The 68,575-nt window shown below is 52.5% G+C and overlaps 3 protein-coding genes and 1 long non-coding RNA gene across 11 annotated transcripts in view; 2 read left to right on the forward strand and 2 right to left on the reverse strand.

Annotated features, from left to right (window-relative positions):
• The first annotated feature begins 253 nt into the window (after positions 1-253).
• Positions 254-18,169, forward strand: PEF1 (penta-EF-hand domain containing 1). Its single transcript, XM_005607256.3, has 5 exons — positions 254-619; positions 10,143-10,458; positions 14,720-14,875; positions 15,363-15,506; positions 17,167-18,169. Exons 1-5 carry the CDS (start codon positions 596-598, stop codon positions 17,394-17,396), a joined length of 870 nt encoding a protein of 289 aa, XP_005607313.1. The 5' UTR covers positions 254-595; the 3' UTR covers positions 17,397-18,169.
• HCRTR1 (hypocretin receptor 1) lies at positions 10,658-29,864 on the reverse strand. 5 transcript variants are annotated; one of them, XM_070249880.1, is made up of 9 exons: positions 29,654-29,864; positions 28,681-28,734; positions 28,182-28,516; positions 27,806-27,984; positions 26,369-26,612; positions 25,818-25,933; positions 24,058-24,284; positions 22,920-23,041; positions 20,431-21,282 (listed from the first exon to the last, which is right to left on the reverse strand). In XM_070249880.1, the coding sequence occupies exons 2-9, from the start codon at positions 28,707-28,709 to the stop codon at positions 21,092-21,094; spliced, it is 1,443 nt and encodes a 480-aa protein (XP_070105981.1). In that variant the 5' UTR covers positions 28,710-28,734; positions 29,654-29,864; the 3' UTR covers positions 20,431-21,091. The 5 variants fall into 5 exon arrangements, with proteins under 5 accessions (XP_070105984.1, XP_070105981.1, XP_070105987.1 ...); XM_070249886.1 differs by having other exon boundaries at positions 28,182-28,394; positions 29,654-29,845; XM_070249888.1 differs by lacking the exon at positions 29,654-29,864 and having other exon boundaries at positions 20,962-21,282; positions 28,182-28,394; positions 28,681-28,787.
• A 25,129-nt stretch (positions 29,865-54,993) lies between these two features.
• Positions 54,994-67,628, reverse strand: TINAGL1 (tubulointerstitial nephritis antigen like 1). Of its 3 annotated transcripts, none has more exons than XR_011432182.1 (12): positions 64,676-64,807; positions 63,831-64,148; positions 62,828-62,891; positions 59,109-59,201; positions 58,778-58,892; positions 57,543-57,666; positions 57,307-57,457; positions 56,985-57,174; positions 56,832-56,877; positions 56,083-56,571; positions 55,627-55,672; positions 54,994-55,520 (listed from the first exon to the last, which is right to left on the reverse strand). XR_011432182.1 is itself a non-coding variant. In XM_070249905.1 (12 exons), exons 1-12 carry the CDS (start codon positions 67,611-67,613, stop codon positions 55,380-55,382), a joined length of 1,440 nt encoding a protein of 479 aa, XP_070106006.1. In that variant the 5' UTR covers positions 67,614-67,628; the 3' UTR covers positions 54,994-55,379. The 3 variants fall into 3 exon arrangements, 2 of the variants coding, with proteins under 2 accessions (XP_070106006.1, XP_001503950.1); XM_070249905.1 differs by lacking the exon at positions 63,831-64,148 and adding an exon at positions 67,560-67,628 and having other exon boundaries at positions 56,448-56,571; positions 64,676-64,967; XM_001503900.5 differs by having other exon boundaries at positions 56,448-56,571.
• LOC138920651 (uncharacterized) overlaps positions 62,001-68,575 on the forward strand; it is a 9,543-nt gene continuing 2,968 nt past the window's right edge. Inside the window, exons 1-6 of one of the 2 annotated variants that reach the window (XR_011432184.1) lie at positions 62,001-62,967; positions 63,071-63,180; positions 63,419-63,516; positions 63,646-64,997; positions 65,648-65,769; positions 66,134-68,575. The exon at positions 66,134-68,575 is cut by the window's right edge and continues 2,968 nt beyond it. This is a non-coding gene — a long non-coding RNA (uncharacterized lncRNA). Of the gene's footprint in view, positions 63,181-63,418; positions 63,517-63,645; positions 64,998-65,647; positions 65,770-66,133 lie in introns of both variants that reach the window. The other variant, XR_011432183.1, reaches the window with a different exon arrangement.

Here is a 68,575-nt window from a genome sequence, read left to right on the forward strand (position 1 = left end):
TTGCCGAACTGTAGGCTACTGTAAGTGTTCTGAGCACACTTAAGCGATGATGTTAGGTAGGTTAGGTGTATTAAATGCATTTTCAACTTAGGATGGGCTCCCCATCACAAGTCAGGAACATCTGTACTTCCGCTGTTGCCTCTAGCCTTTGCAGTAGGGCTCGGGCGGTTCCCGGTTGTCACGGCAACCGCTAGGGCCCTCCTGGGGCGGAAACTTTGAGTGATGATAGCAACTACGCCACTATCGTGCGTCCCATTTGCCAGGTTATAACATGGCCACTGCTGCAACACCCCACCCAACCTTCCCACTAAATACCCGGGCCTGACCAGCCTGGGCGCCTACTCTAGAGCAGTAGCAGCACGAACATCCGCGCCATCACAACAAACTGCCAACCAATCCAGCTTAAAGAAGCTCCTCGAGCTTCTCTGGAGTCACCTGCCCGCCCCCGTACACCGTCACTTCCGTCCACACATGCGCCCAGGATTGATAGCCAGGGACCTCCAATCAGAAGCGGTCCCGCCCCCAGGCCCAGACGAAGGGCGGGTTTGAGACCAGGAAGCCCCGCCCCTCGTCGACGTGTGACGTCAGAGTCGCCATGGCGAGCTATCCGTATGGGCAGGTGAGTGCGTGAGGGGCGGGCGAATCCAGGTAGGGGCCTCGCCAAGTTCAGGCTGAGGACCGGCATTTGAGTTTGCCCTCGCTTTCTCCGCGCCATTCCCACGCTGAGGCTGGCTTCCGCGAGGTGTCGCGTGGAGCAAAAGGGAAAAGGGGTGGTCGGTCGCGCCTGTCTCACGTCACGCAGGACTGCACGTCTGGGAGGTCGTGTCGCGCCCCCTTTGACGTGGCGCGCGCGAGGATTTGGGGGCCTTGGACCCCATATACCCTGGCTGGGCTCGGCCTGGCCCCACACCTTCCCAGGGCTCCCGCGGGGACCCTGAGCAGGGTCATAAACGCGAATAGAGCGTTTAGGCCGCTAGTTCCGTCGGTATCATTTGGGGCGTCGGATAAAAATACACCCCAGACGTACTGCATCCGGATAATCAGGAGATAATCTGTGGCTTAGCAGGCTCCACAAGTGCGCTTGTTTGACTACTGGCTTAGTCCAACACCTTATTTCACACATAGGAAAAATGAAACCCAGAGAAGACACGGAACTTAGCTGAAGTTACCAAGCAGTTAGGCAGCAGATCCCGGAGCTGTCAGCCAATGCATTTTCCCCGCTTGCCAACCCATCTTGATCCAGCCAAGAACACCGCAGCAAGGTGATTCTGTGGCCAGAAGCCTTTGTGGGATGACAGAACGATGGAGGGGTTAAGTGCAGTTTGGAGTCAGAGGAAGGTTCACACCTTGGCTCCATCACCGAAATAGTTTTGAGCCCTTGAGCAACGGATTTTGCCTTTCTGAGCTGAAGCTTCCTCTGTAAAATAGGGCCAAATAATAGGGTCTACCTTGAGGGCTGTTATGAAGAATAAGGAAGTGATGCTTGTAAAGTATTTGGTACTACTGAGAGTGTAACAGGTGTTCCCTCTTGGTATTTTGATTTTTACCAGATGCCTAGAAGATCATTGCTGGGAGGGCCCTCAGAATAGTCACTTCGTTGTAAAAGGAGGAGACTGAAGCCCAGAGAGGGCTCCTGAGTTGCCCAAGATCATGCTAATTTAGGAGATAAAACCCATGCAGGAAAAATTGGAAGACAACTTCATATGGGACATTACAAAGCACTCGATTGAGTACAGTCACATGCCAAAAGGTGTGGCAAGAGCCTTCTGAGGGAATGCAGCCCTGTACAGTTTTTGTACACGATATGGAATTCTGTTATCTCAATCACCAAGGCCCTGAGGCATGCTTCCTGGGATTATAACCCCCAATTTATAGCTGAGGAACGAGCCCAGAGAAGTTAAGTGGCTTGCCCAAGGTGGCATATAGCAAGTGAGCGGGTGAGGCCAGGGCTAGAACTTAGAAATCCTTTCATTGCATGCTTAGCAGAGGTAGAGAAGAGAGAGGCCGGCCTAGGCTAGAGTTAGGAGGAAGTATAACCTAGCAGTATTTCCCAAGCTCCCTTCCATTTGCTGCGTCTTGTGAGCTGTTAATAGGTTATCACTAATAGAGGAAGATTTTGTGGTTAAGTAAATTTGGGAAATGCTCTGTTAGAAAAAGCTAAGTTTGTTCGCCATTGGCTGTCTCAGAATTCTTGCTTTGTAAATATACATTGTAAATCTGCCAAGGAGGGATTGAATATGCCGTATTTCTTAAACTTACTTAACCATGGAATTCCCCCCCCCCTTTTTTTAAGTGGTCGTTTTTCAGTAACACTGGTATTCCTGAGGAACCCTGTTTGGGGAAATATTGCCCTAGTGCATTGTTTCTCAGTAGATGGTCTGCATCAGAATCACTTAGCAGCTTGTTAGAAAAGCATGCTTTTGGGTTCCACCTCAGATGTGTTCTGCACCCGGGAATGGCCAGGCATCTATATTTTAATCAGCTTTTGGAGGTAATTTGTATGCATCCGAGAAGCAGTGACATAGAAATTAAGAGCCTGAACTCCCAGGTTAGACAGAACTGGGCTAGAATCTTAATTCTACGACTTAATAGTTACATGCCCTTGGATGCATCTAAAGGCTCTGAGCCTCAGTTTCCTCACTTGTAAAAAGGGAGGAATAGTACTTCATAGGACTGAAATGAGGATGAAATATGATAAATTCTATGGGGAGCTTGGCACATTACTAATACATAGTGTGTGCCAGTGCACAGTGCTGCTGCGATTACTGTTATCATGCCATGCTGCCTGGGCTTATGCTCAGTGAAATATTGAAAAGGAGCACGTGTCTGGAATAGAAGAAGAAATGCTTCTTTTCCCCCTATTATGTCCTGTCTGCCTGTCCAGCTCCTGGTCTATGGTTTTCCAAGAAAGGAACTGATTTGTGTGTGTGTGTGTGTGTGTGTGAGGCAGATTGGCCCTGAGCTAACATCTCTTGCCAATCTTTCTCTTTTTGCTTGAGGAAGATTGTTGCTGAGCTAATATCTGTGTCAGTCTTCCTCTATTTTTCACATGGGATGCTGCCAGAGCATGGCTTGGTGAGCGGTACGTAGGTCCACCCCCAGGATCTGAACCGGTGAACCCTGGGACGCCAAAGCAGAGTGCGCGAACTTAATCACTATGCCACCGGGCCCACACAGGAGATGATTTTTTTCAAAGCATCCAAAGGCTTGTCAGTGCTGCCTCCCCTCCACTCGGTACATATCCATGGAGGATTCCAGCCTATTGCTGGGAGTCAAGATTCCTGTAATTTTCCGCTGCCCCAGCCCCAGGGTCCTCAAGCATGGACTGGGAGTTGGAGCAGTGAAACTTAAGTACCCTTTGGTCCTGTAGGGGAGCCAGCCTGATGGTTTCAGTGGTTAAGAGCATGGTCTTTGAGGCCAGAGAGATTTGGCTTTAAATCCCTGCTCTGCCATTTCCTTGCAGAAATTTCTTACAAAAGTCAGATGCTTGGTTTCCCCTTCTTTAAAATGGGTACTTACCTCGAGAGTTACTGTAAAGATTAAATGAGATAATCCATATGAAGTGCTTGATATGCTGTTTTGGCATATGATAAATACTCCAAGTGGAAGAGTGATATATATGTATAAAATGTAGAATCAGTGTGATAAGTATTAAATGAGAGTAAGTGTAAGGTACTAGGACAGCACAAGAGGGATACCTGAGTCTCAGGGAGAAAGGATATTTTTTCTTTCCTGAGGAAGATTTGCCATGAGCTAAGATCTGCATCTCTCTATTTTGTATGTGCGTTGCCACCACAGCATGGCCCCCTGCCAAGTGGCGTAGGTCTGCACCTGGGAACCGAACTCTGGCCACCAAAGCAGAGTGCCCCAAACTTAACCACTAAGCCATGGGGTCAGCCCCAGGGCATTCTTTTTGTTTTTTAATTGTTATTTTTAATGATTTTTTTTTTTTAAAGATTGGCACCTGAGCTAACAATTGTTGCCAATCTGTTTTTTTTTTTCTGCTTTATCTCCCCAAATCTACCCCCATACATAGTTGTATATCCTAGCTGCAGGTCCTACTAGTTGTGGCATGTGGGATGCCGCCTCAGCATGGCCTGATGAGCGGTGCCATGTCCGCGCCCAGGATCTGAACCGGCGAAACTGTAGGCTGCTGCAGTGGAGTGCGAACTTAACCACTTGGCCACAGGGTCGGCGCCAGCCCCAGGACATTCTTAAAGGAGGTGATAATTAAGCCAAAAACTGAATCTCTAATAGAAGTTAGCTGGGTGAAGAAAGGAATGGTATTCCAGTAGAGGGAATAGCATGTTCAAAGGCCAGGAAGCAAGAGAGCCCAGTATTTTGGAGGAATTTAAGGAGATCATTCTAGTTGTAGTGAAGAGGGGGAGAGGGTAAGAAATGAGACCAGAAAGGTAAGCAAGGAGCAGATAGGGCCTTATATGCCTTTTTGAGGAGTGTGGACTTCATCCTAAGAGTAATGAGGGCGCCGCTGAAGAGCTTTCTCCTGTTTGTGCTTTGGAGCCCTTACCGTGGGGCACTGTGGGAATGGGTGGAAGTGGGAGATCCTGGAGGCAGGGAGACCAGTCTCAAAGCTATTGAAGTAATGTCAGTTAGAGAGAACAGTGAGCTGGTGAAAATGGACTTGAGAAGCATTTGGGAAGTAGAATTGAGAAATCTTGGTGCCTAATTGAGGTGACAGAGGGGAGGAAAGAGGAGGTTCCCAGGAGGCCACTAGGGTTTCCCATTCACCGAGATAGGAACACAGAGGGAGGATATATTTGGAGGGAAGGTCAGGAAGTTGTTGGATATGTGGGTCTGCAGCTCAGGAGAGAGAAAGCTGGAGAGAGAGATTTTGGAGTGTCAGCACAGAGGTGGTAATTGAAGTCTTGGGACAGTTCTTGGCTCACTGTTTATTGGCTGCAGGTTTCCAGCCTTTAAATATTTTAGGAGCCTCTGCTGGTGAATGCCCAAGCCACTCCTCTGTCTTCTTGTGATGGTTTAGACCCTTGGAATGGTCTCTAGCCTGCTGCAGCGGGCACTGGAGGGGTAGTTCTGGAGCACAGGCTTGTCTTTGCAATGCAGCCTGCTCTCTTCCCCATCAGGACTCAGCATGGACCAACTTTTGACACCTCTGAGCTTCACAAGGGTCTTAGCAGTGGAAGAATGAGCCCTCAGAGCCAAAAGAAAATATGGGACTTGCTGAGTGGGTTATTTGGGAGGGTGTGAGCTCCCCACCACTTGCAGGAATGCAAACAGATTCCAGATAGGGCTACAGAGATTCCATCGTCGACTGAGCGGTTGCCTAGAGGGTCTTTGGGGTCTCCTGCAATACTGCAGCTCTCAATTGGGTCTAGGTGCTGGGGAAAAAAGAATAAGATTCTTCTGAGTCTCCCTGATTTCTGGGCGTGAAGCCTCTGAAAGATCATCCAATCCCAACCCTTCACCCTTCACCCCCGTCCACCGTAGAAATCCATCATATTTGACGGATGTACTTAGGACAGTCCCTGGCACCAGCACGTGGGAGCTGCTCACTCATTTACTGAGTGAACACACAGCAGAGGGGAGGGGAGTGGAGTGGAGTCATGCAGACCGTGTTTTGAATCCTAACTCACCCATTCTAGCTGCATCATCACAGGCACATTATTAAATTCTCTGCACCTTAATTTTCTCCTCTGTACAGTGGGGATAATAACACTCACTTCACAGGACTGAGGATCGGTGAGAGTGAGCTGAACTGGAAGCATCTAGCACAGCTTCAGTAAAGTGTTAATTGCTCCCTCCCCCAACCCAATATACCAAATGTAGTTTATTTGCAATCAGTAGAGACCTAGGGATAGTTTTCTGTGATGCTTTGGAAACCATGGTTACTTAACTCTTCCTGTCTTTTTTTCTTTCACAATCTTATGTTTGTCTGCATGAAATGCACTTGGGAAAACTCTCAAAAGAGTTGGCAGCGTGGAGTAGTATAAAAGAACATGGAGTCAGGGACTCTGGTTTTCTTTTCTGGTTCGGACCTTTACTAACAACCCGGTGACCCAGAGAACCATCTTCCGCAGCCTGGATTCTGCCTCAGTTGATGGCTCTGCTACCTTCCTCTCGTGCAAGCTAGAAACCTGAGTCATTCTAAACACTTGCCTTTCCTCACTCTCCCCTCCATCTCTTCCCTTACCTAATTAGTTGCCAAGTCATGTCTAGTCTCTCTCTGAAATAGTGTCAGAATTCATCCTGTTCTCTCCATCTCTGAGTCTGCTGTCTCCTTCAAGCCCTGCCTGCCCTGCACCTGGGCTGCCGCCCGCCTCGCCAGCTCATCCTCCACCCCACCGCGGGTTCATTCTCCACATAAGGCCCTGATCACGTTCTTCCCCTATTGGAAACCCTTCTGTGGCGCTCTCTTTCCTCCAGCATAAAGCCCAGATGCTTTGGAGTGGCATTCATTTGTTCAAATATTTATGGCAGCACGCAGGCGCCAGGCACTGTGCTGGACCCTGGGGTACCGTGATGCAGGAGGCCCAGTGTCTGCCCTTGGGGAGCTCACTGTTCCGCAGAGAAGACCATAGACAGAAACTACTTTGAGACACTTGTACTCGCCGGCTAGCTGAAATGCATCAGGAGAGGCATGTGGACAGGGGATGTGTAAAGAGCCTGCCTTTCTGAGTTCACACTGTGTTCTTGCCTCCGCCCCCTGCTTTTTAGCCTGTTCCCTGACCATCCCGTGTTCACTTATAGATCTCCGCCTTTGTCTTTCTTCTCCCTCCTGTCTGGAATGTCCTTCTTTGCCTTCCTTTTGGAGAATGCCTGTGCATCCTTCAGTGCCAGCTCCAGTATTACTTCTGCCTCTTCCAGGAAGCCTTCCTTGACCCACTTCATGCCTTTGTTCATTTAATTGCTCATTTATCATTCAACAGCCAACAGATTCCTCTGCCTATGCCTCTTTGATAGCATTTAAGTAGATTTTTCTGATGGCACTGATCAGATTATCTGTGGGCTCCTCAAGCACAGGCCCTGTTTAGTTTTGTGCCCCCAGGCCTCACACTGAGCCCAGCACAATGTTTTCGCTCTGTAAACGCTTGCTGAATGGAGTCTTTTAACAGTTGTGCACCTCAGTGTCTTCATCTGAAAATAAGCCTACTAACGTCTTCCTTTTTTCTGTTAGAGGATTGTCAGCAGGACTCTGCCAGCAGTGTTTCTGTGCATGTGAAAGTGCTTTGTAAGCCGTACACGTGAGGGCTTTAATGCAGGGCGGAGAGGAAAGAGTTTAGTTGCTGCCAGGCTGCACCAGAGCCCTGGAATGAGATAGCACAGGTCGGAAGACCTGCCTGGCAGCACCTGCTTTGTTGGCTGAGGGCGTTCCCCGGAGGAAGGGCCGTGCCTCAGGTGCCATAGGCCAGGCTCAGTTTATGGCTCACAGGGCTTATTGTGGAGCGGCCACTTCCTGGCTCGATGTCCACCCTGTTCATGGGTGTGCCCAGCCTCTGCGGAGTCCCTACCCCTTTCCTGGCCTCCGCTGGGCTCCTGTGCCCTATTGCCTACAGAAAGAGCACTGGAGCAGGAGGCTGTGGTGGTCACTGGGTTCGGGGGGCGGTGGTCTAGGTCTGCCTCCGCCTCCAGCTCACAGTGTCATTGAGCAAGTCCCTTCCCTCTCCCGGCCTTGGTTTCCCCATTTGTAACCTGAAGGGTTAGGTTCGGTGACCGGCCTCCTGCACACCTCTGCCATCACGCCTCTCCAGCTCCCTTGGGAATCTTTTATTCTTTAAATTCCAGTGGAAATGCTGCTTTCTCGTGGAAACGCTCCCCGATTTCACGCTCTCTCCTTCATGGTCCCGTGATACATGTCCTTTTTAAATGCCTATTTCCTTATGCTGTTTTGTTAGATGTTACAGACAGTGTGTCTGTGCCTCTCCTATTGACTGTGAGCTCCTTCAGAAGGGTTTACTCTCCTTTATATGCCTGCCCCCAACCCTCCTGTTTACCTGGCCCGGGGCTTTGCTGATAATTAATATAACAATAGCAGCTATGATTTATTGATCGTTTGCTTTATGCCAGGCACTGTTGTAAGAACTTATTTTCTTATATTAATGATTCTCAAACTGCCTTTGAGTCACTATGAGAGTTCTGCAGAGCTCTCTCAGAATCTGGGGGGGGCGGGGGGGTGGGGGTGGGGAGTGGCACATGGTCGGGGCTCAGGAACCCCCACCTTCCCTCAGCTAGAGTGACTTTCTTTTATCAGGTTTTTTTTTTTTTTTTTTGAGGAAGATTAGCCCTGAGCTAACGTCTGCTGCCAATCCTCCTCTTTTTGCTGAGGAAGACTGGTCCTGAGCTAACATTCATGCCCATCTTTCTCTACTTTATATGTGGGGCGGCTACCACAGCATGGCTTGCCAAGCGATGCCATGTCTGCACCCGGGATCCGAACCAGCGAACCCCGGGCTGCCGAAGAGGAACGTGTGCACTTAACCATTGCACCGCTGGGCCGGCCCCTCTTTTATCAATGTTAAAAATTTTATCTTATCAAAAGATTCTTTAGCTAAAAATTAAACTAATGAAATTCTGCTGCATTTATTTCTTGTAATCTGCAAAACCATTCAGTGAAGAAGCGACTATTATATTCTATTTGTGAAGAAATATGCTTCGAGAGATTAAGCCCCTGGTCCCCGGTCGTGAACTCAGCTGGTGAGAGCAGAGTTTTGCGGTGAGATTTGGCTGTGACTTCATTATCTGTGAAGGAGTCCTCCCGCTGGCTAGGCAGCTTCCAGGGCGGAGGATGGTGAATGGGGAAGGTGGAGGGCCTGCTTCCTGCCCTCCCCCCAGAAGCCTCGCCTCCTGGAGCAAGCACACCCCCTTTAGATGAAGTGTGAATTTGGGAGAGCCTTGAGGGTAGCTGTTCCAGAAGCTGTCAAACACGGTAAAAAGAGAAAGGCCAGGCTTTCGGTGCCTAGGCCGCGGGCTGCTGTGCCTCACGGGCTGACCCAAACATGTCTAGCTGGTCCCGTCCTCAGAGCTGGGCCCAGCGGCTCTCCGTGCCCTTACCTCAGCCTGTCTGCGTATTGCTCGGGCTGCGCTCTGCCAGGCCTTTTGCTGGCCGCTTAGGGAGATGCAGCCGAGCACTCTGAGCCTTGGGGACACCTGGCTCATGGCGTGGGGACCTGGACAAGAGAGGCAATGCTCCTGTGTATGCCCTAGTGTACAAATTGGGCTTAGCAGCCGGGAGACCTGGATTCTGGGGCCAGCCCCTGCATGCAGCCTGTGTGTGATTTTTCTGGACTCGAGTTTCCTCCTCCGTAGAAGGTGCTGTTACTAATCATTTTAATGTGTAGTGAGTGCTTAACCTCTCTGTGCCAGGGCCTGTGTCAAAGCACTTCATGTGGCTGGTCTCATTTCATTCACAAACCAACCTGGGACGTAGGCACTATTATTTTTCATTCCCATTTTAGAGCAAAGGATATTGTGGCTTAGAGAGCGTAAGTCATTAGTCCAGTTAGTAAGTGGCAGAACGTGAACTTGAACTGGTCTTTTTGACTTTAGCCTTTGTACTATATTGCCTTAGGAGTTGATTCTCCCCTGCCCATCTCACAGAGCCATGAGTGAGGATGGGGAAAGTGTTTTTGTATCACGAGCTCGAGTGCGCTAAGAAAAGCATGCTCTGGATGACTCCATGCTCTGGAAGTATTGTTTGTGATTGAAGAGGGTCAGGGCTGTGTGGTGGAGGTCACGTTTGCACGTGAATTCCACAAATAGAGATGAGGTAGCACAGGGGGAGAATGTGGAATGGTTTGATTCATTTGCCTACTCATTTATACAGTAAATATTTACTGAGCATCCATTCCGCACTGGGGGCTGGGGATAAAGTGGCAAACCAAACATGATCCCAGACCTCGTGGAGCCCCTTGGTGTGCAGGGAAGGTGAGCCAGGAGGGCAGGATTCCAGCCCTGACTCTGCAGGTTACTGGTGGTGCGATTTTGGGTAAGTTGTATCTTCTCTAGAAGCCTCAGGTTCCCCATCTGAGCAATGGGATCATAATTCCAGCTCTGCCTATAGGATCAGTTGGAAGAGTGGCAGTGGCAGTGTATTATAACTGTAAAGTGCCGTACTGTGGCTAGTTTCTGGCCTTATCATTCGGACTGATGTCTTGCTTTTCTTGCAGGGCTGCCCAGGAGCTGGAGGACAAGCGCCCGGAGCCCCTCCGGGGAGTTACTACCCTGGATCCCCCCATGGTGGAGGGCAGTATGGCAGTGGGGTACCCCCTGGTGGTGGTTATGGAGGAGGTCCTGCCCCTGGAGGGCCTTATGGACCACCAGCTGGTGGAGGGCCCTATGGACACCCCAACCCTGGGGGCCTCCCCCCTGGAACTCCAGGAGGACCATATGGTGGTGCAGCCCCAGGGGCCCCCTATGGTCAGCCACCTCCAAATTCCTATGGTGCCCAGCATCCCGGGCCTTATGGACAGGGCCCTCCTCCAGGTAAGCAGAGATCTTGGACTCCAGGTGCCTCTGACCCTGTTCTGAGTTACCCAGGGCCCATCCTGACCCTTCTGGTGGATGTTCAGGCAGCCTGGTCTTTGGTGCCTTAGCATCTTGCTTCCAGCTTCAGCTTGCATCAGCAGAATGAGAAGTCTGTTAGTTAGCTTTGCTGTGGTAACAACAACTCCAAAATCTCTTTGGCTTGCAGCAACAAACATTTATTTCTATTGCTTGCTCACACGTATTTCCTCTTGCTTATGTGATGGCAGCTGTGGCTTTGGTGACTGAGGTTCTGCTCCACGAGTCTTTTCTTTCCAGGATTCAGGCTGAAGGAGCAGCCTCTGTTAGGGATATGCTGTTCTTGTGGCAGAGAAAAAGGTCAGGAGAGCTAACAGGAATGCACAATGCTCTTAAAGCTTCTGCTTTGAAGTACTTTATCTGTCTTCCACTCACATTCTGTTGGCTAATCCTCATCTGATCAAACCCGATATTTATAGGATAGGAATAATACTCGTCCCATGGAGGTGCTCTGCCAGCCACCAGGCAGTGGTGAGGTTGTACAGTGCTCTAACAGGGAAGGGGGGCAGAATTAGCAAATAATTGGAGATAATAATACAGTCTGCCATGCGGAGAAACCCCATCCTGCAGAAGGGAGACTGACTGCTATATGTAGAAAGGCAAGATAGTGTAGTTGGTGAAAGCTTGGGCTTTTTGCAATCACTTATTGACCTTACCAGATTACTTCACCTCCTTAAGCCCCAGTGTCCACATCTGGCAGTGTCAAAATGAGGGCAGTGTCACTACCTCACATGGTTGTTGATATGGATTAAGTGAGAAGGTGCAGGGGAACACTGGGCACAGTGTCTGGCACATGGGAAGGGATTAATAAACAATATTCTGTGAAAGGACTCGTTCTGGAGCATTCTCAGCAAAGAGGTATTCAGCATTTAATGTGATGACAGATGTGCCAAGGGCCTTACCACTGAAAGATGCTGAGGTGGACAGGAGAATGATGGGATGGTCCCATAGGGGAAGGATAAAGAGCAGAGATGCTAAAGGTGAGGTACTGGACAAGATGGGGGAGGGACCCGGGGCTTGGAGACTCAGTGGAGGCAGAAAATCCTGGGTAGGGGCTTTGGCCTCAAGAAGATTGCTGAGCTGTCGTAGAGGGTCAGGGAAGGTGAGTGCCCAGCCCCCTACTTCCTCCCAAACTCATTCAGTTAGCCTCTGCTCAGAATGCTTGTTCCCAGAAGACCAAGCCAGCAGCAAGGCAGCCTGGAACCACTCCTGTGCGCCTGAAGCGCCTGCATAGAAGGGCACTGCTGGGAAGCTGCAGCATCTTAGCATACATGCCCAGGCAGGTGGCCCTGACAGAGATGCTCAAACCTTGGGGGTTCTAAACACTGTGAGCAGTGGCATTTATCTTGTCAGAGCCCAGAGCTGCCGGGTGTTTGCTTTCAGCTCAGCAGCCTCATGGTGAGTTTCCTCATATTTTAAAAATCTTGTCTCTGAGCCTGCATGAGGTCACTGCAGGGAAGGGAGCCGCTGGCTATGAGGCTTATCCCTCCAGGGCCTGGGGCCAGAGGTAATCTCTGGGGCTGGAGAGGAGAGGAGCGATGTGCCTCAGACTCTCAGCTGCTCACCCTCTGCAGCTTCCCCTCGTGTGGCCACCATTGCCTCCTCCAGTGCATCTGGTGACCCCCTGGGGCAGTGCTTCTTAAAGCATGATCCCCATGTCACCTGCATCGGAGTCCCCTGGAGGTGGCACCTCAGCCCCACTGAATCCAGGATCTCAACTTTGAGCACCAGCACTCTGCAAGGCAGGTTTGACCCTTAAAGGTGCCGTGCTGCTCAAGGAAAGATCCCAAAGGCACTCGAGACCCAGAGGGCCTTTCCAGCCTCCTCAGCTGCCATCCCCCCGCCCCTCCCCCATCAACCCAAGACCCCTTGGAGTGCTCTGAACACACTCTGTGTCTTTGCCATGTGCTTTTTCTTCCCCCATCTCAACTCCTTATCATCCTTTCAGAGCCAGTTTAAATATCCCTTCCTCTGTGAAAATGTGACTGCACACATTCCAGGCCCTTGGCTAAAACATTTTGCTATCATCTCACTTAATCATCACACAGCCCTGGGAAGTGGGTCCATTTTAGAAATGGGCAAATCAGGACTCAGAGAATTAATTTGCCTAAAGTCACACAAGCTAGTAAGGATCAGAGCCGAGATTTGAATCCGAATTCTGCTCTTTGATTCCAGAGCCTGAACTCTTCTATGCAAACTGCACAGACCACATGTATTAGAGACACTGTGGCCCGCGCTCCCCCATGGCACAGCTGCTGTTTTAGGAAGGTAGTGGGGCCTGCCTCGATTTCGCATCTAAGGAGGTCAGACTAGCCCGTCAGTGCAGCAGACCTTTTTCCTGTGGCCTCAGCTTTGGGACGGGATGGTGGTTTCTATGCTCCACAGCTGCCCGTGGCTGTCTGATACTGCCTTGTGTGAAGGGGCCCTTTTTGTGGCCAGTTAACTCAGAAGGTTTACAATACTGTGTAACTCTGGCTTTTCCTAAGACAGACAATCTTCTGTGCTTCTCCACTTTCATCTCCCAGCCTTTACCTCTACCCCCCAGCTTACCCTGCGTGTCTTTCCGCATGAATGATCCTGATTTACATACATACTTAAAGCTACTTACATACTCCAGACAGACACACAGAGCTATTTGAAACACAACAACAATGCTAATAATCAGATAGTACGCAGATTGCACAGGTGCTAATTTAAGGGTTTTCATATATTAATTGTATCCTTACAATAATGAAGTAGATACTATTATGTCCTCAATTTAAAGATAAGAAAACCAAATCAGAAAACTTCGGTAACTATGGCTGCAAAATGGGGGAGCTGGGACTTGAACCGTGAGCTCAACTCTAGCATGAATTGAGCACCTTCCCTTTCTGTGTCCAGCTCTGTGCTAGGCTCTGGGTATTCAGCGGTGGGTTAGTCTGGGATCCTGCCTGCATGTTACTCCAAGTCTAACCTGGAAGGGGAGAAGGATCACAGCGGAGTGATCAGGACTGCGAGAGAGGAGTACGGAGGAGAGGGGAGGGAGGCCTGTCTTGGGGCGGAAGAACAGGGAAGGCTTTGAGGCAGGAACAGCATTTTATTCGGGTTTTGAAGGGTGGACAGGAAATGGATGCAAAGGGATGAGGGAGAAGGGGTCCGAAGCAGAGGGAAGGGGGTGAGTGGAGGCTCTGCGTGGGTGTGGGTGAGAGCAGGGCAATATTTCATCTGGGCGGGGACAGAGGTGTCGAGGTACAGCATGGAAGAGAGTGAGAGGGAGATGGGCGTACCACATCGTGGGGGGACCCGGAATGCTGTTTTAAGGATGCTGGACTTTATTTTGTGGTCAATGGGGAACCTTTGAAGAGTTTTGAGTTGAGTTGGGGGAAAATGGATGAGAAGAGAGTTGAATTTTAGAAAGATTGCTCAGTAACAAGTGAAGAGTGGAGGAGAATAGCTGTGAGGATGATTTGGTTAGGCTTTTTGGTTTGTTACAACAATCCAGGTGAGAGGCGTCTGAGCCAGGACAGGTGCAGTAGGAATAGGGAGGAGGAGATGCCTGTGTGTGGAACTGCCAGAACTGGACAGCTCTTTGGAGGTGTGGGATGAGGAGGCGTCACAGATGTCTCCAGGGAGGTTTGGAGATGGGGAGGTGCATGGGAGGTGATGGGGAAGGAAGAGAGGTAGAGCTCCATGGCCACCCACACTCTGGCAGCTCCTGATAGAATATGGGCCAGGGAAATCAGAGATGGACCAGACCTAGTTCCCACCCCAGAGAGCTGCCTGCTCCTGTGACTCGGAATACTGGTCTCTGGGCTGTGTGTGTTAGGTGCTCAGCAAACATTTTTGGGTCCCCAGTCTGTGGGGAAGAGATAATCTCTCTTTTCAGAGAATTCTTCATTAGCTAGACAAGTCCTTGTTCCTTAAAAACTTAAAGTCAAATAGAGATGTGACCAGAACGCTATAGCGGGACAGATTCACAGAGTAGACATCAAACGCAGATACTCGTGAGTTGACACCAAAGGTCCTCTTCCATCAGAGTAAGAATGTTGGCCTGATGGAAGATGGGGGTAGGTGGATTTGTGGGGTTTGGTGGGTAAGAAAAACCTGTAGCCAGGGTGGCACTGAGGCTGGCCCTTCCCAGCATTTCTGTGGATTGGCCTTGAGACCTGTGTCTGACTCCCCTGGTTTGTGCCCCTTCCTGCAGGTGGCGCCCCTCCCAATGTGGATCCCGAGGCTTACTCCTGGTTCCAGTCAGTGGACTCTGATCGCAGTGGCTACATCTCCATCAAGGAGCTGAAGCAGGCCCTGGTCAACTCCAACTGGTCCTCGTTCAATGATGAGACATGCCTCATGATGATCAGTGAGTCCCTGCCCTTCCCCCTGGGCTCGAGCTGGGCCAGTGGGACCTGATACCTGATAGTAGGTGGGTGGTCAACCCTTCTGAGGAGAGATCTTTTGGCCAGGAAACTGGGTTCAAGGTGAGATCCGCTAGACTGAGAGCTCTTTCCCTTAGATCTTTTCTCAAGTTCTAGACCCCGCTGCATCACAGGCTAACTCATTTCCTGTTCTGCAGAATGAGACTCCCTGCCCTGTAGGAGAGGGCAGGGAGGGTGTCAGCTGCCAAGCCTGCAGAGAAAATGCGGTTCTGGAAGGAAGGGGTGGGGCTTAGGGTGGCCAGGGTGGGGCTGGTGTAACACTTGATGAGGGTGCGTCTTAGGGACAGGCATCTAGGCCTCAGGCCTTTGGTTCTCTGGAGTCTCCTCCAGTAGGGGCTGCCTCAGCGGTACCCAAGGATCCTTGGCCCTCGGTCTTGAAACTTTCCTTCCCTCCTTTCCCTCCCCACCAAGACATGTTTGACAAGACCAAGTCAGGCCGCATCGATGTCTACGGGTTCTCGGCCCTGTGGAAGTTCATCCAGCAGTGGAAGAACCTCTTCCAGCAGTATGACCGGGACCGCTCGGGCTCCATCAGCTACACAGAGTTGCAGCAAGGTGAGGGCGGGGCTAGGGCCCGTGCACAGGCAGAGCTAGACTTTTCTCTTTACTCCCTGAGACAGAACAAGGGGCTTTCTCTAGTCTCTGACTACCAAACGTCCAGCTTCATTACAAAATGCTGTCCTCAGCACAGGCCCACTCCCCACCCCTTCCATGACCGGGCTAGGGCGTTGAGCCAAGATCTAGAGCAAGGAAACACCTGGGATCAGGCTCAGGGCTGGACTCCCTGCTGATGGGACTCCTGGCAGTTTCTGGTGAGACAGGCCCAGCTGGCAGGGATCCTTGGGGATGGAGACGCAGCAACCCAGTGCTCATTGAGACCAGTATGTGTGACTTTTGTGGCGCTTTTTTCTCTAGTTTCTAGCATGCCCCTGTGTAGGGGCTCAAAAAGATGATTTCTGTTGCTAGCTCTGTTAGAAGGCAGTTTTCTTCCCAACTCTGGGCTGCAGACCACTCTGAAAGTTGCAGTTGTGTGAGATGACCCGAAGCCACAGCTCCAGGTCTGCTTCCGATTCTGACTCTAGGGGATGGGTGGTTCGTGGGGTTATGAGACCCTGACGAGGAGCTTTGCCACTTAGAGGGGAGAAAGGGCTCCCCAGAGAACCCAGCCCCTTGCCCTGGCCATGGATTCCCATCAGACCGAGGGGCTCTGTGGGTGGGGGTGAGCTCATGGTATCTGTACCCTGGTAGACCAGAAAGGAGATGACCTGTTCTGATCACCCTGCTTTCTTGTCGGGTGCTGTCGTGGAGATTGGGAAGGGTGATACAATCACAACAAAACGAATGTTTGTTGAATATGTTATTCGTTCATTCTCCCCGTGTGTAGGTACTGTTTATTCCTCACCCTTAAATGAAGAGTCTCTTATTATTGCCTTTTTACAGATGAGAAAACAGGCTAAGTATAGGTAGCTTGCCCAAGGGCCACATAGCAAAAGGGGAGCTGGGATTTTAGCCTGAGCTGGTAGATTATGCAGAGAGGAAGGGAGGAGGCATCCCAGCTAGAGGGACAGGCAGAGCAACATGTAGGCTGTGACTTTGGAGCTGCCTAGCAGCCTTGCCTGGGGAGATGATGATTTTATTATTTTTAATAAATGACACTTACTGAGTGCTTATGTGCTGGGCAGCGTCCCAGGTGCTTTACATGATCACTTCCTTTAATGCTTACTAGAAGCTCCAAGGTAGGTATTATCCCCATTTTAGAGGTGATGACAGAGGATTAGCAAGGGTAAGCAACTTGCTGAGGGGCTGTCTTGACTCCAGAGCAGGCCCTCGTAACCTCTATGCCGGGCCACCTCTGATGTGCGCCCTGGACAAGGTGGTCCTAGGGGTCTCAGACTTCCTTGTGTAGTGCACACGAGTCAGGGATGAGCACAGATAGACTGGTGTTCTGGGACCCCATGGGCCCCTGGTTGAACGGGGTGTAATGGAGATGTGGAGAAAGAGGGATGGGGCCCTACCAGCCCAGAGGAGCATCCAGACAGAGGCCCTGTTGTGCTCCTGCCATCTCGGACAGACCCTCGGGACTCCTTTCCTCTTTCTGCTTCCATGCTGATCCCATTCCCTCAAAGTCCCCTGAGCTGCGGTGCTCCATGGCGCTGGTCGATGGCGGTGCTCATGGCAGGTTTTTGTGTGTGCTCTGTGTGCCCCTCCTCTCCAGCTCTGACCCAAATGGGCTACAACCTGAGCCCCCAGTTCACCCAGCTCCTGGTCTCCCGCTACTGCCCGCGCTCCGCCAATCCCGCCATGCAGCTGGATCGCTTCATCCAGGTGTGCACCCAGCTGCAGGTGCTGACTGAGGCCTTCCGGGAGAAGGACACAGCTGTGCAGGGCAACATTCGGCTCAGCTTTGAGGACTTCGTCACCATGACAGCTTCTCGGATGCTATGACCCAGCCCATCTGGCTCCTTAGAGTGGGAGAAGCATGTGGGCCTCTCTTCTTTTCCTGCCCCTCCTAGAAAAAGATTCTCCCTTGCCTGATGTAGCACTATTCCCAAAGAAGGCTGGGAGCCCTGCGTCATAGCTGCCACAGAGTGGGGACCTGAGTGGAGGCCACACAGGTAGGGCCTGACCTAGGAGAGGCCTGGAAGTTGAGTCTCCTTACAGTCCTGAGCATTTAGATGGCACAGCCTTGCACCAGGAGCAGGAGATGCCAGTCATTGCAATGGCATTCATGTCCAGTGTTAGGCTGGGCTCCAGCTTCTAGCTTTCCCTTCTGTGCCCTGAGGCCAGTGGTGAGTATTCATGGGCCTCTTACCATTCCCACCTGTGTTCCCTCACCCATGCTGTCTTGTCAGATGAACCCAGTTTCTCCAGAGGTAGAATCTGACCAAGCATGAGAGAGGTTTGCTCTCGGGACCAGTGGCTTGGATTCCGCCACCCCCATGCCCATAAATCCGTGTGTGTGTTCACTTCTAGCTGCCTGGGGGCTGTCCCTGCTTGGGGAGTTGGGACAGTCTGCTCTCTGGGTATCTTTGGCCAGGCTACTGCCCTCTGCAGCTTGGACCCCTCTCTTGCCTGCCATTTTCTGCTTGACTTCGTCCCCAGGGACAGTTGCCACCTCCCACTGCCAATGCTTTTTTTTTTTTTATTTGTGGTTTTTCCATTTGGGGCCAAAAGTTCAGTGAAACTGTAAGCTTCAATAAAAATATAAAAAATATAAAGTTCTGTGTTTTTCCTCCACACCTTCCCAGCCACAGGTTCATATGCTTATCCATTCAGTCACCATTCTTTCGTTCGACAAGTATTTAAGTACGTACTGTATACCACGCCATGCAGAAAGAAGCAGCTCCGGGGGACATGGTCTACACGGGGCTGCTCTTATTTACCAGGGTGAAGTAGGGGTCTGCCAGGTTCAGTTCAGTACGGGCTGGGGGTCAGCACAAGAAGCTGATTGTGTGTTTTATAACAGTTTTCGGGCTGGCATTCTGGCCTGGAAGTAGCCACCCCACGCTTTTTACAGCATGGCCTTTTTATTATCTCAAGCCCTAGTTTTATCTCCCAGACCAACTGCATTTATTAAGTCATAACTTCTCCCCCATTTTTATTAAGCACAGACATCTGTACTTGCCAGCTGGATTTTCAGATCGGCATGATAACCAGTCTGCTCTGAATGTCTATGGTGGTCTGACAAATTTCAATCAAAAGTCAAGACACCAGACATTCCGGTTTGCCTGGGGGACCTTATATGGGTAATGGTGTGATGAGAATCCTTTTGCTTTGGGGGTGAAGATAAGAACTCCGGGCCCTGATCACGGCACCGCTCCCTGCACTGGGGGGTCCGGGGAAGTAGCTATGACTGTTGGCAGCTCAGTGAGGCCCACCAGGTTTGTCAGGCTCAGCCACATCAGCCCCATTCTCTGTAGTGCTAGGATCCTAGAATTAGATGGCATCCATTCCCAGAGGCCAGCCTCCATCCGGAGCCAGACTCTTCTCCATGGCCCCCCAGTGCATCTGGCCTCTGCTTGCCAGGCTCCAATGGCAACTCAGTGCATTTCCAGGCAGCCCACTTCCTCTTGACTGGTAGAAATTTCTTCCTGATGTGGATTCCAAATCCTGCCACCTTGAAAACACCACCCATTTGCTATGGTTTTCTCTCTTGGGCTATCCAGAACATACATCACCCCTTTTTGCATGTCAACCCTCTAGATATCTAGAACCTGCCACCACATTTCCCCCCAAGTCCTCCCTTCCCTAGGCTGGACAGTCCCAGGCTCTTCAACAACTCTTCACTGGGCATCACTCCCCTTGGCATCCTGATCACCTCCCCTGAATTTTCACCAGTCCCCCAAAATGGCAGCCTGAGGCCTACTGTGGTGCTGGGTTCAACCAGCAGAGCAGAGTAGCACTGTAACCTTAGGGGAATCTTCTGTTATTTCTTTGCTCCCACTGAGCCCAGTGTCTACTGAAAACTGTCTTTAAAACTGTGCCCATCATCGTCTCTCGCCCTTGTGCCCAGCAAGGCCTGAGGAGCCCAGTGCCTGGGTTGGTCCTTGTGGGCATGGTTGGTTCTGAGCTTGGGACCAGCCCTCACCTCATGTGGCACTCTGCACCTGCAAGCCTGGCTACAAAATTTCCCAACAGCTTTGGATCCTAAGGTCAGCAGGAGTGTGGCATGGGCAGGACAGCCCATCCTGCCTGGCACCAACTGCACATCTGTAGAAGAGTCCGTGAGAGCTGGGCTGGTGAGCCATGTGGAGAGTGGGATGACATACTTAGACCACGCCTTCCACTCGCTCTGGATAAAGTGTGGTGCCTAAGAAGAGGGCTGCTTATGCATTCCTGGGCTGGGCCCCTGCCAGGACCATGGTTTGCCCCACTTCCTGACGGGTGAGGTCAGAAGGAACCCACAGCCCCATTAATCAAGTTAAGCAGACCGGGTGGTGCGCATGGCCAAGCTGGCTCTGCCAAATGTCTCCCGCTTCTCTCAGAAGAGTAGTGCTTCATTGCACCTCCTGCTTTGGCACCAAGGATCAGGGCCTCTGGCAGTCCCTAATCCTCTTGGTGGCAGGCGGAGAATGTCTAGCCAAGTCTGTGGCTTTGTCTTTATATTGTGAGTTCGTAGAAAATAAATGCAAGCCCTGATTTCCAAGAAGGTGAAGGTGATAATCAGTCCTCTAACCCCACTGTGTGCCCACCCTACCCCCTTACCTTCCATAGGCTGCTGGGCCGGTGAGCAGACAGATGTGTCAAGGTCGAGGGCCTGGGATCAGAGGTTGGGCACTGCCTGAGGAGGCAGCCCCACGTACACTCTGAGGCCTGGCTAGCAGCCCATCGGCCTGGAGTGTTGGGGATGGGAGGCGGGAGTGGTCAGCAGAGAACAGCATCCCAGTGCTGCCATGTCTTCTCCCCTCCCCAGCATCCCTACCTTCTCACTCCTAACCTAAGCAGCACAGATTTTGTGCAATGACAAGGAAAGGGAACGTTCGGTGCCAGGCTTTTAATTACAGTTGCGTCAGGCTGCTGGCCTCCATGCCAAATGGCCACATGGAGAGTTTTATCACACCACAAAGCCAACAGGGTTCAGTCTATGGTGCGTGCAGTTGGCACCTGGTGAGGGTGGGGCTGTGTTCCCCCTGGGGATGGGCCGAGCCTAGATTAGCTCACACAGACCTCAGAGTAGCTGGCAAGTGCAGCCCGAGCTTTAAGGAGCCACTGGGCCAGATGGAAATGCCTGCTGGGACCCTTACAGCAGACTCAGGGGAAGGCCTGTAATTGGGTAGGAGAGGGTCTTTGGGAGGAAGGCCAAGCTCTGGAAGGATGATGGGGACGGATAGTACTGTGAGGGATGGCCAAGTAAGACGACTACAGTGAGAATCTTGTCCACCATACTCTACGGTTTACAAAGAGCTTTCCATTTTCTTGAGCACGCTTAATCCTCACATCACTCCTGCTTAGGGGACACAGCTCAGAGAAGGGAAGTGACTTGCCCAGAGTCAAACAGGCAGTAAACCAGGACTGGAGCCCCAGCCTCGACTACATCCAGCAGTCTTTCCACAGGAGTAGAGATGGGTCCCCCAGGAGCCAGAGGAACAGCCCAGCTGGGAACAGTTTGTACTGCCTGGAGCCACCAGGGCAGTCCTCACTTAGGGCAGCACTGTGGTGACGCTGGTGAGCACCACATGCTCCGAGACCTTGGAGACGGAACATCGGCTCTGCAAGGACAGGGACTTGTGGCTAGCAGAGGAGCGGGGGCTGGGGGCCTTCAGAGAGCTGCAGGGACCCAGGCCAGGCAGGCAGCAGGAGAAGGCAGCCTTAAACTGCTCCCGGAATTTGCCTTGGTTGGGAGACAGAAGACAGCCATAAGGAGCTGGATGCAGCACGGAGGGCTGTCCCTTGGGCCCAGGGACACCCACGCAGCTCCACCCAAGCTGCCCGGGAGAACGAGGACAGAGGCCCCAGAGCAGGCTCCCAAGGAGAAACTCAATTTTCATCTGATTCTTTGCCTCAAAACGTGGTGTCTGGCTCTAGGGCCTCAGGTCGCCTCTGCCCTCCTTGCCGTGTACGTGGAGGGGCCCAGGGCTCACCATCTGTGGCTAGGCTTTCCCCGTCTCTGCCCCAGGGTGATGAAAATGACAGCAGCAGCAGCCTTCGCATAAGGCACTATGCCAGGTGCCTGAGCTTGTCTCCCAGCTCATCCCCACCCCTTGAGTGGCTGGAGTCCTTCATCCTCACTTCACAGATGAGACACACAGAGGTGCAGTGGCTTGCCCAGGCCAGAAGTTGGACCCGGTTCTAATTCCAAAGCCCTTTGCTTAAAGGGGAGGACAGAGTGGGGAAGGAGAGATGACCACAGCTGCCTGGTTCAGCCGAGGGACACCAGGGAGACAGAGATTTTGTCTGGAACTGAAACCTCCTCCATGTTTCATCATCCTGCCAGCCTCTCTGGAGAGCCAAGCATACAGTAGGTGCTCAGTAAATGTAGACCCAACAGAGGAGCGCACATCAGGAAGTCTGTCTGACGTTTCCTCCCTCAAAGCGCTCATCTCTTCTGTTCTCTCCTCTGAGCTGGAAACCATCTGGCTAGCCTTTGTTGAGTAATTTCTAGTCTCAGTGAGGGTTATAGTATTGACCCCTGGCCCCTTCTTTAACCTTTCAACCTTTGCTCAAAGATTGTGTCCAGGCTTGAACAGTCCTCTGGACCAGCTCTTTAGGCCTAGTCCTAAAGTCAGAGGTCTGGTGAGTCACACTTCTGCTGAGCCGAGCGGAGGGTGGGCATTACCACCCTGAGGCGGGGAGGTGGAGGGAGGGGATGGGAGCCGTGGTACAGCTGGGAGAGGAGGCCTGGGGTGGGGTGGGGGACCGGGGATGCCTGGACTTCCAGAGGAGAGAGTGTCAGGGCTGCTGCTGGAGGCAGGTGAAGTCAGGGACAGCCCCCAAAATTCTGGCCAGTCTGCCAGTGCATGTCTAGCTGGGCATGCACCATGCACCCCTTCCTGGTCCTGGCTGCCTGAGCTGGTGACCTCCCTTACCCCTGATGCCTCAATTATGCAGTCATCCCCTCAGGCAGGGGCTCCTGGCCCTGGCACCCTCTGAAGCCTGTGTTGACCAGACGGGCTGATTGGAGGTCCTGCTGTGCATGCACCAGGCAGGGGTGGGGATGAGCTGGCCGACTCCCTGCCCTTCCTACCCGCTTACTGGTCTGCATAATCTGCAACACTATCTCCTAGGTGCCGGTCCGCTTTCTTTGGCCACTGTTGGGAATGTGGCCTGTCTCCCACTCAGACCAGACCTCTTGGGTGGGGCCGAGTCTTCTGCCTGAGTGGGAGTTCCCAGAGGAAGGTCATGATCCCCCATGGGGGAGCAGGTATATCCTTCCCCCCATCCTTTATTTAGCCTGGTTTGCGGATGGGAAGACCACTATCCCAGGGACTGTGGCCACCCTCCGTCCCTCTGCCTGCCCAGCCCACTCACCGCTGAGGAAGTTGTAGATGATGGGGTTGGCGGCGCTGTTGGCATACACCAGCCAGTGGGAGAAGGTAAAGCAAGCGTAGACGGCTTCTCGGTCGCTGGCTTGGCGGAACATCCCAAAGACCCTAGGACAAGGAGGCAGGACAGTGAGAAGTGCTGTCCATGTGTGTGTTTCTGTGGTGTTGCTCATAGAACTCAAGCTGCAGGGCTGCAAAGTACAAGAGTTCCTACCGCCCACTTCCGTCCACCAGGAGGCCCTTTCCTAGGCCTCTGGGTCTGGGGTCTTGACCACAGTTGGGTTCTTGAGCACAGACAGTATGACTCAGTGGGCCCAGGGGTATCTAGCAGCAAGTACATCTGCTCAGTCACTGCTCTCGGATCCCCTGGGGCTCCCCATCCACTTTCTCATCCATCCTCATAGCAACATGATGAGTCACAGACAGCATCCATTTTTCAAATAGGGAAACAGAGGCTCAGAGAAGTAAAGTGACATGCCCAAGATCACACAGCCAGAAAGTAGCCAAGCACAAACTCACACTGACATCGTCTCATGTCAACTAGCCCACGTTCTTTCCTGGCACCTGGTAGCCTCTCACTTGCTAGGCCCTGTGTTCCCTCTGCTTAGAGGGCTGTTCCTCCAGACACTTGCAGGGCTTGGTCCCTCCCTTCCTTCACGTCTTAAATGTCACTTCCTCAGAGAGGCCTTTTTTAAAAAAAACATTATATCGAAAAAAAGATTTGTAAAAAACAATCCAATCTCTGTCACTGTCACTTTCTAACCTCTTTCCCCATTTTATTTTTCTTCAGAGCAATTATCACTGCCTGACATCATGATACGTGTATTTATTTCTCTCTCCTGCTAGGTGTAAGCTCCATGAAGGCAGGGACTTGACTTGTGCTCCTGTGCACTGTGTCCCCAGCCCCTGCCATCTGATGACTGAGTGAATGCATTTTCACAACAGCCCAAGGAGGCCAGGACTGTCATTATTTACATTTTACACATGAGGAGATTGAGGCTCAGAGAAGAGAAAGGACCTGTCCCAAGGTTACACAGTGGATGAGCGATAGAGCCTGGTCTTTTTCCAAAGCAGAGAGACCTCCTCCTTCTGACCCCACCCCCGAGCTCTCTGCATGCCCTCACCTCTTGAGGACATTGAGGACACTGATGGGCAGGTAGCAGAGGGCGAAGACCAGCAGCACCACCATCAGCATCTTGGCCGTCTTCCTCCGAGCTCGCATCTGCTTCACCTCGGCCAGGAAGGCGCGGGCCCGAGGCTGGGGCTTTGCACTCAGGCCCTGCCCCTGGTCCTCCGACTGGTCTGAGGGCTGCTTCCACTTCCTCACGAGGGCCGAGGTGGTGCCGGGGATCTGTCCAGCACACACAGAGACAGCAGCGGTGGGTGGAGTTTCCTGGGGGGATGGTTCTTTGCTGGGCCCTGCTCTGGGCTGGACCCTGGGGCAGAAGGTAGGTGAAGGGAACAAACCCTTGCAGTAGGAAGGAACCTAGTATTCACAATAAAGACCAAGACTCTGGACTGAGACTGAACAATGTTCTTTTACTTTCCCTTAGCTCACTCTCAGACCACCTCCAGTGGGCCTTCTGGGAAGCTGTTATTGGCCCTTAGTTATAGAGGAGGCAACTGCAACAGAGAGAGGCAGGGGACCCTTGACAAGGCCCCAGGCCACAGGGGGCCCTGAGCATCCTTCCTGCTCTCCGTCCATCCTCCTTTAATCACCACCTCCATGCTTGGGGGTGGGGGCAGGGGGCCAGTTCTGTCTCACCCTGGCCCGTGGCTGTCTGTGGGGAGGCCTCAGCAAGGGGTGAGCAGGTGGGCAGCAGAATGGCTTGGACCTCAGAGCACAGGGCACAGCCCAGATTGGTGCCCATAAGCCTACAATGGTTCCAGGCTCCTGGAACAGCCACAGATAGCCTGGAAGCCCCTCCCAGCACTGGACACCTGAATCACCCCACAACAGAGGGGCACGGGGCTAGAATTCAGGAGATGGGGTCTAGGGCCAGCTCAGCCATTCATGAACTATGTGACTTTGGTCAACTCACTTTCCTTTTCTGAGACTTAGTTTCCTGTCTGTCAGATGAGGATAGCGACTCCTGCCATCTTGACTGGGGGTCTATGAGGAGCAGATGGCAAGTGTTAGTGGACTACAAGGCTGGTCATGTTCTGGCCTGCATCCTCTCGCTGCCCGGGCACTGACCCAGGACTCACTCCCGCTAGTGCCAAGGGCCCCTAAACCCCCCTCCCCCTGCAAATAAAAACAACACCAAAACCCACAAAACCTGCTGTGGGTCAGTGCGTAATGGAGGAAAGAAGGCAGACCCTGGAACCCAAAAGGCTCTGCCAGTCGTCAGCTTTGGCAAGTTGGCTGTCCTTACTCAGCATTTGTAAAGTGAGTAGTCTTCCTTCTTTGGTTAGACAGCTGTGAAGACGTTGCGTGCAAAGTGCCTAATTTGGCAAGCACATGGAGCTGCTATTTCTATTATTGCTGTGGCACTGAACTGAGCAGCGGAATCCCCCACAGCTGGGTTTCAGTCCCCGATCTTCCACTCGCTGGCTGAGGGCTTCAGGGGAAGTTGCTTTGCCTCTCTGGGTCTCAGTTTTCTCATATACTAAGTTGGGGGTAATTTATGGTAGTTAAGAGGATGCCAGACTAGCTGGGAGTGCATGGTACCCGAAACAGCAGTGACCCATAACAGAATGGCCTCAAGCACCATTAGGTTCCAGGCTCGGTGCTAGCACTTTCTGCCTCAGGTCTGATGTGTCCCTGAGCCTTGCCTCTCTCTGGTTGCAGCCAGGATGGCATGTTCTGAAGGCAGAAGACTGTCTACTCCCTTCGACCCCTATCCCCTCCCAGCCCAGACAGTGACACCAGAGTGGGCCTCACCTGGCGGCCCCAGAGCTTGCGGAAGATCTGGAAATAGGCCATGGCCATGAGGCCCAGCGGGGCCAGGTAGGTGACAATGAAGAAGCAACTGTGGTAGATCTTGGGATAGAGGTCGTCTGCAGGGGCCAAGAGATGAAAGGGTTGGGCCCAATCTGGGAGCCTGCAGCCTGCTCTGCTTAGCAATGCCACCCTGCCCCAACTAGGGCCAAAGCAAGGCCTAGGGGCAGCTGGGCCTGTACAGGTCCCATGGCCTAGAGACCCGGGAGTTGCCCAACTTGGGGGTGTCCATCCTGGGGGGACTCCAGCAGATGTCTACACTAGAGGAGGTGCCCACCCAGAGGTTTCCCCAGAAGACACCGGCTCTATGGTGTCCATCAAGGGGTTACTTACCCTGGAGGTGCACCTGGTAGATGCCCACTCTAGGGTGTTCTTTTGGGAGATACCCACCCTGGGGGTGCCCACCCCAGAAGTACCCTGACAGATGCCTGCCCTGGGGTCTGTGCCCCAGAGGGGCCCCTTCAGCGATGCCAGCCCAAGCCTCCCGCCGTTACCTGCCCAGTGTTCGTCACAGACAGAGAAGAGGCGGGTACGGTTGGCTAGCTCGGGCAGCACACTGCTATATTCCATGACAGCAGCCTGGGGCACCATGACAGCCAGTGACACAGCCCAGATGCCCAGGATGGAGCCACGGGCGCGCCGGGCGGTGCTCTTGAACAACAGCGGGTGGCAGATGGCATACCAGCGGTCCAGGGCGATGAAGCTGAGAGTCAGCACTGCCACTGACACAGACACGGCCTGCCCCACAGGGACATAAGGTCAGTCCTCTTGGGGGCCACCCAGAGATGTGGGATGAGTGATGAGGCTCACAGCCCAGAAACATCAGGGAGCCAGGTGCAGTGCAAATCCTGACTCCACCGGCTACTGGCTGTGTAGATTTGGGCAAATCACACCCCCTCTCTGAGCCTCATCTGCAGAATGGGAATATACCATCCACCTGACAGGATGCTTGTGAGAAGAAGTGAAATCACCGATGGCAAAGGTCCGGCTCGAGACCTGGCACATCTATGAATACTAACTTACATTTATGGAACCTACTATGTGCCAGACACTGTTCTCATTATCCTCACAATGACCCCATGAAGTGGGTACTCTTACCCTCATGTTACAGACGAGGAAACTGAGGCACAGAAAGGTTAAATAACTTGCCTAAGGTGAATTTCCTCACCTGCCTGTCTTTATTCTGAGGGGCCAGAGTTAATCAGTTGAGTGGAAATCCTCAAAACTGAGAGATCCAAGAGGCATTTCTCTCTGCCCTGGGTGCCAGCCCTTCCCCAGACTGTTAGCAAAAAGAGTCCTCATTCTGGGAGGCAGAGAGGAGTGTAGGCCAGAGGCATAGGTGGGCATTGCCTCCTATATAGGTGGGAGTGCCCCCCTGCCCTCTGGGGTACAGGGAAAGGGTCGAGGGATGCAAGTGAGGGTCCCTTCTAGCCAGCTCTCCTGCCACCCTGCTAGCCTGTCTGCACATCCTGATTCCACCACGGGGAGTGGCGGGGGGGAGGGACGGCCCCGGCCAGGGGTGGAAGGGGAGGGGAGGAGACTCTGCAGCAGGACCCCTCAAATCCGGCCCCCCTGGGGTCAGGAAGCAGGCCCAGTGTGTATTGTGTTTGTCACTGCAGGCTTGTGCCTCTCTCCTCCGCTGTGTGTACATGTACCTGGAGGTGACTGTGCACGTGCCCACACGTGCCTGTGTGCATGTCTGTGGTCCAGGAGGGGATCTCTGTGTGAGTATGTTGGGCTGTGTCTGTGTCCTCGAGTGTCAGGCCTAGTGGCCTGCCCTTGCCGACAGTAAAGGATGACATTGCAGAGGTACTGAGCCACCAGGTCCTGTCTGAAAGGCAAGTCTGAGGGTCACTGAGACCTATGCAAGGCCGTGGTTTTTGCACTTGATGTGCCAGCGGGATGACGAGGGCCGCCTGGGCAGAGCTCACCTGTAGGTAGGGGATGACCTTGCAGAGGGCATGGCCAAAGAGCCAGGACTCAGTGATGTCCACCAGCAGGCTGGCCGGCAGGCAGATGGCCGTCACCAGCACGTCGGCCAGGGACAGGTTAACGATGAAGTAGTTGGTGACCGTCCTCATGTGGTGGTTCCGCCACACTGCCAGGCAGACTGCGGGGCGGGGCGACGATGAGGTGAAGCCAGGGCAGAGCCACGCCCCCCGGCGAGCCCCCTCCCCCACACCACCAGCGCAGGCCTGAGGTAGGGGCTGGGGGAAGGGGGAGAGAGGCGACGCCCGGGACCCCTGCCAGCCCCCAGGGGAAGCCCCCCCCACCCCCCCCCCGCACCACCGGGACCCAGACACCTACCCAGCGTGTTGCCCACCAGGGCCACGAGGAACACCGCCACATAGGCTGCAATGAGGACCCACTCGTACTGCTTCGGGTACAGATAATCGCGCCACAGGTAGCGGAGAAACTCGTCTTCGTAGTCGGGAGGGAGCGGGGACGGTTCCGCGCTACCACTGGGGACCCCCGTCCGGGCCCCTGGGGTGGCTGAGGGCTCCATGAGCTCAGGAGAGTCTGCGGACGAGGGGCATCCTGGGCTCCGAGGAGGGAGGGGAGCCCGGACCGGCCTCAGCCCGCTTCCCTCAGGGGACCCAGAGTCTTGCACCCAGGTCTTTGGGGTCCCAGCCCCAAACCTCCTGAAGCAAGGGAGGGAGGAAGGAAGACAGGAAACATCAGGGAGTGCGCCAGGTATTTGCATATAAGCTCCCTCTTAATTCTCACAGTGGTGTGGGTTATCAGTGGACAAAGACAGACCTGGCTTGCATCCCAAGTCCACACAAGCTACTCCTGGGTAACTTACCGCGCCCCTTTCAGCCTCGGTTTCCCCATCTGTCCAATGGAGTCAGAACTGTACCTAGGGCCGCGGTGAGGAATAATGAGCTCTAAAGCACACCAAGTGCTTTGCCCAGAAACTGGCGCGGGACGCCGGCTTCCCGGCCGTTGCTGGTTACCCTTATCAGGGAACTCTGCCTTCCGACGGGGAGATGGTAGCTCAGAGAGGTTGAGCCCCTTCCTCAAGGCCACAAAGCTGCTATACCAGGTCTGTCTGAATCCACCGAACACCACAGATTGGGAGGGGAAGCCATCCCGATTGCATATGTTCTCTCCCGAGTCAGTTCACAGGCCTGAAGTTTTGATTGAAAAAATGGTCGAGGGCCGTGTTGGAGACCCAGACCCCGCCCACCAGGTCGGCCAGACCCTCGCCGGTGAGACACACACACACGTGCGCGGTGAGGAGAGGGGTGCAGGGAGGAACTGAAGACCTCCCTGGGAGCCAGGCGAGAGCCCCAGGCCCAGCAGCCAGGCCCCTCAGGCCCGGCCGGTCCCCCCGTGAGTCCTCGGGGCCGCGGTGCGCCCCGGCGGCCGCCAGGGGTCGCTGGGCCGGCGCGCAGGCCTCTCTCTCCATTCATAAATCCGGCCTCACTCCCCGCCCCTCCTCGCTAGCTCCGACCCTCCCGCCCCCAGCTGGGCAGGGGCGACCCGGGACGTGTGTAGGCGGGTTGCCGGTGCCCTGGGGGAGGGGGAGGGGACTCCATATCCCCACCGAGCGCCGGCGGACCCACTCCCTAAGCAGGATCCCCCTGCACCTCGGGGGCTGCGGGGGGCTGCAGGGGCTTGGGGGAGTGAGGGCGCTAGGGGTTCTGTAGGGAGGAGGGCAGAGCCTGCTGGGGACCCAGCCTCCCAGCACCCAGATTATCCCCCGAGACTCTTGTCTCCCGCTGTGGGTCCTTTGGAACCCCCGCCCAGGCCTGGGGGTCCCCCAATCCCCGCACCTGTTGGCTCCGGGACCCCGGCGTCCTCGGCTGCTGGTACCCGGACCTGGCGCCGGGGACTTCTCCCCCTGCCCCGAAGGCCGGGCTCCTGGGCGCTGGGGCTCGGGGAGGGGGCCGGGGCAGCCCCCTCCCAAGGCTGCGCTGCCTCGGCGCGTTCGGCTGGACGCGAGCCCCGGCTCCACCGCGGGCTGTGGCTCGGCGCGGGCTCCGCCGGGCTGCGCGCCGTGGGGAGGGGGGGCCGGAGCGGGAGGGGCCGGGCGGGGAGGGGAGCCCCCAGCCGGTCTCGGCTTCATGTCTCCCAGCCCCGAGACCAGGAGGGCGGAGGGAGAGGCTCGTTCCTCCTGGCCCCCAGCTTCACGCTTCCATCCCACCTCCATTCATGCGTCCATCCGTTCATTCACATCGTTCGCCTTCATTCAACATTTATGCCTCTGGCCGCTCCGCATTCAGAGCGCACCTACTGTGTGCCAGTGGGCCCTGGGCAGCTTCGGAGAGCCTCAGTGCAGAGGTGGATCCCAGCTCCACCTCTCCTCGCTGCCTCGCTAGCTGATGAGGATGATGGCACAGGTGGGTCGTAGGGGTGAGAGATGCCCGCGCCGCCTCCAGCCAAGCGCCAGCTGCTGCTGGAGCAGCTAGTGCCCAGCAATGCCACAAGGCCCTGCTGGCCCATCTCCCAGCCGGCAAGTCTATCTGCCCCCAAATCCTGTTTGGTCATACCTACTTTCTCTCTCCCAAGACAGGGACGATAGGTGAAGGCAAGGAGGGAGCCAGAGGGCCTGATTAATTCAACAAACATTTGCTAAGCTGTGTGCCAGACAGTGAGCTATAATAATATAGCTGCCACTTGTATAGTCCCCGCCACGCATGATCTCATTTAATCTTCACATTAACCCCGTGAGGTGGTTGTTACCATTTCCATTTTACAGATAAGCATACTCGGCTCGCGTGGTTCAGTGACTTGCCCAAGGTCACACAGCAAAGGCAGAGCTGGGAGTGAAGCCTGTGCTCCTGTCCAGGTCGACCTGCCTCCCTTGTCAGACAGAGGGGCCTTGCCCTCCAGACGGGAGCAGGCTGGCTGGAGGCAGGTGGGCTAACAGCCAGGCAAATCCTCTGTGGTGTGAGGAGAGCCGTGAGGGGGCCCAGGGAGCTTTGGGGCCCAGAAGGACAGATCAGTTCAGCCAGGGCATCAGGACAGGCTTCCCAGAGCAGGAACCTGGAGACCTGAAGAATGTGGGGTAGGATGCAAGGGAGAGGAAGCAGCAGGTGCACAGGTGAAAAGGTTGGGCCCCTCAGGAAGCACAGGTAGGGAAGGGTGACCTCCTGGGCATCAGGCAGTGGCCTTAGCTGTCCCTTGCCTCAGGACAGGGTCTTTCTAACACATCAGACCCACCCTCCTCTCTTACCTCGGAGACTCCCTCCCTCCTGGGAGGTGATTCCTGAGATGTCCGTCTTCACTGTTGAAATCAAAGCCCTTCTTCAAAGGAGCTGGAGATGCGCTGTTAGGCCTACAGTGTGTGGGAGGGGAGCTGGGGCAGCACAGGGGACCGGTCAGCGACTCCTTCACCTCTTCGGAATGGGAGGGAGGACAGAAGCTCGCCCTAAGGCAGAGCTGTCCCTGGGCAGGTACGGCATCTGCACAGCGGACGATGGATCATAGCATCCCTGGGGGTCCAAAGCTCTGTGCTGCCTGCCGGAGAGCTGGCAGAGGGAGGGGGGATGAGGGGACTCAAGAGAGGAGAGGCTGGTTAGTGTGTGTGTGTCTGTATTCAAGTAAGGGCTCTGAGTGTGTGTCTGGGGAATACAACATTTGGCTGTGTGTGTGTTTGTGTCTCTGAGTGTGCATATCGGTAGGGGACAGGCTCTGGGTTGGTGACAGGTGGTCACCCTGGGTAGGATGTGTCTGTATGGGTCTTGATTTGTCTCTGTGTGTTGGTGTTTGTGTCTATGAGGAATGCATGTGTGCGTGTGTGTGTGTGTGTGTAGGATCTGTGTCTGTGTCTGAATGTGCAATTGTGACTCTGAGTAGCGTTGGCTAGTGTGTTCCCCTGTGAGTGTGAGAATGGGAGTGTGGGCCTGCCTTTGTGTCCCTGGCTCTGTGAGTGTGTATGTGTGGAACTTGGAGCATCTGCCCCCACAGCGATGACTCATCTAATCCCTCCACATTAACCCCCCCATCTAGAGCTGTGACGGTTTGCAATGTTGGGGCTGGGGAGGGGGCTGCAGCACGTGGGGGATGGGAAGCAGAGCGTGCGAGGACGCTCAGATGACAGCTGCAGCACGCAAGGTGCAGCCGGTGATTCGAAAGGTACAGAGCCATGTGTCTGCGTGGGCGGTGGGCAACAGCTGAGCCCAGCACAGCCCAGACTTAGAACCCAGTCCCGAGCTCAGCATGGTGTCATTGAGGGCCCCCCAGACACTCTGGGCTGGAGGGAGCAAGGGGCTCCCCAGGTCCCCCCAAATCTTATGCATAGGGGTGAATGTGTCTGTGGGGAAGGAGTTGTAGCTGAGAATCCATACCCACATCCACAGTATCCAATTTCTTGGAGCCTGTCCTCTCTCCCAGTTGTCACACCACCGCTTCCCCCTTTGGTCCCCTAGAGATGGCTGCTCCCCAGGACAGGGATTATGAGTGATTCTTTCCACCCCAAAGCAGCAAATCTTTCTTCCTCTCCTATCAGACCCTGGGCAGGCAGGAGGTCTGGGCCCCAGGTCTCTCTGGTCTCTCTCAGCGGTGGCCTGAGAATGGGAGAGGCTGGTTACTTGGTCTGGGTAAGCACAAGGGAGAGACCCCAGGGCGCATGCTCAGAGAAAACCCCGGGGTCCCCGGGGGCCACGGGTGCTCTGGAAGACCCAAAAGGAACTATGGTCATTTGCTCCTTGGCCCAACAGCAGTGCCTCTGGGAGCTCCCAGCAAAGCCCCCCGTCCAGGGGAGGGACCCAGGGACCTCGTGTCCTCCATCTCCAGGCCGGGCATTCAGCCCTGGCGCCTCCTGCGCCCAGGGAGAGCCGGCCTGAAGCCTTTGCTTTGCCCACGCTGTCAGTCAACTGGTGGCCGTAAGACCTCTTTCCTGGAACCAGCCAGCTCCAGGCTTGTTGATCTAATCCAGAGCCTCTGAGCCACAGGTCCCTGTCACATCTCTCTTCAAGTGTCAGCCTGGGCACTGGCCCCAGCTGCTACCTGCCCCTCCCTCCCAATTCCAGTGTGACTTACAGTAACCTCTGTCTGGCTAGGACTAGAGTAATCGAAATGTAATTGGGTTTTCAACTTGCTAATGCTGCCACAGGCCTGGGACGTGGATGGGAACACTGTGGGCAGTGCAGAGGTGCTTCTTAGAAGAACAGAGATCAGAAAACAAGCAGAGGAGCAGGGTGGGGTGAGGGGAGGGCCAGCAGTGGCTGAGCTGTGGGCCCAGAAAGGGGGATTCTGAGGCCTGAGTCTTGGCAGGACACTGAGGCAGCAGGAGTGTTTTGGTCCTTGGGCCCAACAGCACTGACCTCTGGAGCTCCTAACAAAGTGTCATGCCCATGGGAGGGACCCTGGGACCTCATGACCTCCATCTCCAAGCCAGGCACTCAGCGTTTTTGCCTTTTCTCCTTGGGAAGGGCCAGCCCTCCTTCAGGATTTGGGTGGCTGGAAGGGGACTGATATCCACTGGGAGAACAGGGGGCCCAGGGCCCACAGGCAGCCATCCTTGGTGGCTTCACAAGCTACAGAGCATCTTAAGCCAGGGGCAGGAGCAAGAGGGGAGGAGCTGGAGACAGTAGTCTTCTGTCTTCACTTATTCATGTATTCACTCAACAAACACTGATGGCAGGTAGACTGCGGAGATGGGGGCCTCCTGGTTTGGCTGGGGAGACCCCCATGTAAACAAATGGATGGGGATGGGTATCGAACACATTAGGGTGGGAGCCTGTGGAATAAGGGCAGGGTGCGGGATGGGACCAACAGTGGTAGCACATGTGAACCCAAAGAAAGAACGAACCCCTCAGTCCGTTCAGTCTCGTGTTGAAAAGAGGTTAGGAGTACAGGCTTTGGGGCCAAGGTGAGCCTCCTGGCTCTGCGCTTGCTACTGTGTGATCTTGGACTAGTCACTTTACTTCTGTAACAGGCTGAATAATGGCCCCCAAAGACGTCCAGGTCCTAGTCTCAAGAACCAGTGAACATGTTACTTGGCAAAAGGGCCTTTGCAGATGTGACTAAGCTAAGGGTCTCGAGATGGAGAGAGTATCCTGGATGATCCAGGTCGGACCCATGTAATCACAAGAGTCCTTTTAACAAGGAGGCAGGAGGGTCAGAAAGAGAAGATGTAATGGCAAAGCAGAGGTTGAAGAGATGCCAATGCTGGGAGAGACCACAGGCCAAGGAATGATGGCAGCCAGTAGAAGCTGGAAAGGGTGAGGAACAGATTCTCCGCTGGAGCCTCCAGAAGGAACGCAGCCCTGCCCATTCCTTGATTTTGGCCCCGTGAGACTTATTCTGGACTTCTGGACACCAGCCGCCCTGGTGGTCTAGTGGTTAAAATTCGGTCCTCGCACCCCTGTGGCCCCAGTTTATTTCTCGATCAGGGAACCACACCACCCATCTGTCAGTTGTCCTACTGTGGTGGCTGTGTGTTGCTGTGATGCTGAAAGTTATGCCACTGATAATGCAAACACCAACAGGGTCAGCCATGGTGGACAGGGTTCCACGGAGCTTCCAGATCAGAGAGACTAGGAAGAAGGACCTGGCCACCCACTTCCGAAAAAAATGGCCACGAAAACCCTAGGAATAGCAGTGGAGCGTTGTTTGATACAGTGCCGGAAGGTCAGAGGATAGCGCAAAAAGACCGGGCGGGTTCCGCTCTGCTGTACACGGTGTGGCGAACAATCAGAATCGACTTGACAGCACTAACAACAAAACCTCTGCAAGCGGAAGAGAAGAAAATTTCTGTTGCTTTAAGCCACTGAGTCTGTGGTCATCTCTTACAGCGGCCATAGGAAATGCGTGCAACCTCTCTGTGCCTCGTTGCACAGAATGAGACCAACGGGAGCCTTTGCCGTGGAGGGCTGTGTAAGGACTCTGGGAACAGGCAGGTGTACAGAGCAGGAGGCGCTGAGCGCCAGCAAGACGGAGACTCCCTCATTCGTACACATGTATTATTAAAAATAATTTAATATTTAAAAAATCAGAATGGTCATCATGGCAAGAACCAGGACTTTGACAGAACTCCTTGTGCTTGTCATTTGTATTGTTTTTATTTTGAGTCATACATTGGTGCTGGAGGCCATTAAGATCTAAATCCTAAAATAATAAGTAATGATAGTAACAAACAATGATCGTAGTAAATGTGTGCTGCTGTGGTTACTTCAACACAGGAACACGCAAGGGGAAAGAAAAGAAGGAGAGGCCTGATCTTCCTGGAGGGGTGTGTGTGTGTGTGTGTGTATCTAGACTGGAGGATTTCTAACTATGACCTGGATCACCAAACATTTGAGGAAAATCTTTAACAGGACAGAGAAAGACCAGGATAAGCAGAAAAAAGTTCCAGAGGTAACTTGGGCTGGATTTTGAGGGATGAATAGGAGTTCACAGACAGGCTTTGAGTGAGATGCTGGGCAGGAGTGGTAGAGGAAGAAGGGGTGAGATTCTAGGTGTGGAATTCTGAGGGGAGAGCGTGAGCAGAGGCGAGGGGCGGGCGTGGCTGAAGGTCTGTTCTGGGGCCACAGTAACACTAGTGTGGCCTGAGGGCGCTCCCATGATCTTCATATAGTACCAATCTAAGGTAGGGAGAATAATGTTCCCCCAAAGATGTCTGTATCCTAAACCCTGGGAACTGTGAATGTTACCGTATATGGCAAAAGGGACTTGCAGACGTGATTAAATTAGGAATCTTGAGATGGAGAGATTATCCTGCATTGCCTAGGTGGGCCCAATATAATCACAAGCAACCTTCTAGGAGGGAGACAAGAAAGCAAAGTAGTAATAGGAGATGTCGTGGTGGAGGCAAGAGATCATGCTGATAAGAGGATGGAAATATGAGCCCAAGGAGGCAGGTGGCTGCTAGAAGCTGAAAAGGCAAGGAAGTGGGTTCTCCCTGGTTTCCAGAAAGCAGCAGCCACAGCTGACATGTTGATTTCAGACTTCTTACCTCCAGAACCGTGAGAGAATAGATTCGTGTTGTTTCAAGCCACTAAGTTCATGGCATTTTGTTACAGCAGCAACAGGAAACTAATACGTACACATCCTCATTAGGTCAAATGAGTTATTATGCGCAAAGCACTTAGAAAAGGGCCTGATGCATAGTTAGCATATATATCAATGCAGCTATTATTATTTATGGCAAAAACTCTTGGCCTGGGTCAGAGATGGCCGATCTCATCCATACTCCAGCTAATGGAGAGGCACATTGTTTCTATTTACATCCAGCTGGCCTGAATTTGGGCACCTGGTCACAGGTAGCTGGAAGGGAAGCTAGGGGATACAATTTTTCTGTGTGTAGCCATGTGTTCAGTGAAATCCAAGGGTTCTATGACTTAAGGCAGAAGGGGAGGTGGTTACTAAAGAGCTAGCAGCATCTGGTACATGGCCTACTATGAACGATGAGAAGTTTAGCAAAGGTAGCCCCCCGCCGGAGTTTGGTCAGCTACGCATTTTCCAGCTCTTCTTTTTTGTGCCGCTAACTTTGTGCGGCACGTCTTGGTTCCCCGCTGCATGAGAGGAGACATCTGTTATCACTCTCGCTCTCTCTCCTCCTCTCTTCTCCCTAAACCACTACATTTGCATCTACTTCTGTATCCATAATTCAAAGGTTCTGGTTTTGTGTGTTGTCTATCTGCAAATTTCAGAAATTGAAAATCAATAAAGTATTTTTTTTAATATTATGATGTGTAAACATCATTCTCTGCGCAGATAACCAGCATCCCGTGACCCATAAAGAAAGAACTATATAATCTTGTGGTTTAAATGCTGCTTCAAGGGAAAGGCTGCAGGCTTCAAGTCCAAATGTATTTTCCTTCTCTCCCTCAGACACTCAGTCATGGAATATTTTAATTCCCTTCATACTTGGACCATGACTTTCTTATACAACTTTTTGTTCTCCTGGAGTTCCTAATTGCTTTTCTCGTTTCTTTTCGAGAAAAGAAACATATGCCTTTTTAATCAGGTCATTAAAATCTTCCAGCTTCTTAATTACATTATTTGTTGAATGAAGCCCATTTTCTTCTTAAAAATGTTCTTCTCCAAATCCTCTGACTTCCTGTTCTAATTCTGACTGATGGCTTTATGGACCTCTGGAATTTCTATTCATTGCGCTCCTGGGTTAATGCCACTGTTTCGTGAATCTGTTCTCTCTCTTTCTTTCTTTGGTTTTGTCTCTGTTTTGCTGGACTATATCTTCATATAACATTTTAAAAAGAGGTGCCTGGAAAGAAAGCTTTCTGAATCTTTGTGCCTCTGAAAACGTCTTTAATTTGTCCTTACACTTACTGGGTGGGGAGATCAAGAAGCAGGCATGTGGAAGGGAGGCAGACAGACAAGCAGACACTCAGACTCCCACCCTGGACCACGATAAGGAGAGATTTACTCTTTTTTTTTTTTGAGGCAGATTAGCCCTGAGCTTACATCTGCCAATCCTCCTCTTTTTGCTGAGGAAGACTGGCCCTGAGCTAACATCCACGCCCATGTTCCTCTACTTTATCTGTGGGACGCCTGCCACAGCATGGCTTTTGCCAAGTGGTGCCATGTCCGCACCCAGGATCCGAACCGGCGAACCATGGGCCACCAAGAAGCAGAATGTGCGTTCTTAACAACTGCACCACCAGGCCAGCCCCGAGATTTACTCTTGACTCCAGCACCCCAGTAGGAACTCTAGTCCTTTTGAGAAAGATCACTCAATCTCTGTAGAAAGTAGTTCTCTCTCATTTTTAAATCTGTCCCCTCCCTGTGTCTTCCCAGTAGGTGTGTTTGCAAGGGGAGCTACTGGCTGATGCTGGCTAGTTATTCACTGAATAGGCCTTTTCTTGAATATTTTCCAAACTTTGGTTATTTTCATACCATCGTCTCAATTTTTGCCATGTCTTCTTACTACCTGTATTAATATTTACTTATGGTATTATTTTTCTCTAAATTGACTATCCCGGTCCAACACTACACTTGAAAAATTGCAAGTTGGACGTGATAGTTCCATCTCTTATTGTTTGTAATTGTATAGTTATATTTTCCAATCTATATTAAAATAGACATATAACTATTAAAATAACAAGTTTATTCATCCACCACTAAATATCATCGACAGCAGGGGTGCCTGTACCATACTTTGGAGACTAGTTCTCTAATTAATTACTGCAATGATTTCCCTCTAATCGATTGCCTGAGCTTTCTGTGTGTGCCTGCCAGGTTGGGGCTCCAAGGGGGTCTCCTTTAGATAGTACCTCTCCTCCCGGGCCCGATTCTACACGCTGGGAAATGAAGCAAGAGTAATTGTGGAAGACAAAATGTCACTTTTGTTATTGGTGATGTGAAGCGGGAGGCCTCAGCTTAGGGGGAGAGCTCAGGGATCCTCTAACCTGACCGCCCTTGCGGCCATCACCGCCTGGGGAAGTAGACGGTTTGACCCCGTTTCACATGGCGTGGGCTCACGGTCTCAGTCCTGCCCCTCCTGTCCACTCTTGGTGGCATGTGGCTATGATGGTCAAGTGTGGGCTCAGGTACGTCTTCAGAGAGCAGACAGTCCATCTCTTAGAGCAAATTGCTCCAAAAAAATAAAGAGGAAAAACTACCCATTGCATTTTACGCAGCTGGCATAATGCTGGTATCCAAACTAGACAAGGACAGTCGGAGACAGGAAGATTTTAGATCAATCTTAACTTGGCTATAGGTGCAGGTACCCTACATACAATATTATCAAACTACATCAAACTGAATACAACAATGTATTTTAAAAATACGTAATGACCAAGTTGCATTTATTCCAGGGATGCAAGAGTATTTCAACATTAGAAAATTGTCATTTTAAGTCTCAACATGAACAGATTAAAAGCCCAGAATAAAACAGATGGAGAAAAAGCATTCCATAAAGTTAAACAATTTATAAAAATTCTTGGCCAACTAGGAATAGGAGGGAACTTCCTTAATGTGATACAGGATAAAGGATATCTTTCTAAAGCTCACAGTAAACATTCCACTTACAGTAAAAAGTTATAAGCATTCCATTTAAAGTCAGAAACCTAAAAAGGATGATCACTATTCCTGTTTCGGATCAAAGATGTACTGGATTTCCTAGCCTGTGTAATAAGAAAACAAAAAAGAAGTAAATGGTAGAAAGCATTGGAAAGGAAGAAACAAAACGGCCAGTATACATTTGTAGGTCATGTGATTGTTTACCTGGAAAATCTAAGCGATTCTACAGACAAACTATTAAAACTATTGAGAGGAGTCATGTTGAGAGACAATTTTCCATGAATCTGTTGCATTTCTGGATGCCTTGCAAACAGAGGCACTAACTGCCCTTTCGTTCTGGACTATATATATGTATATATATATATATTTTTTGAGCAATTGTTAAAAGGATGCTTGTATGTCAACCATCTTCAGAATATAAAGTGACTCCCTCTAGAGCAGAAGGCAGATTTGCTTTCTGTCCAGTATAATGAAGATAATGTCTCCCTCTGCAGCAAAGATCAGGCATTGGGCCCCCTAAGCTCAGGGTTCCTCAGTGATTATGCAAGTTCATTCATTGCATGTGCAGCATCCCTGTGGGACTTAGGGGACAAGTGGAACTGCTGACTCAAACATGAAGCTCATGCTGCTTGCTGAGCCGTGTGTAATAAAGTCCTTTGTCTCTGACCCGGGAGTCTCATGTCTTCTGCCAGCATCCATGACACTGTGATAGCTAAGAATCTGAGTACGGCAAACTCCCAGACTCTTTTTTTTTGTCTCCCCAAAGCCCCAGTACGTAGTTGTATATTATGGTTGTAAGTCTTTCCAGTTCTTCAATGTGGGACACCACCACAGCATGGCTTGATGAGCAGTGTGTAGGTCTGTGCCCAGGATCCAAACTGGTGAACCCTGGGCTGCCAAAGTGGAGTGCATGAACTTAACCACTCAGCTACTGGGCCAGACTCTCCCTCTTTACATTCTTGAGAGTTCAGCCATCTCATTTCTAAATACCAGCACCAAACAGAAAATGCTATTTATTAAAGGTACTGTTTATAAAGACACAAAAAACTATTCAGTGCCTAGGAGTAAATCTCAGAGATGTAAAATTTTTATGGAGATAATTTAAAAATTTGACTGATGGTCATTCAAGAGACACAGATAAATGGAGAGGTGTAACTTGCTGGTAGAAGGAAAAGCTTAATTGTAAAGATGTCAGTTCTCCTCAAATCGATCTATAAACTTACTTCAATTTCAGTAAAGAGTTAAATGCGGGGTTTTTTAAATTAGTGTTTTGGGAAACATGTCAAGCTTATCCTTAAGTTATATGAAAGAACAAATAGCCAAGAGTAGCCAAGGCAACTTTAAAGAAAATGAACAAGTGAGGCGGATGACCCTCCAGACGTAGAAGACAGGGACATATTGGCAGAGGGACACGCTAATAAATGGGCCAGATTGAGAGCTCAGAGACAGAGCTGTGCAGACTAAAAATTCAGTATCTGTCCCAGGTGGCGTTTAAATCAGTTCCCTCCAACACGTGGTGGTGGGAAAATTGGTTTTCCATGTGGAAATAAGAGAATCACCCCCTATATCACTCTGATCACAAAAGTCAGTGCAGGGGATTCTAAATAAGGATACTAAATATGAAAAGCAACACTTTTCTGGACATTATGATGTAAAGATCTCTTAAACTAGCTATAAGAAGCATAAACAATTAAGAAGCTACTGACAGATTTGACGACATTAAAATTCCAAAGAATTCTATAGCAAAAATGTGATAAACAAAACTAAAAGCCAAGCCACAAGGCTGGGAGAAGATAGATATATCTCCCATATATATATATTATATATGTATGTAATGCACACAACAGACAAAGCATTGGTATCCAGACTACATAAGAACTGCAGATCAATACAAACATTACAAACACCCAACAGAAAAGCAAGTAAAAGATATAAATAGGCAAACCATACAAATATGTATGAAATGATGTTTAACTGTACTTGTAACTATTAGAATGCCAATTAAAACAACGAGATATAATTTTATACCTCAAATTGATAATGCAATGATTGGCAACATTTCCGATCTGACTGTATCGTGGAGGTGAATGTGTGGAGGTGGTCTAGCGGTTAACATTCGGCACTCTCACGGCCACAGCCCAGGTTTGTTTCCGGTCAGGGAACCACACCATCGTCTGTTGGTTGTCATACTGTGGTGGCTCCCTGTTGCTGTGATGCTAAAAGCTATGCCACTGGTATTTCAAATATCAGCAGGGTCACCCACCTGGTTTCAGCAGAGTTTCCAGACTTAGACGAGGAAGAAGGCCACTCATTTCGGCAAAAATTGGCCATGAAAACCCTGTAAAGAGCAGCAGAGAATTGCCTGAAGTAGTGCCGTCAGGTGAGAGGATGGAGTGAAAAGACTAGGCAGGGTTCCGCTCTGCTGTACACAGGGTCGCTGTGAGTCAGAAGCATTTTGACGGCACTAACAACAAAATATGTGGAACAGTGGGCGCTCTTGTTAATGTGAGAGAGAGTTTAAATTATAACCACCTAGAAAAGCAATTTGCAAAATCTAGTAAAGTCCAGCACGTGCATACCTTCTAACCTAGCAACTCACTTCTGGAAAGAAATCCTAACTCTTGACAAATATAAGAAAGTTCATTACAGCACTGCGTATAGTGAAAAATTAGAGACAGTAGAGTAATACATAAATCAATCGTGTTGGAGCTATAAAGTAGATAATTAAGATGAATGCGCTGGAGACATATATATATTTTGACAGGCCTACCCCTAATATTTATGAGGCCCAAGGCAAGAGCAATCTGAAGGCTCAGAGCCCACTCCTATTCTCTTTCCACTCTGGCTCTATCCCACACAGTGAGGGACCTCAACTACATGCTTGTGGATACTTCAGCCTATTTGTCCAAGCTCTGTCCACTAACCCCGTCTCCTGCTGACAGGCACCTGGGGCCACGCCTTAGGATTAGGGTGTGTATGGCTGCGTGGTCACCCTCAGGAGGAACTCTAGGAAAATGCCTGCTCTGGCCTTGGAAACGGGCTCTGGGCCCTTGGGGCAGGGGATTTCCAGGATTCTGGGTACCCAGACTTTGGTTTAGGAGACGGAGGGAAGGGTTCTGGGTGGGTCCTGACTCCTTAACTTGTGGAGGAGGGCCAGGGTGGGGCCCTGGGCCCCCGTTGCCCAAGTCTAAGTGAGATGCTGTGTGTTAACATGGACAAAGCTTACACACAATATTGAACAGAAAAGGCAGAAAGGTATGTACCATATGATACATTACATGAAGTTTTACAGGAGGCACAATAATACTATCAACTGCTCAAGGGTACATACAAGAGGAGCAAAATTATAAAAACTTGCATGGAAACGACATCCACTTCTGGTAGCATAGTGGACTAGGTGACTCTGAAAGGCCTTCCCACTCCGAAAGAACCAGAGGCTGCAAAAAAGCCATCGTTTTGTATCTTATTGCTGGTCTTCCAGGACGTGAAATCTCTAAGGAGATGAAACAAAACAAAATTGTGAGCTGAGCCCGGAGCTACGAGAGGCACACGTTTAGAGAGGAATGTTGCCTAGAGGTAAATGCCTCCTCAGCCCCATAATCAGGAGCGCTGGTGGGGCCACAGCAGGTGGGACAGGGATCCTGGAAGTGTGCTAAAGCAGTCTCAGGTCCGAGGCTCTCCCCAGCCCCCAGACACAATTATCTCAAAATAAAGATGTTTAAATATCACCAACAACAGACCTACATTAAAAAAACTTCTACGTACTTTAGAAAGAAGAAAAATGATCAGAAGACAAGTCTGAGATGCAAGAAGGATTGTTGAGACCAGAAAATGATAAACATGTAGATAAATCTAAACAAACGTTGCATGATAATGATTATGATGTCAAATCTGTGGGCTGAAAAAAAAGGACAGGCTACAATGAACTTGAGTGCAAGGTGGAAGGGGACAGCCGTTGAAGTTAGAGGGTCCCAAGGTCCTTATTGTTTGGAAGGAGGGTTGGGATATTAAGTTTAAGCTTTGGTAAGCGTGCAACGTAAAATTTTAAGGTTAACCACTCTAAAAACAGGAATAGTCAAGTCAGTGACTTCCAAACCAGTAGACAGAAAAGATGGAATCAGAAAACCAAAACCTAGTCTACTTTGAAAAAGGTAAGAAAGGAGAGCAAAAGCAGAGCCAACAGGAGACAAATAGAAAGCAAAAGGCAAAGTGGTAGAGACCAGCCAAATAATGAGTAATAATAATAAAATGGCAACACACAGTTTGAAGCAAGATAGTTCAAAACACCTCTCTTCATTACTGACTGGTGTTTCTAATCAGAAGAAAATTAGCAAAGGTATGGAAGATTTGAACACGCTTGATTTATTGACGTAAGGAGAAACCAACACCCAGCACGAATTCTTCCCAAGCACTCGTGGAACATTTGCAAACATTGACCACATACCAGGCCATAAGGCAAGCCATCGGCAAGAATCGGTCGTATACACCATATTCTCTGACCAAAATGCAATTAGGAAGTGGTAACAATAAACAATTCCCACATCTTTGGAAATTTAAAAACACACTTCTGGAAACAACCCAAGTGGTCGTCAACAGTCGAATGGGTCCCTAAGTTGGGTATTCATACAATGGGGTGCTATACACCAAAATACCTCACACCCGAACAACTGTTATCAGAGGCAACAAGATGGATGAACCTCACAGACCGAATGTTGAGTGAAAGAAGCCAGAAAGAGTAAATGCTCTATTATCCCATTTGCATAAAATTCAAAAGTAGGGGAAATTAATCAACGGTGATAAAAGTCAGAATAGTATTTACCTCTGGGGCAATGGGGGTGATCATTGACTGGGCTGCTGAAAAATTCTATATCTCCCTCTAACTTAGAAAATAAAAAAGAACAATAGAATAAAAAGTAGAATGCGACAGGACAAAGAAACGATGAAGATAAGTGCAAAAATTTAAAAAAGCAAAAACAAAGATATAATTGAGAAGATTAATGTTGCCAAAAGTTGGTTCTTTGAAAAGATTAACAATCAACACTCTGAGACTGATTTATGAAAAGGGAAAGGCACAAACAAATAAACATGAAGAATGAAACGGATACAATAAACACAGATCTAGGAGCAATTCAGGAGATAAAAACAGAACAATCGGAATGACTATTTCTTTAATCTTATTATTTATTTCTCATTTCCATTTCTTGTCAATTTTGATAAGTTGTATGTCATAGACACCCATTACATTTACATTTTCACATTTATTTGCATAAAGTTGTTTGTCATGATTTTTAAAAATCTATAGTTAACTCCCCTTTTCATTCCTAGTATTATTTAGATGGGCCTTCTTTCCTTTCTCTTATCCATCTTGCTAGAAATATATCTAGTTTATTAGTAATTTGTTTTATTGACCATCTGTATTGTTTCTTTGTTTTCTGTTTTATTGATTTTTCTCTTACTTTTATTATTTCCTCTTCTTTGGGGAGAGTGTTATGATGTTGTCTTTTTCTGATTTCCCAAGCTGGATGCTCATTATTGTGTGCAATTTTTATTAATGTCTAACCTTTAATATGTGCATTTAAGAGTACTATACATATCCCCTCAAGGATTGTTTTAGCTGAATTCAAATTTCAAAATGCAATGCTTTCATTGTCAGTCAATTCCTAACATTTTGTATTTTTTTCTTTGTCCTATGAAATATTTGGAGATATGATTTTAGTTTTTAAACATAGGGTTGTCTTTTTGTTATGGTTTTCTCATTTTATTGTATTGTGGTCATAGAAGTTTACCTATACAATATCAAATTTTTTTCTTTTTGCAAGATTAGCCCTGAGCTAACATCTGCTGCCAGTCCTCCTCTTTTTGCTGAGGAAGACTGGCCCTGAGCTCACATCCGTGCCCATCTTCCTCTACTTTATATGTGGGATGCCTACCACAGCATGACTTGCCAAGCGGTGCCATGTCTGCACCCGGGATCTAAACTGGCAAACCCTGGGCCACCAAAGTGGAACCTGTGCACTTAACCGCTGCACCACGGTGCTGGTCCCTACAATATCAATTCTGCATTCTGGGAGCAGCTTGCTTCATGACCTAATATGTGATCGATTTTTGCAACTTTTACCTTATTGCAGGAAAAGAATGTCAATTTTCTGATTAATCAAACTTCTTAATTGCCTTTTTTAAATATTCTATATATTTACCAATGTTATGGCTGCTTGATTTAGTAACTATCGGAGAGAAGAAAGATAAAATCCTTAGGAGGATTGTAGATCCATCCTTCTCTCTTTGAAATTGTCTCCAGTTTGCTTCACAGGAGGGATCATCCAGCTATGGTCCGTGGACCAAATGTGGCCCATTGCTTGTTTCTGTCTGTCTTGTTGGAACACAGCCGTGTTTTTTTGCTCATGTGTTATCTATGATTGCTTTCTCACTACAGTGGCAAAGTTGAGAAGTTGGGATAGAGACTGTATAGCTGGCAAAGTCTGAAATATTTACTATCTGTCCTTCTATAGGAGAAGTTTGCCAACTCTGCTTCATATAATCTGGGGGCTATGCTGTTAGGTTGGAAGAAGTTCAGAATTATATCTCCCTGGTAACATTTTCCTTGTTAATCATTATGTAATAATCTTTTTATCCAAAATGATGTCTTTTGACCTAAAGTCCATTTTGTCTGATATTTATAAAGCTATGCCAGCTTCCTTTGGCTTATTATTTGCCTGATGTGCCAATTAGGAATGCGTTTAGCTGCAAGTGACAAAACCCAACTTCAGCGGCTGAAACAAATTGGGGTATGTTTTCTTTAAATAACAAAAATTCCAGAGTTAGACCGTTGTAGGCATTATCTTAGCTGCTCTGCGATGTCATCAGGTACCCAGGCTTGCTCTGTGCTTCCTCTTCATCAGCATTAGTTGGTGGGCCTTTGTGCTCACATGTGTCACGTCAAGCTGCAAAAAAGTTGCTGTCCTTTCAGGCATTGAGTCCACGTACCAGGCAGGAGAAAGGAAAACAGAAGGAAACATTTTTCAGAAGATTTCTCTTTACATCTCAGTTCCCAGAACTGGGTCACACGAGCACATGTTCCCTAATCATTGACCAAGAAAAATGAGATTCTGTGATAGGCTTAGACCAAATCATAATTCATCCCTTGGGGCTGGTACTTTTGTATTACGAGAAATAAATTAGGCCTGGGGTAAAGGCACTCCTCCTGGGACCAACAGATTTCAGCCTACTGCCTGAGAAAAAAATAAGAACTCTCTAGCAAAGTGCAAAAGGTTTGGGGCACGCTGTTGATCAGACGGTGGGCAGTGTCTGTTACACCTGGAGTATCTTCTTTCCTATCTTTGCTTTCAGTATCTCCATATTTTTGTTTTAGGTGTATCTCTCATGAACAGCATATAGCTGGACTGTGTATTTTCACTCACCCTGACAATCTAGTAACTGGTGAAATCAGTCTATTTACATTTTTTGTGATTACCAGCATTTAAAATTTTATTTCTAAATCTTATTTTGTGCATTCCATTTACCATGTGTAAAATCTGTAGTTATTGATTGCTATGTAACAAATTACCCCAAAACTGAGCAGCTCAAAACAACAAACCTTTACTCTTGCACACAATGTCTGAGGGTGAGGAGGCTGGGAGCCATGTAGCTAGGGGATGCTGGCTCGGCTCTCCGGGAGGGTGCAGTCAAGCCATCCGTGAGGGCTGCAGCCACCTGAAGCGTCTGTGGGGGATCTGCTTCCAAGTTCACTCACTTGGCTGGGGCAGGAAGCTTCAGCTCCTACCCAAGGCTTCTCCACAGGGCTGTTCCCGACGCGTATCCCCAGAGTAAGTGACCCAAGAGAGACAGAGAGCTCAGGCAGAGAGCAACCCAAATGCAAGCCACAGTTCTTCTAATAGGGTTGCCAGATTTAGCCAATCAAAAATACAGGATGCCCAGTTAAATTTAAATTTCAAGTAATATTTCAATATTTGCATGGGATAGACTTATATTAAAAAATCATTCATTCTTATTTGAAATTCCAATTTGACTGGGCTTCCTGAATTTTTTATCTGGCAACCCTATTTATAACCCGATCTTGGAAGCAAAACTGGCTACGTAATTTGTACATAATTAAAAAATGGTTAGGAATTTCAAGTCGGAGAGAGCAGACCCTTAAATCAAGCACAACCCTTCTGAGGACGGGGCCCTCTGCCGGAGTGCAGGTCGCACTCCTAGAAAGCCAGCCCTGCTTGGGAGGGACCATCACTTCTACCCTATTCTATTGGACAGGAACAAGTCACTAAGTTCAGTCGGCCCATTATGGGATGGGACTACACAAAGGCATGGGTCCCTGGAGGCAACCATCACTGGGGCCATCTTGGAAACTGGCAACTGCACCAGGCTTTTCCTTTGCTTTTTTTAATCTGTCATTTCGGGCATCTGTCACTGGAGGTGGACTAATTGGACTGTCTTCATTCCCTTCGTTTCCTCTCTGCTGGTTTCGAACACATTCGCGTCTCCTTATCGGTTGACCGCATCAACGAACCACAGGTTGAAAGGCCTACCATGGTTGCCGCAATGAACGTGTACAGACTTTTTGTTTCTCCCTGTCATTATTCCCTAAACAATAGTTTACATAGCATTTACTTACATAAATTTACTTACATAGTATTTACATTGTGTTAGGTATTAGAAGTAATCTGGAGATGATTTAAGGTATGGGAGGCTGTGCGTAGGTCACCTGCAAATACTATGAAGTTCTATTCTTTCATTAGTCGTCTTTAAATTTTTAACATGCATACCTCAGTTAACAAAGTCTAAAGTTAATCAACGTCCTCTTCTAGAACAATCCAGGACCTTAGAATGCTTTCGAACTCTGATCATAGCTTCCTGCCTGTAACTTGATTGTTTCCCAGTTTTTAGTCTTACCTTGTTTATTTCATCACCCAAATTAGTCTTTAAAATTTTTTTTAATAAAGTCTATGCTTGTTTGAATTTCCCAAGCTTTATTATTATTATTAATTATTATTATTATTATTTGCTCGCCACTCTTCTTGCAAGCTACTTCTTCCTTCTGGGTTTATTTCCTGGGTTTTCCAGGTTGTTTTAATCTGGTATCTTGCCTGATCCCCATGGTGCCTTTAAATGGTTTTTTAAAACTGGTACTTTGGTTGCATCCGTAGTCATATTTTTCTTTTTGTTCTCAATAGTGTGTATTTTGTGCTAATGATTTGTTTATTTTATTAAGGCTTTTGAAAGAATTAGTTCAACTTTTCGTTGTTTTCCGCCTCACTGCTTTCTATTTTTCTTACTGCCTTTCTTCTACTCTCTCTGGGTTTTCCGATGATCTCTTCCTAAAGTCTCTAAATGGAGGCTTAACTCACTTCTCGCCAATCCGTTTTGTTTTCAATAAATGTATTTCAGGCTTTAATTTTCCTTCCAAGTTCCACTTTAGCTTATTGTTATTCAGTTTTAAATATCTTATCATTTCCATTATAGTGTTGTCTGTATCCTATGAATATTTAGAAATGAATTTTTTTTTTTTTGGTGAGGAAGATTGTCCCTGAGCTAACGTCTGCACCATTCTTCCTCTATTTTGTGCGTGGGACACAGCCACAGCATGGCTGGACGAGCAGTGTGTAGGTCTGCTCCTGGGATCTGGGTCTGTGAACCCCCAGCCGCAGAAGCATAGCACACAGACTTAACCCCTGCACCACCAGGCTAGCCCCTAGAAATGAGTTTTTAAGTTAACAAACATATTAGATTTCCTTGGACAACTTTTTATGGTTGGTTCCTAATTTTATTATATTGGGATTAGAGAACATGATTGAATGATATTGATTCTTTGAAAAAATTTTAGACTTCTTTTATGACCACATATGTGGTATTTTAAAAAATGTTCCGTGTGAGCTTGAAAACAATGGCTATTCTGTGTGTGGGAGTGTAAAGTTCATGTTTATCTGGTCGATGAAGCTCCTTATTTATATGGTTCAAACTTCCGTATCCTTAGTAACGACTTGCTACTTCATCCATTGGTTTTAAGAAAATTTACTTAAAATTTCCCATTTGTTTATAGATTCGTGACTTTCTCCTTACAATCCTGCCAGGTTTGCTCTCTCTGTTTCACTAAAACAATGCAACTTCATGAAGCCTAGAAGTTCAAGACTGGTATATCTTGGCAGATGCTCCCTTTTACGAGAGTATTGACCAAGCTTAGAATGCTCTTACAAAAGACCCTAAAATAACAGTGGTTTAAATAAGATAGAAGTTTATTCTTGTTCCTTTAAAAGTCCACAGCCACGGTTCCTGTGGGATTTGGTAAACCGGGAGCCAGGAGATGAGAGGGAGGGAAGAGAGTGAGGGTGAGGTATTCACCCTCCAGCTCCTCCACTAGGAGGTCACCTCTGCTCTAGGCGACTCTCCCCATCAGAGTGCTGGTCACCTCCCCGCCCCTCGCCCTGCAGGCCTAGAGGAGTGAGAGCTATGTGGCTACGAGCCCAGAGTCCTGCACGCTCTCGTGCTCCTCTAGGCCCTGCTTGTCTGCCCAGAGTCTCCTAATTAAAGCGCACCATCCTGTTGGGACCCAAGTGATGCAGGCTGGCATCTCGTTTTTAAAAGTCATTGATTCCGAACGCCTTTAGGCAAGTGTGTGCCCTCCAATCCATGCTGGACACAGGCCCCACCCCTGCCTTTTCTGACACTCCTGGCTCACTCTTGTATCTGCCTCCCTGCAAAGACATTTGAGGCTGAGACCCTGGGTTAAAGGCCCCAGGCTAAGACGGCCACCACATCCAGGTCTCCAGAGCACCATCCTGTCATGGGGAAAGGAACTACTCACAGCCCATCAGTAACACCCACCTTGTCTGTCTCGACACAGGCTCAGCTTGCCCACTGGGTCCGTGGCCAGAACTGCCTCTCCCTGGACCAGCTCAGCATCTCAGGGCCAGAGGGGCTCGGCTTTGTCTGAGGATGCTTTACTACTTTAGATGGGTCAATACTTTCACCTAGTGCCTGTCAGTTTCTGCAGGACCCAGAGTCAGGCTGGCCCTTTAAGGTGACTTTGCACACCTCTGCTGATTCGCTAGGTCCCAATTTCTTCATCTAACTCTCGGTGAGCCCAGCTTGTTTCCCTCATTTCCTCATTCTTAGGGAAATCCTCAGTCTAGAGACACAGAGATAGCGGAGGTCACTGTTCCCATGTTACAGACAGGGAAACTGAGCTTCAGAGTGGAAAGTGAGCTTCAGGGAGTCCAGCGGAGCTGGAATTTGAGCCTGGGTCTGTGTGGCTCTGAGTTAGGGGCACTCCAAGGGAGGCCTGTGTGTGCTGCGGGGGACAGGGGAGCCAGAGTGGAGGCATGAGCGGAGGACAATGCCACAGGTGGGGAAGCCTCAAAGCCAAGCTCGGACCCTCTCCCCGTCGGGCTAGGGCACAATATCTGGCTGAGAGGTGTGGAGGGACCACCACAGCAATGAGTTGGCCTCTGAAGTCCAACATTCTGAGATCCTTTCCCAGTTCTGCCCCTGCCTGCTTTGTCCCCTTGGCCTGTCTCCAGGCCTCCCAGAGCAGTTAGAGGACTCAACCAGGGGGTGTGTGCAAAAGCGGCGTTCATCGCAGCCGATCTGTTCAGGGAGTCTGCACAGGTCCCTTCTCTGCCGCCTCTCTCTGCTGCGGCAGGGCGGAGTGTGGATGCAGCCAGCAGGGGGCCCTGCTGCTGAGGCCGCCAGCGCCTCTGGGCCCTGCACCACATTCACTCGTTCCTCCATCCTCCCAGCAAACAGCTCTCGTGTCTTTTTGGTACCCAGGAGCATTTTGGGCAATTCCAAGAGCAGAGAGGGGAGGCTCAGCCCGTGCTGGAGAAGCCTACAGTCAGGAAGAGGCACTGTGATGGAGAAGGTGGGGTAGGAGCGGGAGCTCAGAGGACGGACCATGACGTGCAGAGGAGGCAGGAAGGCTTCTCGGAGGAGGAGGCTTTTGAAGGTGACTTTCCAGGAGGAGCGGCGGTTTGGCTCCCACTCTGCAGACCCTCGCACCTCCCTGCAGCCCCAGGCAGAGTCTCCCTGAGTGTTCATCACCCCCATGCCTCCACCCAGGTCACCAGCTTCTGTGAGCCCCGAACTCCACGTCCCAGCCCTCCGTGCACAGAGCTGGAGGCCAAAGAGTCTGCTCGGGTGCGAGATGGAGAGGAGCCAAGTGTGCACCTGCACAGAGGGGAGAGAAAGCCCAGGCTCTGGAGCCTGACACGTGGGGTTCCTACACTCCCTAGCCACGTGTCCTTGGGCGAGTCACCTCCCTGTCCCTCGCCCCCCATGCCCAGCCTCCGTTTCCTCTGTAAATGGGGGTAACAACAGTCCTCACCTATACAGCGCATGTCTCCAGTGTGGCGCTCTCGGCACCCATCTCTCTGATCTATAAACTGGCGTGTTCTGTGAACCGTCTCATCGCATCCCCTGGTGGGGACCACGCCGTGCCCCCTGCGGCGGGACGTTCCCCTGGAAGGGCTGCTCAGACTCAGCTTTGCTCTGCTTTGGGAAGAGACTGCCTTGGGTGTTTGTGTCAGAGCCACAGAATTTTCACGAAGTGGGTGGAATTCTAGAAAAGTTATCTCCCAGGGCTCAGGAATGAGTCATCCGGGGCGGGGGGGCGGGGTGGGAGGAGAAATCCCTCACTGCTCAACCTGCAAAGGGGATCTCTCCGGCTTAACGCACACATTCGGCGGAAGCCCAGTCTGTATCCAGCTCCACCGTTTACGAGCCGTGTGACTGACAAGTCACACCCCTCCCTGAGCCTCGGTCTCCTTGTCCATCAAATGACAACAACAGGAGTCCCAGGCTGTTGTGGACATATTTCTGTCATTTGTTCAATTTCTCCAGACAGCCTTCTCCCTCTCTGGGGATCTCCTTCTCCTCCAAACTCTGGTTCAGCAAGGGCTGTCTGGCTTCCATGATCCTGTCCCTTGGCTACAAGTGACTGGCCCACAGGTGGACACCTGATTAGAGCCAGGCCAATCAGAAGCCTTCCCTGTTCTATTCAGTTTTATTTTGAATCAGAACTAAGAAAACAGCTGTGGGCTGAGAAGCTCAGGAGTTGTCATCGGCCACGTGTCCTTCCTCATGGCAGAGTTAGTCTGTGGAAAGAAAGGCAGGAGAGAGAGAGAGTCAGCAGTCCTGGCAGGATTTGGGTCCCTGGTTCCAGCTGTGCCTGGGCCCACTAGCCCTGCCCACAGTCTGGAAGTTCACCCCTCCCTTAGATTCTGAGAGTCACCTCGCTGGTTGGCATTGGTTTCTATAGATATACGGTCTCACAAGGATGTGCGTGGGATAAAATGAGCTAAAGTGTGTGAAGCGCTCAGCTTAAGGCCTGGCCCACTGCAGGCTCAGTGGGCATGAATTCCTTTCCCTTAATGGGCACCAGGGAAGGATGGGGGTTTGGCAAGACACCAGGAAGATGTGAGGCATTAGCCCTCGTGAAGTAATGTAACTCAGCAGCTCCTGGGAAACTGGAGTCAGGTGCCTTGGGACCCCTGCAGAGCCCCACAGGAGACCAGAATGAAGGCCCAAGCAGAGTATTTGGTGGAGAGGAAAGGATAGGGCTAAGAAAAAAATTCCTGCCCTATCCATTTGTGGAAGGAAAAATTGTCAACAGGTACTCCCTCTGTGCCAGGGATGTATGCTGGGGTCCCTGGAGGCCCATCTTCTGGATGGGTGCCAGGAAAGGCTTTCCAGAGAAGGGACATCTGAGCTGGGTTTTGAGGGATGAGTAGGAGTTTGCTAAACAGGGAAGGGACATTGGACTATCACTATCAATCAACCACTACTATTAGTACAGAGCTGATGAGTATGGGGATTCTGACCACCTGGGTTTGAATTCTGCCTCAACCAATCTTCATACTCTTCTATGCTTCTGTTCCTTATTTGCAAAAGGGAATAGGGATTTGCTTTTAGTATTAAGTGAGATAATATATGTAAAGCACTCAGAAAAATGCTCTGGCAGAAAGCTGTGGTTAAGCACTCAGTGAATGTTTAGCTCAGCAAAGCCTTGACATCATCAAATGCAATCCACTTAAAATGATTATAGCTCTCCCCATTTACTGAGCCCTTAATAAGTTCTAAGCATGGTGCTAAATGCTTAGCATGCTTTGTCTCACTGAATCCTCCCAACAGCTCCAGGAGGAGAGTACTATTATCCCCGTCAAAGATAGAAAAACAGAGGCTCTGAGAGGTCAGGATTCTTGAGTCTGTGTGGAACAAACACAGCAGGGGTTCAAACCCAGTATTATCTAAGGACCCTGGCCCTTGGCCCAGAGAGAGGGAGGGAATAGCCTGAGAACACACAGCAAGGGGCTGGGGTGCCAGACTCAAGGGCAGTAATCTGGTGGGGGGCCCTCGAGGTCTGCCTCCCTCTTTATAACAACACGTCTGTTACCAGCATCAGAGAACCAGGAGCAGTGATGGAGGTTACTGAGGGACCAGCTAAGCCCTTCCCAGCCCGCCCCCCCCCCCCCCCGCACCCTCTCCCACTCCAGGGCGGGCCCAGGCGGGCCTGGGGCTCCCTGGCCCGGGAACAGGGCTAAGGAAGGGCCTGGCGGCTGGCCGCACCCCTGTTCCCCTCCCTTCCCCACCCCCCATTGCTTCCGTCAAAGGTCCTTGTAGAAAATTCCAGCCACGCCCGCCCAGCCCCTGGACTGGGTTTTTCCAGTGGGGTGGGAGCAGCAGGGCACGTCCCAGCGGCCGGCGAAGGCCCCGGAGGGGGTGGCGAGCGGGCAGCCCCCACGGCCCCTGCTCAGGGCTCCAGGCCCGTCGTTGTCCCCAGGGCCCCCAGCCAGCCTTGGCTCTTGGGGACGGGCGGGCCTTCCGAGGGAGCCGGCTCGGGACGTCCTGGCAAACAGGAAATGAGACAAAGGCGGTCGCTTATCGAGCCCCCGCATTCCTTTCAGGTGATGCCCCAGTGGCCCGGAGGACACGGCTGTCCTTGAGGGGCTGCCCGCCAGGGAGGAAGGACCTCTGAGCCGCTCCCCTCCGTGACTCAGGCTACCCCTGCCTTCCAGTCAGCCGGGGGTGGGGGTGAGGAGGATTCCTGCCGTGGGAGCCCTCCCCACACACCCTCCCTGGGCTTTTGAAAGGAAGGGACACCATGGTGACATCTGTTCCTAGAGGGATGGGCTGGGGCCGAGTCTTAGGAGGGAAGGGGAAGAGGAAGACAGGTCACATTCACTCAACCATCCCACAACTGTAATGCCACCTTCTATCAGGGCACAGATGTGGGTACCAGGACCCACTAATGAACCAGACCCAGTCCTTGCCCTCAAGGGATGTCCTACAGAGGAGGTAGGTAGACGCCCAGATGAGTGAAACACTGGGTGGAAGGGCAGGGTGCAGATGAGCTCAGGGAGGGCCTGTCTGCGCCGTGCTGGGTGGGGCTGGGGTGCTTTGGAGAAGCACGGGTCCCTTGCCCAGCCCCTGGCGCATCAGCAGCCCTCCACAGGTACTGTCTGAACGAAGGAATCCTGGCGTTAGCTTTGAAATAGCAGTGGGACAAGGGGTGGGTGGAACGGAAGGGCACAGGGACTAGGGGAACAGCATATGCAAATGTCCGATGGTCCGCATGAGTACTGGCATGGCGGAGCCGTGAGGACTCTGCAGGTGCCTGGGCACTGGGTGAAGAAGCTGGTGAGGAGGCCCACGGGGTAGGTTCTGATGGCCTTGAAAGCTAGACTGAGGCCTGGGGTTATTTTGCTGGCACTGAGAGGCTGGGGAGGTGGGGTAGAGAGAGGGCTCGGAGAGGCAGGCCCAGCCCAGCCCAGGGTCAGCGGAAGGAGAGGGGGGACCCCTTCGCCTGGGTGGCTTGGAGAGGCTGATCTGCGGAGACAGGGGCTCCAGCTTCTGTGGGGCTGTGCCCCCCTTGCCTGCTGGGCACTGGCGCCAGTTCTGCCGATTGGTGGGTTGGGCTACCCCCTCAGGCGGCGCTGACTCAGCGTCTGAAAGGTGGTTCCCACAGCCCACATCTCCCTGGGAGCCAAAGGCTATGCCATCCATGCCCCTCCTCCAAGTGGGTCAGTGCCCAGGGCCACTGACAGGCTGAATGGAGGCTAAGATTCCTAGTCCACCCACCCCTGCCAACCCGCAAGGCCTCAGGCAGTCCTTTCTGCTGTCTAACCACACACCACCCCAACTGGGATGGCTTTCCACTCCCAGAGGTCCCAAGGTGTGATAGTTATCAATACTTCGTTTTTATTTTAAAACAGTGAAAAGAAAAATAAATATCTTTGAAGAATAAGAGTACAGGGGTAGGGAGGTGGGGCTGGAGACTTGGGGGTGTCCTGGCTTCGGTGGTCTTGCGCGGGGGTGCCAGGGGCCTGGGATCTGCAGGCCGGCTCCTCCCAGCCAGGCCCTGCCCCGTCCCCGCTGGGAGGTCCGGGGGCTCCGCCACCCTCGCCTGCCCGGGGCTCCAGGCGGGGCGCTGCGTCAGCGGAACCCGCGGCGGATTAGACCCGTGGCGCCCGCTGCGCCCCCAGCTCCGGCGGGCGCGCGGGGCGGGGGGCGCCGCCCCACCGGGGCTCTTCTGTCTGCAGGCCCGGCGTGGTGACCGCGGCCTCAGTGGTGCCCCATGTCCTCCATGCCCACGCGGCCCCAGACGCCCAGCACGAAGCTCTCGATGTCGCACTCGTTGGCACCACGCACGATGCGGAAGTGGCCCCTCTCGCCCCAGGCTGGGCCCCAGGAGTTGGCGGCCGTCTGGGAATGAGGAGGGGTCGTGAGAAGGGGACTGGGAGTAAAGGGAGGAGGAGGGGAGGGTCGGGACCGGCGACAGCGCGGCCGGGCACGCGGCGGAGGGACTCACCCAGTATTTGAGCGTCCTTCCGTCTGGCAGCGTCTCCTCTCCCCACCTGCGGGGCGGAGTCGGGAGGGGAAGGACGCTGACTCCACCAGCTCTCAGGGGCTCAACCCCCCTGGGGCCTTCCCTATCCAGGCCCCTGTTGCCTTTGGCGACAGTGGGTACACCCTTAGGACTTGGATGGGTCTCCGTCCCTCTCTGCACTTCCCCCAGTCTGCATGTCTCTAAGTCTGTGTATGCGCCCAGGGTGGGGGAAGGCACCAAAGGGACAGCTGGAGGGGCCAGGCAGAAAAGGAGGGACCCTGGGACTCCACCCTCCAGGGACCCACACCCTGGGGACCAGTTCTGTGGGGACTCACACATTTGCCTGCCCTCCCTCCTCACTTGGGGTGCTAGGGACCAGAAGGAAGAGACTCAGAGAACGTGGGTATCTTAAAACCCCAAACTCCCACTGCAAAGTACCTTTCATTGGTTGGACAATTGGAATCGGTGACTCTAGCATCTCCCCTTATATCAGGTGGGGAAACAGGGCTGGGGGAGTGAGTCAGGCAGAGTCCCGACAGGTGCCGAGATGGGGGGAGGTCTTGCAGTTCTTGAATCCTTGTGTCTCTTTCACTGGGGCTCATTTTATCCCAGTGTGTAAGGAAAGAACACTTCCTAGAACACCTTAAAGGCCCCCAACTCTCGGTACGACCCAAGACGAGTCCGTCCTCTTTTTGAGTCTCGGGGTGGCTTCCTCCTCTTTGAAATGGGCCTTTGCAGAGAGATGGTGAGGACTCAAGGCAGGCTCAGAGCCCTCAGCCCCCTCTGCCCACCAAGCCCCTCACCCTGTGATCTTGACCGAGTGGGTCCCATGCCGGCGGTAGCGTTCCGGCCTCCCATGGCTCACTGGCGTGTGGCTGTAGACGCCGCCCTGGTACAGGAAGAAGTCCTCGTGCACCTCCATGAGGGCTGTGGGCAGAGGTCAGAGTGGGGCTGGCTCCGCCTGTTAGCACAGGCACCCATGCCCAGGCCCCAGGGCACTCATCCTCTCTCGGGAGCAAGACTCGAAGTGCCTCTTCCGGTGCTGCTCGAGAGAAGGGGACAAGATCCCCCACTCCCGGCCCCAGGGGACCTGCTGCTCAATGCCGTACAGATTGCTTGTGCTGCTGTGCCCAGTCTCAAGCAGGCACGAGCTTCTGGAACCAGGGGGCAGGAGGAGGGGCATTTACCTTGGACAGGGCCGTTCTCCATCAGCTCCTTCATGATCTCCTTCTCCTGGAGGGAGGCGGTGGGGAGGAGAGGATTCATCATGGGGGAGGCTCCAGCCTGTGGCTAACCTCCCAGCTCTCCGCCCTCTGCCCCCCACCCAAGAGCAGACTTACACTGGAGCCGAGGCGGTAGGCAGGAGTGACCTGGTAGATGTCATTGGTGTGGACACGGCTATTGGGACAGTGGGCAGTGGCCTGGCGCTTGCCCCGACCCATGGCCCGACTGTGCATCATGCAGCGGGGGGCGGGGCCAGCCTCATCCCGCTCACGACCGGAGAAGGGGTAGCAGTGGTCAGACACAACCCTGGTGGGGCAGCAGGAGGGAGCGACAGCAGAGTGAGCACGGTGCGCCACCGCCCGGGCCTGGCCTGCAGGATGCTTCCTAAGAGCCCCGCTTCGTGCCCTCGTACCCTGCCCACTGCCCCCTGCTGCTCACCCTCTACGTCGCAGGAACCACCAGGCGCCATCAAGATGCCCGCCGCGGCAGCCCTGCTGGTTGTGCGTGTCACAAGACAGCAGGTTCTGGGGTGACAGGACGGGTGTCATGTGCCCCAGAGAATGGATTGAGACGCGATCCGATGCCACGGCTGGTGGGGGAGGCAGAGGGGCCATCAGGGGGCTCAGGCCTTGGTGCCCCTTTCCCACCACGCCAGCCCCCGACCTTGGACAGACCTGCAGTGGAGAATGCCCAGGAGCCCGCACAGTTGCCCTGGTCGAGAGGCTCATGAATCAGGTTGGGCCACTTCTCAGAGGCCTCGAAGGCTGTGGGTAGCACCTCCCCTGGGCCCAGCACGGTCTGCAAAGCAAAGGTCATTCTGTCTGCCTCCTGCCTCTGACCCGACCTGACCCTCAGGAGCCTGGTGGCATGGGAGGGCTACCAAGAGTCCAGGGCCTCCTGCAGCCCTCCTGATCCTGAGCCCTCCTGCTGAGAGATTCCAGCAGCCTCCACGCTGACTCAAGTGGAAGATCCAGGCACCATTTAGTGCCTCTCTAGTGTCAGGTAGGAGGTGACTAGTTTTAAAGATGGGACAACGGAGGCCAGGAACAGGGAAGTGGCCAGGCCAAGGTCACCCCGCTTTCCAGCCTCAACTTGTGCCTCATTCCTGCTTTGCGGCTTCTGATCTGCCTCATCCTTCTTCCCACCAGGACCTTGGGCTTCAGGCCCCAAAGGGCAGGGGAGGGAAGAAGCAGAAAGGTCTCGTGACCAGGCAGGCTGCCAAGGTAAACAGCAGGAGGCAGAAAATAGCAGAGGCCCAGGGGAGTAAGGGCAGGGGCAGGGTCTGGTCACCCCAGCCTTCAGCTGAAGTCCCTCTGCAGGGAGGGCCACTCCGGCCAGCAGCTGCCTCCTCCTTGCCCACCACTGATGGATGGAGCCTCCAGCATGTGCCCCAGCCCTGTCCCGCTGAAGCGTCCCTTCTTTACCCTTTGACTGTTCTGGGTCTGGTTTCATTTCTCCTCCTAGAGGGTCCCCCGGTGGGAAGGAAGAAGCCCCCTCCTCCCTCAGTTCCACTGAGTCGGCGTTTGTTTCCGAGAATTGCTGCTCTCTGGCCAGAGCTGGAGGAGTATCTGTCCCTCCTTCTCAAAATACCAAAGTGACCTCCTGGCCCCTTGGGCCCTGACCCAGCCATACTGGGACCAACAGCATTTTTCCCAGGCTGGGGAGGCCAGGGAGGGACTGATGCTGGGACCACAAATCTCAGAAGCTGAGCATCAGTTCTTCCAATGCAGCACATTTTTTTATAGGCAGGAACTAAAGGCCCGGAGAAGGGGAGTGACTTGCTCAGTGGCACACAGCCTTTTGGTGGGAGATAGGCCTAGGCCCTTGGAGGAACAGGGCACAGAGTGCAGGGGCCCTGGGGTCCTAGGCCATGGGGAGATGGCAGGATTGTGGGCAAGGATGGACTTACGTGAATCTCATTCATGCTGGTGACGGAGGAAGAGGGGCGGATGGTGCCCAGGCGGTAGCGAATACCCTCATCCAGGGTCATGCCCCAGAAGGCACTGTGGTTCCCAGCCCTCCAACTGAAAGAGAGGGGATGGAAGTCACAGACCTGCCAAGGTTGGGGGTCCTGGAGGTACACGCATGTGGGTGGAGGAGACACATATTGGCTAAGTGTACAGATGAATAAGATGGGAGTGTGGGTGTGCCTGGCAGGGCATGCATCTCGGGCGGAACGTACGCGTGTGGTACATGCTCGTGCATGCATGCCCACCGGGGGCATCGCCAGGGCCTCTCACCCGTAGTTGCCCTGGTTGATGGCGTTGATCATGTCTTGGTCCACCAGGCATGGCTCCTGGTCACACTCCCACTGCCCTTTCTCCTGGCACGTGCTGGGACAACAGGAGAGAAGGAAGAGGTGAGTGCGGGCTGGCACCCTGTGAAGGGAGGAGGCCTCAGAGGCCAACAGGAGCCCCGGATTCTGCACCAGCGTCCATGGGAAGACCCCTAGCGGATCCCCTGTGGCCTGGTGGCTTTAAATGTCAACTTCACGTTCACGATTCTCAAGTTTGTATCTGCTGCCTGATCTCTCCCCAGACTCCAGATTCAAGAATGTTGCTGCCACTCGTCTTCACCACGGGGGTGTCTACCAACAGGTCAGACTGGACACATCCCAACCCGAATTCCTGACTCCCTCCTCCCATGCCTGATCCTCCCCGAGTCTTCAGAAAATGGCCACTCCATCCTTGCTGGAGCTCAGGCCAAAAACCTGGGAGTCACCCTGGACGCTTTCTCCCACGTGCCGATCCAATTCATCGGCAGGTCCTCTTGGCTGTCCCTTAAAAACACACCCAGAATCCAAACCACGTCTCATTCCTTCCTGCAGCCACCGTGGTCCTCTCACCCTTCACCTGGGTTACGCCGCTGCCTCCTCACTGTTCCCCCCGCTTCTGCCCTGTACCCTCTTCCAGTACATTATTAACACCGCTGCCAGAGTGATCCTGTTAAACCCGAGTCATATCATGTCATTCCTCTGCCCAGAACCCTCCACTGGCCGCATGTCGCAGGATAAGAGCCAAGTCCTTTCCGTGCTGCCAAGGCCCTGCATGATCTGTCCTCTTGTTCCCTCTCTGACCCTCTCCTTGTCCTGGTTCCTGTGGCCCCAGCCAGGCTGGCCCCCTGACTGTTCACACCGGCCGTGCTCCTGCCTCAGGGCCTTTGAGCGGCTCCTCCTCCATCATCCCCACGGCTCACTCTCACATCTTGCAAGTCCTTATTCCAATGTTACCTTCTCAGGGAGGCCTGCCCTGGCCACCCCATCTTAAAGTTCAACATCTTCCACCCTTTCTAGCCTGCTTCCCTGTTTTATTTTTCTCCTTAGCATGTCATCGCTATCTGACATAGTATATATTTAGTTATTTATAGTGCTTATAACTGTTTCCTCATACACTCTGAGGTCCTTGAGGTCCAGTATTGTTTGGTATCTTTAGTGCCTAGAAAACAAAACCTAGGATATAGCAGTCACCCAATAAATGTTTGTTGAATGACTGAATGAATGGAGGCAATATACAGAAGTGACTAAAACCACGGGTTCTGAAATGCAAATCCTAGGTTCTGATCTTAGCTGACCGGTCATGTGTCCTCGGGTAAGTTATTTAAACTCTCTCTCCCTCGATGTTCTTGGCTGTAAAATGAGGACGATAATAGTACTACCTTCCAGGAATTAAATAGCAGGCTTGTAAAATATTTAGCACAGGGCCTGGCCCATCTTAAGTGCTCAAGAACTGTTATCTACTATTATTGTTCTCATGACAGGAACCCCGACCCCCCCTCTTGAGTTTCACTCATGTCCAACTGGCCTCCTGACACTCTCTGAGTGTGCAAAAGGCATCTGAAACTGAAAATAGCCAAAACTGTCCCCCCCAGGCCAGCTCCCCCTCCACCCTCCACTCAGAAAATGGCACCGCCCAGCTGTTCAAGCCAGAGCCTCACCCCCCACCCCCAATGCCATCAGCAGGTCCCGGGACACACATCACAGGAGGCTCTGAATCCATCTTTCTCCCACCCCTGCCCTGCCACCCCCCTCTCCGCTCCCGCGTCACCTCTCGCCTCACCCAGGCGATGGCTTCCTAACCAGGCTCCCTGCCTCTTCGAGATCCCCACAGCACCCCCACAATCCATTCCCTACCTCCTCTAAAGCCAGAGACATCTCTGAAGAATGCGAGTCAGACTGTGTGCTCACTGAGTGGCTTCCCATGACACTCAGAACAGAATACAAAGTCCTCTGCACAGCTTTTGAGACCCATGGGATGGGCCCTGCGCCTCCTCGGGACCTCTCTCCCCATTTCGCAGCTCCAGCTGAAGTGAGCTGGAGCCCACTTCCCAGCCTGGGCCACTTGTCCCCTAGTCCATCCATCTCCCTGGTATCAGCATAAATGTCTCTTCCCGAGGGGCCTTCCCTCACCCTCACCCGCCTCTAAACTGGGACCCCGTTCTTCTGTTTTCTCCCGTCACACGTCTAACAGGTGGTAATGACATGTTTATCTGCGTGCGTGGTCCTTCACCATTAGACTGGAAGCCCCAGTGCAAGGAGGGGACTGTCTGGTGCATTCTGGCTGAATCTCCTTGACGCAGTGCAGTGCCTGGCACATAGTAGGCCTTTAATAAGTAGGTGTCATCTCAACAGTTGAATTCTACGCTGCTTTTACAAGCTCATAACTCTGCTATTACAAGATGCTAAACTGTGTCGTTCCAAGCCTGCCCAAGGCTCCCGCCTCCCATGTTGCCTTTTAAGGAGGCTCAAGGGGAACCTTGTATGGCTGGGCTCTCCAGCCCCAGGAGACTATGGGGGAGGGGGGCTCCCCATGTCCTTCCCTTCCCCATCTGGCTCTCTAAACAACTTTGGAGGGCTCATACAGCCTGGAAGGTCCACAGATACTGCCCCCCACCCTCACTCAGGTGTGGGGCACTGCAGGGAACACAGTTGCCCAGAGCTGGCCTGGAGGGGGAGGTCAGTCCTTTCCTGCCACCTCCCCCTATGTCCCCAGGGCTGCCCAAGCAGGTCTGGACAGGGCTGGTGGCTGCAGGTCCCAGCATTCCAGAAGGGGCCTGGGTGGCCGGGCCCCAGGGACCGGAGGGGGAGGGAGTTAACCCCTCGGAGTCCAGAGGCATCCTGTCAGGGCCGGCAGAACCACGCTGGTGCACTCCATCTTCCTGAACATACATGCACTCACGCCACACACCCGCACACACATTCCCTCACCCAGACACACGCTGAAACGCATGAGACCTCACTCTCCCTGTGACCCAGGCACCCCTCAGGCCAGCGAGGCAATGGAAACAGCTTGTGCGTAATGCATTCCAAAACAATCCGTCCTCCCCGGGGCCTCTCAGTCCCAGGCAAGGAGGGCACGGGGTGGAGTGGGTGCGGGGCTTCCTCCTCTGAGTCGTGGGGTCCCCATTCTCTCCATTCGGGCATTCAAGGCTTCTGACCCAACCCTTCTCCACTTCCCAGCTCAGGCCTCAGATCAGAGTAGCGGGCACCCCGACCCCTTCGGCTTCCTCCCAGGGAGGGGTGTGGGGGGCACATTCCAGGGGAGGTCCTACTACAGGCGGGCCAGCCTCCAGCTCGGCCATCCCTGACCCTCGTCCGGTCCGGGGCAGCGGATGCTGCAGTCAGAGGTTTCCTTCCTGGCGCCCCCTTCTCGGACTCTCCCGTGACACAGAGAAAGGTGGGGAGGGGCAGCAGCCCAGCCTGAGTCAAGAAGGGCAGGAAAGGCTGCACCAGGTCAGGGCTGCACCTCGGGCCAGGTATCCACGGTTGACCGCTCCTGGGGAATGTTGTTATGTAAGTTTACACGGTCAGTGTGAAAATTCCCATTTTATAGATGAGGAAACTGAGGCTCATAGAAGGGAAAGGTCTTGCCTCCAGCAAGTAAGTGATAGGGATAGGATCTGAACCAAGTCTACTGGCTACATGGCCCACAAGACAAGCCGCCTCCAAGCTCCAAACACTCACCAACGGTTACAGTTGTCCCAGTAGGTTCCCAAGACTGGATAGACACGACCCCTGTGCACACATCCTGGTGGGAGAGAAGAGCAGAAGAGAAGTGGAACCGAGACCGGAGATGATGGGCAGAGATGGCCAGGTCCTCAGAGGTCAGGTGCCCCAAATTCTCCCAAACACTCACGTATACACGCACACTGACCCCAGCCCTCACTGAAACCGAAGCCAAACTATAACTTGAGACATCTCCTGCAGGGTCACACCCCAACTGCTACTTGGGAAGTTCTTCAATGACTCTAACTTGGATCCCTCTTGCTTCACTTGGATGGCAGCCCACAACATTCCTTGGCTTCTTTGCCATTTAAGTGAGTTGGGGCTTGGAGATGGGGAGTGGGTGGGGCATGGGGAAGCTGAGACCCAGAGAAGGTAAGTGACTCCCCAAAGATAACACAGCACTTTGGGATGACAACCCAGGTAGGCAGTCTCACGCCCATGGCCCCATGGAATTGTGGGAAGGAATTCAAGTGATTCTTGGAATGAACTGGGGCAAGCGCAGAGGAAAGCATGGCGGTGAGGGCTGAACACATTTGACCCACCTCCCAGGTGTGACCAGCCATCTCAGGGATAGAGAATCCTGGGCAAAGGCAAAGGAATGGTTAAGAGGACCCTGACCAACCCCTGCGTGTTTTATCAGCCTGAGGGTGAGTCAGCAGGCGGGGCCAGCACCTTCCATGTCCAGAATGGAGACGGGACTCGGAGAAAGGGCAGGAGGCTGCCCTTCTCCTGGGCCCGCTTAGAATCCCACTGACCAAGGATCTCCTTTCTTTCAGTCTTGCTGGAGAGATCCAAGGTAGACCAGAGCAGGGACTTCCCAGAGGTGCAGAGAGTGGGGCGGGGTCTCTCCCAGATTCTACAAAGCCTCCCCTGGAAATGTCACTGCATCGGCCTTGCTCCTGAGCCTTGCTGAGTTTGGGGCTGACAAAGTGACCCACCCTCCTGGCCGTGTGGTGCCCACCTTGGACGGGGGGAAAGGGGGGCGGCACCCCGAGGCAGAAGTCCCAGAAGTCAGGGCAGCAGTCGGAGACGGTGCGGTTGCAGAAGAGGTCACAGTAACAGGTAACACCCAGGTAGGGCAGGGCGCACTCGTCGGCACGGCCGCGGCAGCACAGGTCCTGCTCCTGGCAGTACCGGCCGCCTGCATCCCGGATGCCCCGCAGGTGCAGAGCCGGTGCTAGCTCCCGGCGCCCACGACCCCGCCGGGCACCCAGGGCCAACTCGCCAGCCAGCAGCAACAACAGCAGCAGCCCCAGTGGACATCGCCACATGGTGCCTCCTGGGCCCAGGGAGGGCAGAGGTCAGGGGTCAGAGGTCGTAGGCAGCAGAGAATCCCTGGCACCCCAGGGACTGATCTTGGCTTCGTGGGGCTGCGAGTCAAGAGGGTTCAGCAGGGTCAGAGACCCTGACTCCTGCGTCCCCAGGCAGAGGAGGCACAGTTTATGTGCCCTGGCTTACAGGGGGAAGGGGACTGGGCGAGAAATGACGCCCCTCCCTGACCTGTCTGGGGACCATCACAGACTGGGGACTGTGGCATTCTTGGTGCCCCCACTCCACACCCATACTTGGGACCTCAGGTCTCCTCTCCTGTCCTGGGTCCCTCTGCCCCACCCTCAGCCTCCACTCCTGACAAGGGTCCTTAACTCTGTGTGGAGGGCCGCCCTCTCTCCTGTTCCTCTCCGTGTCCTTCTGCCCCCCTCCACTCTCCCTCTCTGCCATCCGTTTTGGTCCCTCTGCTTGTCCCCCCTCCTCCTCTCTGTTCCTTCTCTCTACGCCTCTCCCCCCTGAGCAGGGGAGCGTCCCTACCTGGTGAGGGGAGTGGGCTGGGCCCGGGCTGCCCCGCGCGCCTGCGCCTCCTGGCTCCGGCGCCGCCGCCGGCCGGACACTCAAAGTCAAGTGAGGATCGCGGGGCGGGACCGCCTTTTGTACCGTCCCGCCCGCCGCACCGCCCCGGCCGGGCTGCGGGAGGGCCGGGCTCCGGCGCGTTAGCACCTGCGGTCGCGTAGCTCCGAAGCTGGGACTTGCGTGAGGGACTGGGAGCACCTGATTGTCCTCCTAGGTCTCCGAGGGCAGCTGTTCCCTTAGGCGGAATTCCAACCTAAGCAGAAAGGATTGTGGTCTGACACCGGTAAGGACTTCCCAGGGGGCCTCGCCGTGGGGCTGAGGGTCTCCCGCGGAGAAAGGGAGAGGGGAGACAGCCGAGTTCCGAGTTTCAGACTTAAGATTGGGAAATGATGGCGAGGGTGTGGGCAGCAAAAGTCCCTAAGCCCCGCCTCTGACCCCTCAGTAATAAAAACAGCCACGCACATCCCTCTTCACAATGCCCCCCAGGCTGGGAGGGCTTGGAGCCGCCCCCAGCCGCCCCCATTCCCAGGAATGATTGGAATCCGGAGAAGACAGTTTAGGACCCTGGAGACGCCTTATCCTCCCCGGCGGCTCATCCTCCCGAGTGGGTGGGGTGGGTGTGGTGTGGGGGCCAGCCTCCCCGCACGGGGACCCCTCTTTGGGTCCGCCCTCCCCAGGCTACCTGGGCACTTTGCCAAGCACTGCCCCCTCTACCAACCCCGGGGGCATCCTGCTTGGCACCTGTCCCCTTCTAGGGCCCAATGGCAAGAGCCCTGCCAGCTGGCGCCCCCTGCAGAGCCCCCCTTTTCTGCTCGAGGCATCAACCCTTCCTTTGCCCAGGCTGGCCTGGGCCCCAAACAATGGGGCTTCTGTCCTGCCAGGCCTGCCGTCACCTTTTACCTCCCTATTGCGCAATGCCCTCTATTCCAACAGGTTGGGCCCAGGCCAGAGGATTCTCCCACCCGGGAGGATGATAGAGACTACACCTGGACAGACGCCTCCCCTCTCCAGGCCTGAGCCTCACACAGCACCCCTGGGGAGGGGACGCAGCAAGTGTGGGGATTCCCTTTGCCCTCTCTCTGACCTCCTGCACCCCTCCCCCAGCCGAGGGGGATCCTCAGCTGGCCAGCTCCTGGGGGAGGGGAGGGACCAGGACAACGGGCAACTGTGACTGGGTTACCCCCTGCCAGGGGGCACTGGGCAGTGAGTCACCAAGGGGATCCTGCCCTGGTGAGGGGGTGGAGGATGGGGGAGTAATGTCCTGGGGCCCCTGCATTGGCTCTGACACACCCAGGAGCTGGCCCACCTGCTCTCTTCAGGGACCTGGGAGGACAAAGCCTAGATGGGAAACTGAGGCTCAGAAGAGCACACTGGAGGTCACACTCCTTTCCTCCCAGTCACCTTAGTCACCCACTACAGGTCTCAGCACCCTCCTGGTTGGGAAGGCCCTTTTCACACCCAGCGTGCAGTCATCTCACGGTGAGGCGGCCCCTCAGGATCGGGATGCATCGGACCCTCAGGTGGGCTACGGAGGCTGCCTTCAGAGGAGCTCGCACATGGAGTGCCCATTTCCACGCGTCCGTGGCAGAATGGCTCCGGGGCTGGGGGCTGGGGCTGGCCCAGGGGCATCTGGCCTGTCCTTTGCCCCAAATCACCCCCTGTAGGCCATCCATGTGAGTCTGTGTTGTGTGTGCGTTTATGTGTGTGTGTGTATGTATCTGAGGAGCTGTGTTTGTGGGGTGTTTCTGGTTGAGCGTCTGTCTGTCTGTCTGAGTCCCTTGTCTCTCCGTTTACCTTTCTGTCTGCTCTGCGCCTGTGACTCTGTCTGGATATTGCCTCTGTGTGGGTCATGGGTCTCTCTCTGTCCATCAGAGTGTTGTTTGCCTGCATTTGTGTACTTGTTGGCTTGTGTGTCTGTGTGTATAGCTCTGTGACTCTCCCTGTCTGTGTCCGCCTATCTACTAGGTGTCTGTCTGTCTGCCTGGCTGGCTGGGTGTCTGTGTGTCTGTGTAGGTGTCTGTTTGGGGGTTTTGGCTGTCTGCCTGTCCTTGCTGGTCTGTCTGTGCATAGAAGGCAGGAACACAGAGCAGGGAAGAGAACAGAGCCAAGAGCGTGGCCTGGGGGTCCCTCGTCATCACTGAGCTTGTGCTGAGTCTGCCCCAGTGGAATCTCGTGACTCACTGGGTGCCTTGGCCAAAGGAGAGGAAAAGGGCAGGGCTCTGGGGGGGGCTGGATACCTCACTTTCCTTTTCTATGGCCCTCTTCTTCCTGGTGACTCACTCTTTGCCTCATTCTTGTCCAAGGGCCTGGAGCAAAGCAACAGGTGAGGAGACACAGCAAGACTAACCCTCCAAGCCCTTCAGCCTCCTGGGAGGCAGGCGGCCTGGGTCTTGGCAGTGACTGTCCTTCCTCCCTTGTGACCCTGGGCAGCCACTGGCCCTCTCTGGGCCTTTCCCATCTGTACCTGGATGCTCCCTAGAGGCCTTTTGATGCTCTTTTGTTTCTACAAGGGGAGGTGAAACCAGAAAGGGGCAGTGACATGCCTAAAGTCACACAGCAGAGCAGAGGCCCGGACTTTCTCTTCTCCCCAGGGGTCCAGGCCTCCCACCCTCCAGCTGCTCCGAATGCTTAGAATGGGCCATTCTCCTCCGGAGGCTGAGCAGGGCCCTCTGGGAAGACAAAGACCCATTGTGCTCGGCTTGACCCAGGTTCCTGGCCGAGGACCCACTACTTGAGGCTTGGGGGCTCAGATGTTTGGGTGCCAGGTGGCACTCCAGCTAAGGCTGGGATCCCTTGTGGCCCACTGTGGTCAGCTGGACATGTCCAGAGCTTGGAGCCACAATACCTGGGACTGAGTCTGGGATCCAGGCCAGGCTGAATGTTGTGTATGTAGGGCCATGTCATGACATGCGGGGCTGCCTGGGGCCTGTTGGATTGTCACTGTCTGCAGGGCCATGTGACAGAGAGAATGTTGCACCACTGTAGCATGCTGGAGCTTGTGGTAGATCCGATTCGGGACCCCGTGGCAGAGTGTTGGACTGTGCCGTGGCACGCTGCACTGTCTGATTTTCTCATTCATTCACTGGGTATTTGTTGAGTATTTACTATGTGCCAGGCTCTGTGCTAGGTGCTGAGTGTTCAAGGTTGGGCCAGACAGACACAGATCCTGCTGTCATGAAGCCTTCAATCTAATGGGAAGACACACAAATAAATAAGCAAAGAAACATATCAATAAGTCATTCCACAATGTGCAGTGCTATGAAGATATGCACATGGCACAGGAACCTGAAGAAATGCAGTGGTCAAGGAGATCTCGGAGGGGAATGGCATTTGAACTGAAATCGGAAAGATAAGAAGGAGGCAGCCATTCCTAGAGCCCAGGGGAGGTGCTTCAGGAAGCCAGGTCAGCATAAGCAAAGGCCCTGAGGCCTGGCACAGGCTGGTCTCTTTGAGGAACAGAAGAAAGCCCAGAGCGGCCACACTTCTGTGAATGAGGGGGACAGAGGAGCAAGACAAGGCTGGGAGGTGGGCTGGAGCCCATTGTGCAGGATCCTCCATCGTAAGGAGCTCAAACTGCCTTCTGAGCACTGAAGACGTTTAAGTGTGGGAGTGAAATGATCTGATCCACACGTGCAGTCGCCCACTCTGGCTGCTGCAGAGAACAGATGTCTACAGGGTAGAGATGCTGAGGCTTGAACGAGGCTGGTGGCCGTGAAATCAAGAGAAGCGGACCTATTTGAGACCACCACTGGAGTTGACAGCACTTGCTGAAGGATCCGATATGGAGGATGAGAGAGAGGAGACATCCAGGAAGACTTCTGGGTTTCCAGTCTGGTGGGCTGCTCCTCCCACTGACAGGCA

Source organism: Equus caballus, chromosome 2 (genome assembly GCF_041296265.1).
Source record: "Equus caballus isolate H_3958 breed thoroughbred chromosome 2, TB-T2T, whole genome shotgun sequence".
Lineage (NCBI taxonomy): Eukaryota > Metazoa > Chordata > Mammalia > Perissodactyla > Equidae > Equus > Equus caballus.

Coding starts and splice junctions, on each gene's coding strand:
- HCRTR1 (XM_001917425.6), bottom strand. CDS start 28,578: ATGCAAATACCTGGCGCACTCCCTGATGTTTCCTGTCTTCCTTCCTCC. Junction 25,934..26,368: donor CTGTGACGAACACTGGGCAG/GTAACGGCGGGA, acceptor TGGCCCCTGCAG/ACGACCTCTATCCCAAGATC. Junction 24,285..25,817: donor GCAAGCTCTGGGGCCGCCAG/GTGAGGCCCACT, acceptor TGTGCTGGACAG/ATCCCCGGCACCACCTCGGC.
- TINAGL1 (XM_070249905.1), bottom strand. CDS start 67,613: ATGGCCCTACATACACAACATTCAGCCTGGCCTGGATCCCAGACTCAG. Junction 64,968..67,559: donor GATCCCAGACTCAGTCCCAG/GTATTGTGGCTC, acceptor CTTTCTGCTTAG/GTTGGAATTCCGCCTAAGGG. Junction 59,202..62,827: donor TGGGACAACTGTAACCGTTG/GTGAGTGTTTGG, acceptor CTGTTGTCCCAG/CACGTGCCAGGAGAAAGGGC.
- PEF1 (XM_005607256.3), top strand. CDS start 596: ATGGCGAGCTATCCGTATGGGCAG. Junction 14,876..15,362: donor GACATGCCTCATGATGATCA/GTGAGTCCCTGC, acceptor CTCCCCACCAAG/ACATGTTTGACAAGACCAAG. Junction 15,507..17,166: donor CTACACAGAGTTGCAGCAAG/GTGAGGGCGGGG, acceptor CCTCCTCTCCAG/CTCTGACCCAAATGGGCTAC.